At 40.0% G+C, this 72,089-nt stretch overlaps 3 protein-coding genes across 6 annotated transcripts in view; 1 reads left to right on the plus strand and 2 right to left on the minus strand.

The window, feature by feature from the left end:
• Positions 1-7,366: 7,366 nt before the first annotated feature.
• LOC148755044 (uncharacterized) lies at positions 7,367-43,151 on the minus strand. The gene is given in 7 exon segments (XM_088792860.1): positions 7,367-8,803; positions 8,805-10,557; positions 15,269-15,361; positions 27,737-27,863; positions 40,871-40,966; positions 41,330-41,491; positions 43,000-43,151. Coding segments are annotated over 6 exon segments (2,382 nt in total). The 5' UTR covers positions 41,471-41,491; positions 43,000-43,151; the 3' UTR covers positions 7,367-8,631.
• On the plus strand, positions 31,523-35,878 carry LOC148755045 (endogenous retrovirus group K member 8 Gag polyprotein-like). The gene is made up of 3 exons (XM_088792994.1): positions 31,523-31,941; positions 33,087-33,091; positions 35,557-35,878. The coding sequence occupies exons 1-3, from the start codon at positions 31,523-31,525 to the stop codon at positions 35,727-35,729; spliced, it is 597 nt and encodes a 198-aa protein (XP_088649120.1). The 3' UTR covers positions 35,730-35,878.
• Positions 43,152-49,626: 6,475 nt separating the features above from the next.
• The window catches only part of LOC109439571 (zinc finger protein 248-like), a 31,169-nt gene continuing 8,706 nt past the window's right edge, over positions 49,627-72,089 (minus strand). For 3 of the 4 annotated variants that reach the window (XM_088793541.1, XM_088793543.1, XM_088793542.1), the window contains 2 exons: positions 61,324-61,416; positions 49,627-54,693 (listed from right to left, as the gene is read on the minus strand). In XM_088793541.1, the coding sequence (XP_088649667.1) occupies positions 53,093-54,693; positions 61,324-61,416 (1,694 nt within the window). In that variant the 3' untranslated portion in view covers positions 49,627-53,092. Of the gene's footprint in view, positions 54,694-61,323; positions 61,417-67,051; positions 67,388-72,089 lie in introns of those variants that run through there. The other variant, XM_088793540.1, reaches the window with a different exon arrangement.

Genomic DNA, 72,089 nt, shown 5'->3' on the forward strand with positions numbered 1-72,089 from the left:
CACAGGAAAACATACTTGCTTTATAAAGCCACTCACAGTAATGTATTTAGGTTTGTAATTATATCATTGAAAACATATTTAACAAATTTTCACGGAAAGCCATTAAACAAAATATGGCAAAATTATAAGTTGTTTACATAGAGGTAACAGATGTAGATAAATGCGTATTGTATGGTCTTCTTAATGCTTGAAAATTTTGCAATACATAGTTAAAAAGGGGGGAGAAGAATACGGGTACTACGTCCATGAGTTTACCTTTTAAATTCAAAGCTGCCATAGGAATTGAAGGTTCATAAAGATATCACTTAGGAATACGGGTGTGACGGGGGAATAAAATAAAAATGGAGTACAGCGATGCAAGAAAAAAAAAAGATATTTCTCTCCTTTATGAAAATCTACATAATATTCTCCTGGCCTGCTGTAAGGAACAGAAAATATGAAGGTCTGCCTGGGAACATTTGGGGATGTAAATTCTCTCAGTGGCTGGAGTACGTGCTTGGCCTTGGAAGGACTGGCTACCCTCCCAAGGAACAAGAAAATATTTACAGGATGTGGAGCCTGGCCTTCGCCTTGGCGCAGGTGGGCCGAGCTCCGATACATCTAATCTGGTACCAAGGACTGGCCCCGGCTCCTAGCCAGATCCAAGTCCAGTTCCTTCTATTGTTAACACGTATGCTTATTGGCTCCTTGCCGCTGTTGTTAGTGAAGTCCTCAAAATCCCAGAAAGCCGAGGCAGGCACAGCAGTAGTTGTTGTTGTTCCCTGGCCGCCTCGGCTGCTGCAAGATATTCCACCCGTGTTGATGACTTTACTCGACTGGGATTTTGCCTATGCTGATGAAGGCCCGGTGCTGTTCCTACGACGCTAATTGACTGGGCCCTCGTGGTATGATGAATTGCCTCCTTGCTTGTTAGTGGTATGATGATATATTACCCTAATCTCTGTCTTGTCTTACTTACTTTCACCTTGTAATAAAACTTTAACCCCTTCATCCTGGCATGTGGTGGTGAGTCTTGCGTATCGGGCCTTGAAATTAAGTCTGTGCACAGCTATCGATAATACTTATCGATACACCTGCATCTCATATAGGAGTATCAACTTTGGACTATAAAGATCTGAAGAAAACACAGATTCTAATAGCTTAGGATTCATCCTTAGGATGACATTTAACCCCCTCAAAGTGCCTGCCTGAGACAATCAAGTCAGCCAAATAAGTTCTTTCTTACAGCCACCACCTGAAGTTAGGGCATCTGTCTCACAGTCTCTGTGAGAGGGTAAGAGCTTACTTTCAGTAAGCACCAGTTAGAAAACGCAGGTGGATTTTACATGGACCACTTCCGCCTTCGTGCTTTTTGTACTTTTTCACTTCCCTCGCTCTGCTGAGCCCCAGCCCACCCTCTCTCTCTTTCTCCACATTTTCCCCTTTAAAGTCCCAGTCACCTGTGTACAAATCAAAGTGGAGTTCAATTCACACTGGACTCTTTTATCTCTTGTAAGTATATATTACCAATTAAAATCTCTTCTCCCCACTTTGTGTCCAGTTTCATTTTATTTTATTTAAACATTTTATTGGGACGGGTAACAGGACTTGATTGGGGGAACAGTGTGTACTTCCAGGACTTTTCCAAGTCAAGTTGTTGTCCTTTCAATCTTAGTTGTGGAGGGTGCAGCTCAGCTCCAGGCCCAGTCATAATTGTTAGTTGCAAGGGGTTCAGCCCATCATCCCTTGCAGGAATGGAATCAACAACCTTGTAGTTGAGAGCCCGCACTCCAACCAACAGAGCCATTTGGTCACCCGCGGGGCTAAGCGGCAGTTCACTGACTTCATTCTAGTAGTGGAGGGCGCAGCTCGCTGGCCCATGTTGGAATCGAACCAGCAGCCCGTTGCCCAGATCTCACGCTCTAACCAACTGAACCACCCATCTACCCCCTGCGTCCAGTTTTAAACAAAACTTTTATCTTTGACAGAAAAAAGAATCGTATCTATTATAAGAATGGCTTAACTCAGGAAAGACAAAGAAACAAATAACAGTTTCAAAATTGCCTAATACAGCAAAATATACACAACCCAATAGAAGAAAATAGACATTATGCAAGTGGTCCACATCCCAGAGATGATCCTTTTTAAAACCAATATGTGCATCTTGTTCTATTACCAAATAGGACTGTGGTCATAATATTGTATTAACTTCTTTTTACTAAATTATGCCTAATGAGTACATTTTTCTAAACATTTTATAGCATTACTTATTTTTTTATGACTGATAGGTTTTTATATTGGATCTTACACCTGAGAGAAGAAAAAGAACAGGATCATCAAGACATTACTTCAGTCTTAGACAATACAGCATAAAGCTTTACTCCTGACATTAAAGAGAACTTGAATAAATGACACTTCTCTATATGAGAATGCTAAAGATACCTTGCTTAAATTCAGATTTGAATCTCAAAATGTTGTCAGCTTGTTTTCTATCTTCGACATATTTTTTACATTTTTACCTAAAAGAACTATCCAAAACAGCATTGGGATAAAAAATAGCAATACTCAGAGAAGCACTGAAAGACACAGCAGTGTCTCACACATTAACACACAGCTGTTGCTACACCATGGAACAATTTAACTGCAACAATACAGATCCAGGAAAAAGAGAAGTGAGAAGATAGGACATGCCTGAGTTTATATTCAGAACATTGGGCCAGAGAACCTTCAATCACCCCTGTTAGGACAACCAGGCAGGCACTGGGATACACTAGGGCCATACTCACAGCTCTCACGTAAATAAGTAACTTTTAAGATTTAAATATTTCTGGGAATTTACTAGTTCTTCAAGAAAACATAGGTTTTTATAAATATAAATACAGAACTATAACTCCCTTGGCAACTTTTTAAAGACATGCCAGCCCTCATCAGATACGCTTAAGTCTTAATTCAGTGCATCACACCTGGTGTCATGATTTAGCTCAGGCCCACATCACACAACCTATAGTAGATAACGTGAAGTCTCAGCCTGCATACATTCAACACAGCTATTGGCCAAGGACCAATTTTGAATTTGAAACAGACCTCTGTCATTCACTTCTCCCCCATACGAGAGACAGACAGACAGACACACACACACACACACACACACACACACACACACACACACACACAAGCTTTCCAGTCCTAAGCACCTTTTCCCACTAATTTCTGATTACTTCTTTCTTCAGCAAGACCACCCTCAGTTGAGCTCCAACTCTGGGCAAATCAGAAAAATATCTGTAAAGCGAAGAAGTAGTGGACTAAGGGTCTAACAGGGTGCATTTAAACTCTCTGAAGTATCTCTGCCCTGAAATTTACAATGCCTGAAATCAGTTTCCTCCTATTATGTCAATTTTTATAGCACCTGATGGCCATCCTGATACCAATTACTCTCCCATTGGCAGAGCTGAGATCTCAGGTATTATTTAAAGCTGCATTTGAGAAAACTGTGATAAAACATACATAACATAAAGAAGTTAACCACTAAGATTTACGGAAGATTATGTATAGTGGAATAGACACCTTCAAATAGACCTTTTACAGAGAGATGAAAAGGACCATATCAGGTACCTTTAACTAATCTGTGCATGGACAAATGTAACAGTGTTGACTCTTTGATTCATGTTTCCCATTTAACAAAAGCTCACGCATCTAACTGGAATGCTCAACAAGAAGGATTTGAAATTTTAAATTACTAGGAAGTAAAACAAATGACATCTGTTATGGACACCTAATCCAAGACCCGGACGAGGTTGTAAAATCAAGACCGTTTTTCTTTCATCCTTACATTGGTTCTTTCCAATCTCACAAATAATATGAGATTGTTTCTTTCCTCCCTATGTTATTGTTTCCTTTCCATCCTTATATCTGCCTGGAACTATAACTCACTATGTTATTTTTTTTCCTATCCTCCCTTACTTCTGCCTGCAAATGTAACTAAACGTGGGGCATCATCTTTAAACCAACTAGGCAGGTAAAAACATAGAACTGGTTACACACAAAGTCAATGCCCAGCAATTCTATGAGATTTGGAAGAATACTCTTTCCTGGGGCAGGTATTGCAATAACTAAATACATGATTAGGAACTTATCAAAAACCTTAGAGGAAATGCTGGAGCTACAACCAAGTAGTAGCCAACAAGGAAAAATCTATAAATTCCCTTGCCCTATTTATCTTAAACCATAGAATAGCTATTGATCACTGTGGACAGGAAAGGGGCCCCATGTTAAACCTGACAATCTCAGGAGACTGAAAATAACCACATAGGATGGCATGAACATAAAAATTCCTAACTAACGTGGGCCATGGCGGGAAGTCACATCTTTAGTCTGTACCTTCCTTGACAAACGTCAAGCTTTACCTTAAGTGAGCCTGTCTAGTGTCTTTTTGCATCTAATATAACATGGCCTTGTAATGTCAGAGTAATCCCTTTTGTTTCCCAGACCAGGAAAGCACAGAAACTCACAGTTATTCTTCTCCCGATTACCATCTCTATGTTCTATGAAAAGTGAAGTATTAACTCTCATGTATCCACCTATGTAGAAGTACCTGTCTCTCCCATTTGCTTTCATCCAAGTCCAGAGATTTCAAGCTTTGCTTTCTCGCACCCCCTTAATCTACCACTCATGGATTTTGATGAGGCAGAAAAGGGTTAATAAAAGTGACCATGAAGAGGGACTGCCCAGGCCTGCATACCCTCCCCAGGAACCGCCCAGGCTCTTCTCCTAGAAATAAACCTAACATGTCTAAACCCTCATAAAAAGAGATAAGACCCAAATGGTTTTAACTGGCTCTTCACACATGTGCAAACTGCCAAAACCTGCCCGTTAGTTGAACTCTCGCCTAATTCTACTGCCATTAGAATGGAATGAACATTAAGGCTTGGCCCCCCTGTGGGTTTTTCTGTATAATTCTGGGTAAGAGCATGTGCAGAAAGAAACTAGTTATATAACCAACATATGTCAATCAAATAACCTCAGTCTATACATCATATCTCCTGCCATAAGGAAATGCACACGTAGATGCACATGTAGTCAAAGCACAGCAACGGTATGAGATTTGGAAGAATACTTTTTCCATTGACACGTACTGCAATACATAAAAACATGATTAGGAACTTCTCAAAAACCTTTGGAGGAATTGCTTGAGCTACAACCAAACTATTAGCCAAAAGGAAAAAATCTATAAAGTCCCTTGCATGACTTATACTACACAACAAAATTGCTCTTCACCATATAGCTAAACAGGGTAGGGGTTGCTCTAGTGTTAATAATTCCTGTTCTTTTAGATAAAACACCTCTGGTGAAACAGACTTGGAAGTAGATAAAATATGGGCGCAAGCCAAGAGACTAAATACAGCGCCTACTGACACCTCCTAGTTTTTTAATATCTTCAGCTGACTGCCCTCAGGTATTGTCTCCTGGTTCAGGTCTAGTCTTGAAATTGGACTTATTTTGCTTGTTGTTACATGAGTATTTCGTGCTCTAAAATTTTGTTTTGCATAGGTCAATGTTATAAAGACACCACTCTGAAGACGGTTGCTCAACGTTTTCAGGTGATCATTAAGGCTGCTGAGACTTCATAGGAAAAACCTCAAGAACCTACAGAACATGTTTGTCCTTAAAAAAACAAAATGGTAAAGCCTTCCTGTGTTCTGGAGCAACTGCTAAAGTGTGTCCTAAGACTCCTGAGGAAAAATTAAACCACGTTCCCTTCTATGTGGGACAGAATACACTGGGAAGGAGTCTTCCTGACGATAAGAGACCAACAATGCTTTTAATAAGTGATCAATTGTTGCTTTCTGATGATTGATCAGTGAGGCTTTCAAGGAAAGACCTCAATCAAAGGGGAGAAATAGAAAAAGTAATAGAAACAAAGCCACTTTAAAATGGACTTGGAGCTGCCATCCCAAAGGAAGTATCTTGCACATCTTATTCCTCACACCTTTGGAATCTAAAACTGGGCAAAAGAACCTTTGCACTGTGCCTAAAGCAGCATTTCAGAATAACAATAAAGCAGACAGTATTACTACGGTGGCACTTTTTAAATAATCTTTTGAATTAGCAGCATTACGGGCTGAAAATTTAAAATTTCTTCAGAATGAGCATCACTATTTTAGCTTTTCTACTCATAAATTCCTTCCTTGTATTCATGTAATTGTTCCCCTTCCCTTGCTCATCAATACACCTTGCCTTGCCTACTAATCAACACCCTTCTGTTTCTGCCTAAATCAGAGCTTCGCAAGTAGATATTCTTTTGGATCTCAAATATATGCTTTTTGACGCTCACTTTGGTCTTTTACTTTTAGGAGTTGATAAATAGACTTTGTAAAAAATTCAAAGAATTATCCTAATCTTTAATCAACAAAAACTCTAAGGTCCTGCATGTGTGTTTTTATTGGGAGACACACAAGGGGAGGTGAAAGCAGAAATGTTGGATTCAATTGGGTAATTTTCTCACCACTCCTCTCTTCCCTTTAGTTTATATAACATATAGAAAGGTGTGTCAAAGCAGCAAGCTTTAGAATTTCTGAGCCAGGGGACAGGATGGAATCTCATTCCATTTTTAAGTCATAAACTAACTTAGGTCATTTTCACTGATGAAAATTGCTCAGTTTCCTAGGGGCTTCCACAGACTCTCAAATGGAATTCACAAGGACTTCCCAAAACCTCCAATCAGTGTACACGGGTTAGTTCATCCCTGTCCTCATGCCTGATAGTTACAGGGCTCCTTGTGCTTTGCTTGTGTTTTGTCCTAAGGAGCAATGGTGCCCTGTCCCAGTCTCCTATTTCACATGAACCCACGGTGTTGGGACACAAACCCCAGGGGCACTACGTTAGAATGCACTGCAAGGCATGGCCCTGGCACAACGCAGGTGTCCATTCGGCTTTCATTCGAAGACACTGTTACCAACCAGGGGTCTCTCTAGCTTCCTCCCCAGGCACCTCCTTCTGGGCAGTATCTCCAACTGCTCTCAATAGGATCCAAAGACAACCCACCGTCAAAACTCAAAGACTCCTCAACACCTCTCCCCAGAATCAATCAATACCCTATAAATAAAGAGGCCCTCCAAGGCATCAAGGCCATAATAAAAAGTCACTAATGCTCAGGGCCTCATTATCTCCGGTGCAGATCCATAAGGCAGGGAGGAGACATGTTTAGGGCTCAGATAACAATCTCTTGCGGAGGATGTGGTCTTGGGAGGTATCCTCTGGACATGTGCCAGCAAAGAGGGAAAGAGAGAAAGACCTGAGTCCCATACCACTAGGACGGTGCCTCAGTCAGTTGGTTAAGTTGGTCCTACCTTGTGGATACCTGAGATGAAATGAAATCTTATTCCAAACGGAATTTTTAAATATGTATTTAAAGAGGTATAATATTCTAAATATTTTAGAAAAGACTTAACATTTTTCCAAAAAATATAAATAAAGTACTGGCTTTATAATGCAAACTATTACAAAATCACATTATACATTCTCATAATCAGAATAAGTAAAAGGATGGTCTGGTAAAACCATACAGATATAAGAAACATTAATATTGGACACAGGAGCCAATCTGAATGAACATAAGCTGGCTTTATCACAGATGATTTGACCATCAAAACAAAATAAAACTAACAACATGCATTCAAGAATATATCGTACTGCGTGAAGCAAGAATTTGAGTGTATACAAACATAAATATGAAATTCTGGATAAAGGAGAACTGTTTCATACCATGATGAGGACATACTGGAAGGAATACTGGCAAAAGTAGCATTGTTTTGCAACTATGATAAAAATTGATTTGGGCGATGATTAGAAACAAATGCTAAAATTCGTGAAAGCTTGATGAATACAAAGACAGGTATCGTCCGAATGTATCTCAAGACACTTAAGACTTTTTTTGTGAAGAAATATGCAAGCTACCACATTAACCAAATAATCCAATGTCATGTCACCATTTTGGGGACCATGCTAAAGTATCTGTGTCCTGGTGTGATGTACGGAGAAAAACCTCAATACTTCTTTTGTTTTCCTACAAAAGATACACAATCTAAACGTAATCATAAGAAAACATCAAACAAATCATGTAATTTACATGATTAACAATACAGAAGAGCTAAGGTTAATAGCTACTGATCATTCAGGATATTGTCAGGGGATTTCTCTACTTGACTCTTCTGATACATAGTAACTTGTCACTTTACACAGTCATAGTTTGTGATAGCTGAGTGATGTCTAAGACAGGAAAGTAACAAGTAGATCCAAAACTTTAACAGCTCAGCAGAAAACAAGATTTTTCTTCCTTGCAAAAGTCATACTTTCAGAGAAGGAAAGAGTTCCACACAGTAATTCTTGAACCACGACGCCTTCCATGTGCTACTCTTCCATCATCAATGAAGGGAAAGCAACAGCAAAAAATATACAGGATGAGAGTCTTCATGCAAACAACAGCTTTTCTGCATTAGTTACATTCATAGCATTTCTTCCCTGCATGCAATCGCTGATGTATTATGATGGCTGACTTCCAAAGAAAAATTTTACCAAAATTCATACATAGGGTTTGTCTGCAAAAATTATGTCATGCCCTTTGAGATATGACATGAACATGAAACTCTTCCAGATTCATAGGGTTTCTCTCTTGTGAGTACTCTGATGTTTTCCAAGGTTTGACCTCCGCCTGAAAGTTGTTCCACATTCATTACATTGATAGGGTTTCTCCCCTGAGTGAGTTCTATGATGTTCTGCAAGACCTATCTTCTGGCTGAAAGTTTTTCCACATTCATTACATTGATGACATTTTTCCCGTGTGAGTTCTCTGATGTCTTCCAAGATGTGACTTCCGGCTGAAAGTTTTACCACATTCATTACATTGATAGGGTTTCTCCCCAGTGTGAGTTCTCTGATGTTTTGTGAGGCTTGACATGGATATCAAAGCTTTCCCACATTCATTACATTGATAGGGTTTCTCCCCTGAGTGAGTTCTATGATGTTCTGCAAGACCTATCTTCTGACTGAAAGTTTTACCACATTCCTTACATTGATAGGGTTTCTCCCCTGTGTGAATTCTCTGATGTACTTCAAGGCCTATTTTGCGCCTGAAAGTTTTCCCACATTCAGTACACTCATAGGGTTTTTCACCTGTGTGAGTTCCTTGATGTTCTCTGAGGTATGACATGCAGGTGAAAGCTTTTTCACACTCATTACATTTATAAGGTTTCTCCCCTGTGTGAGTTCGCTGATGTTTTCCAAGGCTTGACTTCCGGGTATAACTTTTACCACATTCATTACATTGATAGGGTTTTTCCCCTGTGTGAGTTCTCTGATGTTCTCTGAGGAGTGACAAGCAGGTGACAGCTTTTCCACACTCATTACATTTATAAGGTTTCTCCCCTGTGTGAGTTCGCTGATGTTTTCTAAGGCTTGACTTCTGCGTATAACTTTTACCACATTCATTACATTGATAGGGTTTTTCCCCTGTGTGAGTTCTCTGATGTTCTCTGAGGAGTGACAAGCAGGTGACAGCTTTTCCACACTCATTACATTTATACAGTTTCTCTAGTGTGTGAGTTCGCTGATGTACAACTAGGGTAAATTTCCGGGAAAAAGCTTTCTCACATTCACTACATGCATAAATTTTTTCACCTGTGTGACTTCTTCGATGTAAAATAAGGATTGACCTCTTAGAGAAGGATTTTTGACATTCATTACACTCAAACTGTTCTTCACTCGCTTGAGGTCTCTGCTGTATATCAATGGCTGACTGAGAAGTAAAAGTTTTCTTACGTGTATTATTACCATAAGATAGCTCTACTGTGTGAGTCTTGTTTTGTACGTTAGTGGCTGAGTTGTAGTTGAAGTTTTCCCCACACTCAAGTGGTTGCACTCCAGTGTGAGTTCTCTGATATTCTCTGAACTGTGCTTTTGGACCAAAAGTTTTCTCTTTTGTATCAGCTCTCTGAAGTTGAGCAACCCTCCTGAATTTGTTCCCAATTTTATTACATTTATCCTCATGAAATTCACAGTGACTCTTCTCTGTGTGAATACTTGGACAAACAAGGGCTGATTCATCACATAGCTTTCTTCCAAATTTATAACAAGACCTCGCTTTTGTGTAAGCACTATTCCGTGTAATGAAGACAGGTTTATCTTGCAAAGCACTACCACGTTCATTACATTCAAAAGACTGCCACAAAGAAAATTCCGGCACGTAACTAAAAGTTTCCACATTTTGACAGTAATCAGAAGATTTCTCTCCAGTATCTCTTCTCTCATTTCTAGCATAGGAATGAGATGCACTACAGTCATCAATCTTCTTTTCTGAGTCATTATGAGGAGCCAACAGGTAGAGATCTAAGTATGTAGGCCCTATACTGTCACATATAGAGATCACTTTTCTTGAAGGAACCATGTCTGTGCCCAGATTACATGGTTTTCCTGAAACTTTCTCTTGCTCTGCAGTCAATGGTCTGTTGGTGGTGAATGAAACTTGACATAAATACTTGTCTTGGTTTTCCTGGCTCTTCTCAAAAAGATCAAGTTGGCAGTCTTCTAAAAATGAGAAAGTTAAAAAATTCATTATGAAATTTAACATTCTTAATGTAGAAACTATACAGATATATGCCCCACTATATATTTCACATTTTTATTTCTTGGTAAGCCTTCCAAGTACATATTAAGTATATTTTCCTTTCTTGGGACGCAGGAGGCTTGGTGTAAGAGAAAAAGGGAAAAGAAATTGGAGGTGACTATTGTACAGTTTGGCATTTTGATCTTGGGTATAAAGGAATGGAAGGATGAACTTGGAACATAAGGGTTTTAAAAAACATGGGTCTTGCAGACAAAACAAATCAGAGAGAATGCTATGAATTCACCAAGAACACACCTTCCCACCCCCAAAAAATCATGATTCAGTATTCTTAGGGGTTACAGAAGAGAAAGGGTTTGGATTCAGGAGATTATCAAAATCTAGGTTCTTAAACTAGCAAATACAGATTAAAAAGATAGGATACTCATCAGTCCACATGTCCCATCTGGACGTTTCCCTTTCTCATTCTACACATCAATACCAAAATAAGTTTATAATGTAACAAGTTTCCTCACATTTAAAGACATATTCCTAAAACCCAAGTTCTGATTCTCCTGGGTGTCATTCTTAGGAACACAAATGCCCAAGAAGAAGTTTAAAAGTGACTGGAGGAAACGGTATCTTTCCACCTGAATGGGATTCATTGCTCTATTCTGGCTTTCACACTTTAGACTTTACTACTGTTGTTCAAAAAGTAAACTTTTTTTACCAGCAAATCCTAAGTATCACCTTTTCAATATGCTCACTCATGTTCTAAAAATCAGTTTTAACACTTTCCCAAATTTAACTCTGCTTTCCATACACTTTTCAACATGCCTGATATCTACCAGCTGTGAGAACCTTAAGATCAGGTTTCAAATTCAACAAAATACTATGCAAGTGGAAAACAAGGATGTGAGTTGTGAGAAAAAATTTTCATCTTCTGTTGGTCATATTTGAAATAAAGACACCATAACAATGAGGTACAGCCGCCTTAAATGAGGTCATCAGGATGAGATATAAAGGTCTGAATTACGGGGATGGAGGACACAAGTATGGAGGGAGTTGCTGGACGGAAAGAGCAGATAGAGAGGACAGAGCTCAGAGAAAAATTAGGAGAAGAGACTAGGACACAAAATTTATTCACTCAAATATCCATTGTATGCCTATTCCTATTCCTTCTTGTGATTGAGGTACTAGGGATACAAGGTTATACCAGGCCAATGAAATGTGAATAACCATTCAGGGAAGCAGAGACAAAAGTACAATCAAATCCAAGGAGGGACTGAGCTCGGGAATCATGATTAGCACCACCACGGGAAGCAAACAACGTATGGGAGGGAGTATGGGCCTATGAAGTTTTCAACTGGGACACAAAAGTGGAGATTCTGAAATATTATTTGAGAAGTTAGAAGAGCTGATGAGTGCTTCGGAAAAAAAATAAAACAAGGGCATAGATGGACTGACTGCTGGAGAAAAAGAGAGCCGCTATAAATAGGGCGCCGTGGAAGGACAGAGTTAGAAAGTGATCACAAGATCTGAATTCTTCATAGAAACAACACATATGTGAGGAATGTATATAGAAAGTGTCTCCCATTCATTACTCTGTACCTTCCCAGCTTTTAGAACATGGAAACCAAATCAAATGCACATAAATGCCTTCCGTATGAACCCACAGCAAATTGAGTTTTATGGTAGGGTATAAAGCTGGAACAAAATGCCACTTTTCATGTAAATATCTTTTGCAGCTTTCTACACTGTCATCCGGTTCATGGATCAGTTGTCATTAGAGCATGCATTTGTTTCTGGACTCTCTACTCTGTTTCAAAGCTCTGTAATTATCCCCATGCCAGTACCATTCTGAAGTATTTACAAGAGATTTACAATATATCTTTAGTACCTGTTAGAAAAGATCCTACACCATCCCATTGTTCAGGTATGTTTATACAACATGGATAAGAATTCAGAATTTTATAGTATCCCAGTCTACGAACATGGTATATCCTCCATTTACTTCAACTTCATGTTGCTTAAAGATTTTCAAACATTTCCATATTTTGTGCAGATGTATTTCTAAGCACATTTCCATTGTAACTTCTTATACAATGCATTCTGATGATTACCATCATAGGATGATTACTATATGAATTCTATTTATTCTTTTCATTCCAAGAACCATATTTTGGCTTTTATTTAATTTATACTATTACACTTTTCTAATTAATCCACTTATATATTTTTTTAAGTAATTACTTCTGTTTTGCTTATGTTTTCTCAAAATTCCTTGTTCTTCAAACTTTCCATTAAGAGATGCTTTACTCATACCCAAAATTGTGCACAGTAAAGGGTAATCTCAGCAGGTTTGGTGTTTTCACAGGCTGCACATTCCAAAGAAATGACTGCACTCTGACAAAGTCGTGGGTGATGACTTGTAAGCCCGTGGAACATCCTACCTGATAATAGTGTCTTTACATACCTGGGGGCTTGGGCCACAATGAATAGCTCAGGCTAACACTGGGATTTATGGTTGGGGCCTTGGGCATCCCTGGACGGGTTACATGCTGAGTAAATGAAGTCAATCATGCAGGTGGTCCAGACCCACATGACCGACCCACATAAGAACCTTGGACACCAAAGCTCAGGTAAATTTCTCTGCGTGACAATACTTCATGTGTGCTGTCATACATCACTGCTGGCAGAATTAAGCACTTTCCATATAACTCCAACAGAGGAAGAAAATAATTATGCATTGAGTCTCTCTTGGATTCTGCCCTGTGTGACGTTTCCATTGCTGATTTTATCTGTAACCTTTTGTTATAATAAACTCTAATATAACAGCTTTACTGAGTTACCAGAGACATCCGCATACAGGTTCACGAATATATTTTATACTTTTATAAATCAGATGACCCCTCAACCAAACAGATTTTCCAAAAGTTACATGTATTTTTAATTTAAATATGGGGTATTTTATTCTCATACTGTCTGTAATTTCTAGTTCTATTAAATTATATTACATTATGAACTTAATGTTTTCTTCTAACCCAAAATAAAATTATGCTTTGTTACTCCACTGACTCTTCAGAGAAAGCTTATACTATATTTTCAGAGTACAGAGCTTAAAAAACACATATCAATGTTTATTAGCATGTCATAAAACATGCGATTAGTATCTAGAGCAGGGGTCAACCAACGTTTTATGTACAGGGCACAATGGTGAATATTTTAGTCATCGTAGGCCATATCATATCGGTCACAACTATTCAGCCATTTTATTGTACCACAAAACCAGCCATAACCAATACACAAACAATGTATTAAAAAAACTTGTTATTTATAACAACACATAGCTAGCTGCATTTAGCTCAAGTAACATAACTTACCAACTCTTGACCTAGAATCACAGTTGCCGTCCACTGTATCTTGTTTGAAATCCGAGTGGTGTATATCCAAGATCGGAGAATTAAGTTCGTAAACTCATCCTAAAAAAGTGCTACATACCTCATCACTGAATATCACCAACGACCTTCAAAGTACTCCCCTTGGGATGCTATGCACTGACGCCAGAGCCAAGGCTACCCTTCAAAGCAATTTTGGAACTCTTTGTCTGGAATGGCCATCAAAGCTGTCATATTACCCTTGATGTCCTGAATGTCATCAAAATGTCTTCCTTTCAATATTTCCTTCATCTCAGGTAAAGAAAGAAGTCACCAAGGTCCAGATAACGTGAATAAGAAGGGTGTTCTGATACACTTATTTGTTTATTGGCTAAAAACTCCCTCAAGAGACAGTGTGGTGTCAGCTTGTGCACTGCTGCGATGCAAGAGGTCCGTCAGGACCATTTTTGAACACACCTTTCTCATGCCAAGATTTTCAGTTAAGATTTTCTTGACTGTTTCTCTATCAATGTTTGCTTGGTCTGATATACTACTCATAGTCAGCCAATGATTTTGACGCACAATTCAACGAATCTTTACAATGTTTTCATCAGTTCTGTTTGTGACTGGCCAACCTGACTTCTCTTCATCAGTGATGCGTTCTCTCCTCTCAGAAAAACGTTGAATCCATTTGTACGCTGCTGTTTTCTTCATGATATTGTCCTCATAAACTTGGACTAACATGTCTCTGACTTTACTTCCCCTCTTGCCAAGTTTAACAAGAAATTCAGTGTTTGTTCATTGCTGTAATTCTAGCTCACACATTCTTGTGACAGCACACAAAAACACACAACAACAATGTACGACACTCAGCAAGACACCACCACACGTCGACACAAACACGGTTGCGAGGCACTGATGTACCAAGATTATGAAACCTTGGTGAGCTGTTTGTACAGTGCTGCCAATGTAAGCACATGGTGGCAAATTCATGAACTTAACTGTCAGACCTTGTATCTCTTCTCTCTCTCTTGCCATGCTTTGAACTTCCATTTTAGTTGGCATTATAATCTTCCTCTATACTTAACTTTACATTGGTTAAATAAAAACTGATTATTTGGTTAGGTATAAATGATAGACTGTCGCCTCATTGAAAAGATAAAAACAGGTAACGTTGTATCCTTTAAATTACACCCGCCATACCCACATTTTATTGGATCTACTCGTATCTAAACTTCCAAAGGTGCCCAATGTTGAACTGATCCCAGTTTGGATTTAGTTTTCCAGGGATACCTTCTACCAGTATTCTAAAACTCACCTGGATAACTCCCATTTAGAAATTTGTCCACCACTAACAATGGGTCTTCTTGTTCCAACTGGAAGATCACTTCTGGTTTTATAGAACAATACCCTGTAAATGGGAAATAATTTAGGAGATGGTTTCACTTCATGGGCTTTGATGATTCTAAATGTTTAGGAAGATGCGGCTTTAAGAATGGCACAGAAACAATATTCACTTGACCACCTCTAAGGGGAGGTGTAAAACAGAAATATTTTCAGCTGCTCAAAGGACATCTTCTTAAACCCCTAAATCACAAGCCTAAATAACATTAAATCCTAATAAACGTTCATGTTTAGTAGCTACAGTGCGAGAGAGACAGAAGGAGCTATGGAGATCTACAAAAGGGTCCTTTCAATTTTTGATTGGATACTAACTTGGGTCACACGTGAAGAAACTTCCTAGGGGTGGGCAGTTACCACAAAAAAGTAGAATGAAAAATCACCAAGGCACACACAGAAGTGGGAAGCTTCTGTTTCCAGAGTAGAGAGGCAAAGATTCCTCAGTAATATTCCTCATCAGAACCATAAAGGGCAGAAGGTAGTGGGGTGATGATATACTCTTAACTACTCAAAGAAAAGGACTATCACCAAAGAATCCAAGAAAAAAAAAAATGACCTTTTAAAGGTAAATGTGAAGTGAAAATATTTCCAGATGAACAAAAATTGAGAGATGTTTCCTCCTAGTAGACTCGCATGACAAGATACAGTAAAGAAAGTTGTCTTGACTGATTTGAAAAGTAATTGTATACAACAATGAGTACATGTGTGCAACATTGGGTTTCTAACACACATACACACACACACACACATGTGTTTTTATCTTTCCAATAAAACCATAAAAGCGGTAGCAGGGAGTCAAGCTATACTAGAATAAGGAAATAATACCAAATGGTAACTCAAATGCACAATAAAAAAATGAAGAGAAACAAAAATTAACAGCATACTAACATATGTAACAAAAAATAAACCCTAGCAATACCACAAAAGAGAGTGTAGAAAGAATAAACTTACATAAGAAGAACCTGTCTATACATCTCTAAGATTAAGTTGAGATAACTTGATGTAGATCTGGTAAATGCAGGTGTATGTGGTAAACACTAAAGGAATAACTAATTAAATGAACTCTAAAAAATGTTGTGAATAAAATCATTAAATAAACTAAAATGTTACATGAAAAAATATTTACACTACAAAATAGCAGAGAAATAGACGAGAAAAACACGAAACATGTAGAAAACAAAATGCAAAATGGCGTACAAATATCCAACCGTATACGAAATGATATTACATGTGCGCAAACTAAACAATCCAGACAAAAAGCAGAGCCTGTCAGATTGACTAGGGAAAAAAAAGAAAAACAACAAGCTCCAATCATATTCAACTATATGCGGTGTAAGGACATACACATTAAATTCAAAGATACAAAGATGTTGAAAGTAAGAGGGTGGCAAGAGATATTCCATGCAAACAGCAACCATAGGAAAGCTATAATAATATGAAACAAAATAGACTGTAAAAAATGTTATTAGAGATAAAAAGATATTAATATTGATAATGACAAAAGGGTAAATCCATCATGAAGATATTGTAACAATTATAAACATATACACATCCAACAATTGAGCCCCAAAATACATAAAATTAAAACTGGCAAGTGAAAAGAAAAATAAACTATTAAACAGTTATAGTTGGAGACTTCACTGTCACACTCAATATGGAGAGAAAAGCTAGACACAAAATAGAGGATTTCAACAGAACTATCAGCCAACTAAACCTAACAGACGTATATATACAACACACGCCACACAACAGGAGCACAATTCACATTTTTCTAAAATGCACATAAAACAGTCTCCATGATGTGCTATTTATTAGGCACAAAACAAACTTCAATAAATTTAAAACTATACAAATAATACAAAGTATCTTTTCTGGCCCAATGGAATGAAATCACAAACCAGTAATTGAAAGAAATTCGGACAATACGCGAATACGTAAAAATTAAACACCAGTCTCCTAAATATATAATACATCAAAGAGGAAACTACAAAGGAAATTGAAAATACTTTTTGATGACAGAAAGAGAAGGCACAATATACCAAACCTTGTAGTATGAAGCAAAATCAGTTTTTAGAGGGAAATTTATGACTACAAACACCTTTAGAGTTGACTCTTCAACAATGCAGGTGTTGGGGTGCCGACCTGTGAGCAGGTGAAAATCCACATATAAATTCTGACTCCCGAAAAACTCAGTCATAACTCGTATACATGGGAAGTTGGCTCCAGGACGATCCCATCCCATGGGGACTAACATCTACAGCTGCTCAAGTCCCTTATATAAAATAACATAAGACAATGCATCCCGTCTGCCCTCCGCATCCATGGGATGCTAACCACAGACTGAAAATACTGTTTTCAATCTACAGTTGGTTGAATCTGTAAATGCAAAACCCAGGGATGTGCAGGGCCAGCTGTATATTTATTGAAAAAACATATGTGGAGAAGGGGACCCATGCAGTTCAAACTCATGTTGTTCAAGGTTCAAGAGTATTAAGAAAGAAGATCTCAAATCAACAACCTAACCCTCACATCTTCATGCAAAGGAAAACAAGGGCAAACTAAACCTAAAACAAGGAAAGGAAACAAACAATAAAGACTGGATTAGAAATTCATGAAAGAAAGGTACAAAATCAAAGTAACCACAGTTGGTTCTTTGAAAATATCAGCAAAACTGACAAATCTTTACCTAGATTAACCAGAGAATAAAGGGAGAACGCAAATTATTCAAATCAGTAATGAAGGAGATGACATTGCTATTGACTATAAAGAAATAAAAAATGAGTATAAAGGAATATTATGAACTATTGTACAGCGATATATTAGATAACTTAATAAAAGGGAAAATTCCTGGAAAGACACAGACTATAGAAACTATGTCAAGAAAAACTAGGAACTCTAAATAGAGTTATCACAAGAGATTGAATCAGTAACCAAAACACTACCCACAAAGAAAAGCTTATGCCCATAGGATTTACAGCTGAATTCTACCAAACATTTAAAGAACCAATAATACCAATTCTTCACAAACTCTTGCAAATGACAGAAAAGGGAACACTTCCTACCTCATTGAATGAGGCCATCATTACCCTGATGCCAAAAACAGATAAAGACATCACAAAAAAACTACATCCCAATATCTCTTACGAATACAGATGCAAAAATCCCCATCAAAATACTAGCAAACTGAATCTAGAAACACATTCACTGTATTATACACCATGACCAAGTAAGACTTATCCCAAGTATGCAAGGCTGGTGTAACATCCAAAAATCCAGCAATGTCATTCACCGTATCAATAGATTACAAACCACACGATCATCTTCATAGACAGAAAAAGCATTATGACAAAACTCAACACTCTTTCATGATAAAAATGCTGAACAAACTAAGAACAGAATGGAACTTCTTCCATCTGATAACGGGTATCTAAGAAAACCCCACAGCTAGCATCACAGTTCATGATCAGAACCTGGAGCTTCCACCTAATATTAGAAGACAGGATGTTCATTCTGAACACCTCTATTCACTATTGTACTTGAGGTTCCAACTGGATCAATTATGCTACAAAAAGTTATCCAGATAAAAGGATAGAGAGAGGGAGAGAATAAGGGAGGGAGGGAGGGAGGGAGGGAGGGAGGGAGGGAGGGAGGGAGGGAAGGAAGGAAGGAAGGAAGGAAGGAAGGAAGGAAGGAAGGAAGGAAGAAAAGGAAGGCAGGAAGAAAGGAAGGAAGTAAAGAAGGAAGGAAGGAAGGAAGGAAGGAAGGAAGGAAGGAAGGACGGAAGGAAGGAAGGAAGGAAAGGAGGGAAGATTGATTCACAAATGAAAATATCTTACGTAGCAAGAATTCGAAGAAGGGCTGTTAGAAGTCAAACATCAATAATGGAGTCAGACTCCATTACAATCACATCTGATGTTTGATGACTGAGAGGTGCCATGTTACCGTTAATTGGATTTGAACTCATTAGCTAATATGGCACTCTATGAGGACTGCAGCGTGAGGTGTAAAGAAAGTAAAAGGTTTTTGTTCAAGAGCCCACTACTATTTTTCAGCCCAGTATTTTGAGAAGTGACATTAAACGCTTTGGTCATCATCTATGACATCAAGAACTTCAAAGGAGTATCTTAATGACGCCTTGTATCATGTCTTTAGTAAGGCTAGACTCACGTGTAACCGTGATTTATATGTTTGGGTATCGGGGAGGCAAGATGTCCAGAGTCTTTCCCCCAAAGGGGACTAAACTGGAGAGGAAATTGTCATTGTCATTGGATGAACCACACAGTCAGTTCATTGGCAATAGCTGAAATGTCTGTAAAACGGTGCAGATGGGACCAATATTGGTTAGCACATCCTCAAATAGCAAGATGAGTGCTTGAAGTTTGGCCAGTTGTACTATCTTGGGTCCAGACTTGATCACAGAAATCCCAGGTAAAGGAGGAAAAGAAGCAGTTCTCCAGGGAGATCCGTTATGAGTCACAGTGGCACTGCCATCCGCAAAATGAGGGAACTCCTTCTGCTGTTCGTTCAGTTGATCCCAAGGGGTTACCTAGGGGGTCAAGAGGTCTGGAATAAGGATGACCTCCTCCAGCACTGCACCATCTACCCACGGACTGAGCACAGGGCAGGCCAGGCCCCCTCCTGCTGCATGTGGGATGTGCCAGGGAGCTCGTATGTATCTGTCTTGTAAACACCACTTGCACTTCAGCCAGGAGGTCTCACTGGCCATCCCGAGGTTGACGGACACTGCTTCTAGGACACAAAGCACACCGTTCAGCTCGGTACTGAAAGTCAGAGTCAGGACATGTATCTATTTCCAGGAAAGGCAAGCGTGCAGTCCACAATGCTGCTCCAATGGCATGTCACATGATAATGGGGGCACTTTCCTGCATCGGAGGCTCATGGGCATTTTATGTGAAGCATGGGTGGTCCAGAAAGTCCAAGAGGCATGAGAAGAGGTTGCTAAAGCCTCTATAGTAAGAGTCTCTTAGTGATAAAAGTGCCTCTTACATAATAATTTAGGCACATTATACAGCGTTTGGTTGTAGGAAACACCATTCAAAGTGGATGATTTGTGACTAATATTATAAAATTTTTTAAAAGGAATATGTTGTCACCAAAAACCAAAGGAAGAAAAAAAAACTACAGGTATTGGTAACGTTGAGGATATGGAGAGTGCTAAGAGCTATGTCATGAATGTCAGGAATACAGCTGTCCCTCAACAGACGAAAAAATTCTCAGGAATTTAACTGAGGAGGTGCGGCTTTGTACTAAGGATGGGACAATGACGCACTATGTTTCGTGAGCTCTTTTATGAGTATCTGTATGTCCTGAATGACTGTGTCAAATGCATCTCCTCAGAGGAGCATGTCATCAATGTAATAATCCTATCTGTGCTCCTGAAAGTTGGATGTGGTTAAGATCTCGCCTGCAAAGACTGTGTGCAATGGCGTAACTGAGGGGTGGGTTCACTGAGTTACATTTGTCCAGCTAATGAAGCGTAAGTGTCAGACATGTAATTTCATTACCTTTCTTGGGTCACTAGGTCCATGATGCACTACAATGGGTGCTGTGTCACCACAGTGAGGTTGGTTAAGGCAATCATTCCAATGGTTCAGGTGAAGCATAACTATTTGTCCTCTATACAACACCTGCCCTTACAGAAAGCATCCTGTTAAAAGTCACAGGAATCCCCGTGTTAACTGTAATTTGAGCCCCAGTATGGATTTCACTTAAACGAAGCACTTTACGGCTTCTCTTTGGTATGTCCGAATTGCCAGCCACTACTCTTGCGCTTTAGGTCATTATGAAGTAAAACAAGGATGACTCGAACACAAACACTGTAACACCCTGACAGTCGATCTCATAACCCAGATGGCTACTAAGTGACAGTAGCAAACAGTGTGGAGACACTAGACAAAGGAATGACTTATGTCCCACACAGAACAGCCAAGATTTCATCACACTACTTACTCAGAATAACGCACAAGTTAAAACTTATTGTTTATTTCTGGAATTTTTCCATTGAACTTTTTGCAGACCTCGGTTGACCGCAGGTAACTAAAACCATGGAAAGCACAACCAGGGATGAGGGGGGACTACGGTATATCCAACACGCATTCCTTCTCTTACGTTTTCTAAACTCCTTCATGGTGGAAGCAGCATTATAACTGTCTGATATAGTTATGAGTATGTGGAGAGAAAATGTTTGACAAAGTTACATTATAAATTAAGGAAGGTAAAAGGAGGCACACTTCACTCAAACTAATAAAATATGAACATTAGCAGCCTGTGATAAGTTATATAAAATGGAATTCCTAGAGAAAGCTCTAAAAAGAACTATACAAAAACCTCAAAGACACTATGGGCAGATCAAAATGGAATTCCATAAAATTCTGAGGTAGCCCACAGGAAAGAAAAAATGAAATAGAAGAAAACAATAAACAGCAGACTTAAGCCCTAACAATATCAATAATTACGTCAAATGCAAAAGATCTAAAGACAACTTGTAAAACACAATCAGATGGATTTACAAACAATCTGACTATATACTGTCTACAAGGAACTCACTTCAAAGTAATGATGTAGGCAAGTTTAAACGTAATACACCAAAAAAGTATACAGTGCATACATTTAAAGAAAAGAAAATGCTGAGGGTCTATATTACTATCATATAAAGTAACCTGAACAGAAAAGAATATTAAGAGAGAAAGAGAAGGACAGTACATAATGATTAAAGGAACAATCCACCAAATGACATGTCAATATGAAACATGTATATAGCAACAACAGAGATTCAAAATATATGAAGCAAAAAATAAGAGATTTAAAGAGAAGTTGATAAATCCATAATTATAATCAGACCCTTCAACATCCCCTTCTAGCAACTGATAGAACTAGACAAAAAACAAGCAGATACACAACTTAACAAAACCATCAATCAACATGCTCTCATAGACATGTATAGAAACACAGTAACAGCAGAATACACATACTTTTCAAAACCCTACAGAATATGTACTGAGATCGCCATTATCCTGGGACATTAAAAAAACAACAAAAAAGAAGTTTAATAAAAATGAACTAAAGCGTATTCTCTGACCACAATGAAATCAAACTAAAAAACAGCAACAGAAAGTTTTACAAAAATCTCCAATGATTTGGAAGTTAAACAACACATTTGTAAATAGTATTTCAAAGAGGAAGTCTCAAAAATTAAAAAAAAAATACACTAAACAAAATGAAATGAAAATAAGACATATCAAAATTTGTGGGAGGTACCTAAAACAGTGCTGAGATAAAAATTGATACCACTAAATGCTTACATTAGAAAACAGGAACACTCTCAAGTCAATAATCGAGCTTCTATGTCAAGAAATTAGAAAAAGAACAAATGAAGCCCAAATAACGAGAAAGAAGGAAATTAAACCCCATTCATGATAAAGTTCTCTAACTTAACTAGGACAGAGAATTTCCTCAATTTGATAAAGAAAATTTATAAAAATCATACAGTCAACATCATATTTAAGAAACAATACCAGTTCTATTCAATGTCTTCTAGAAAATAATACAAATTGGTGAACTCAATTTGTAAGTATTACCATGACAACTTGTCTTGAGATGTTACATCTGAAAATAGCCTTAAAATATATAGGTTGAAAAATCCTTAAAACGTTAGTGAACCAAATCCAGGAATACCAAAAATACTGTTTATCCAGGGAATTCAAGGTTGGTTGAACATTGAAAAATCAATGTAATTCAGAACATAATTAAAAACAAGAGAAAAAACATGTGACTGCCTCAATAAAGAATGTGTCACAAACTGAATGGTAATTATCAATGATTTGAAAAAAAAAAGCTTTCAACAGATAAGAGAACTTCCTGAAACTGATAAAGGTCAGTTTTAAAAACTAACAATTGATTCAGTTAATTAATTACGTCATGGTGAAGAATGAATGCTTTACTTCTAAGATTAGAAACAACACATGAGTATATTCTGTCACCACTTGTATTCAATGTTACATTAGTGGTCTTAGCCAGTGACAAAACAAAAAGAAATAAAAGGCGTATAGTTTAAAAATGAAGAAGTAACATATCTTTATTCAGATAACATAACTGTTCATATAAAACATCCTTGAAAAGCTCCAAAAGATCTGCTACAATAAGAATAATAAAGTTACAAAACACAAAGAATATAAATAAATCAACTGGATTTCTATGCACGTCCAACAAACAATTGGAATTTGTAGTTGTAAATTAGATGCTATTTACAGTATCATCAACTTCATAAAATATATTTAACAAAATATGTGTAAAATATACACAGAGCTACAACTCATTGCAAACAAAAACGGTAAAGACCTAAATAAAAGGGAGAGATACACCAGCACTTAATGTATCAGAAAATCGCATATTATTAATACGTAAATCCTTCCCAGACCATTCTGAAGACTCAAGACTGTATCAACCAGAATTCCAAGCAAAAGTCTTGAAGAAATTGATTCGAAATTCTAAAAATTATATGGAAATGACAAAGAATGTATAATAATCAAAATAATATTCAAATGAAAACCGTATTTGGAGGACTAAATCCTCCTTATTTGGTAACTTTCCAAAAAGCTACATAATCAACAAGGTGCGTATCAGACTCACAGAACCATTAAACAGAATAGAGTCCACAAACAGAACTACGGATATATGGTCAATTTGTGTTTGACAAAGAACCCAAGCCAGTTCAATGGAAAACTAATAATCCTTCCAGCAAATGGTATAACTAGACACAGGTATACAAAAAGTGAACCACAACTCTTATTTCACAGCACATTAAAAAAGTCACTGGCAGTGAATCAAAGTCCTACATGTAAAATGATAAAATATCTTCAAGAAAACAAGGGAGGAAATTTTAGTGACCTTGGATTTCGCAAAAAAATATTTAAAAAGACACAAAAACCATGAAATATAACAAATGATGAAAATAACATGAACAGAAACAAACGATATCTTAAAAAAACAAAAAATTCTGCTGTTCCAAGACACTGTTAAGAACAAAAAACAACAGATAGGCAGAAAACTTAGCAAAAGATTTATTTAATCATGCATAAAGATTATATAAAGAACTCTGTCAATTCAATGTAACTCTTTAAAACAGTCTTGAAAAATGGGCTAAATATTTTAACAGACTTCAAGAAACAAAATATATGGATGACCAAAAAGTATTTGAAAAGATGTTCAACTTCATTAGTCATCAGGAAAACACAAATGAAAATCCAGTAAGAAACAAAAACATCTACTAGAATCTTTAAAAAAAAAACCAAAAAAAAAAACCACATTTAATCATGCTCCAAGATAAAAGTGATCAAAGCACACAGTTATTTAATATGCAGGTATTTAATATGCAGTTATGTGATATGTAAAATGTATTTGCCAGCTGTTTATTACATAAATTCCAGTTCTTTGTGCACATCCAGAAAATTCATTACGGCACAAAGTTGTAGAAAAAAAAAAAAAGAAAGCACTAATGGTTAAAAGTCACAGGTACATTCAAAAACAACATTTATTGGGCTTCAAAAATATGGAAATGTAGAAAGGAATAGACTAAAATGAAAAATGATTTCTACTCCCACAATTTTAACTGCTCTCTTCATCTTATTTTAAATATTTCATTTATGATTGTAAAAGAAACAAAACAAAAACTAAGTAATGGAAACCATGTGAGCACACAGTGAGATGCTGGCAGCCTGCAACCCAGAAGTGGGTCTCCACCAGACATGGAGTCTACCCCATGATCCTGGACTTCCACCCTCCACTATTGTGAGAAACGATCATTTGTTGTTTATTAAAAACAAAAACAAAAAACCATAATGACCTCCAACCCATCTCCAATGTTGGTGAGAATGTAGAGCAACCATAACTATCAGACACTGCTAATGGGCAGGCAAACCAGCACAGCCACTTTGGAAACACTGGGCAGGTTCCCATAAAGTGACCATAAGAACAATAATACCACACTTCGGAATATTTACACAAGACAAATGAAAACAAATGTCTGAACAAAACTTGTACTTAAATGCATACTGCAGCTCTATTCCTAACAACACAAATAAGGAAAACCCTACATGTCTATCAACTGGTATAAGGATGACAAATGGTGGTGTACACATGCAAAGAAATGCTACCTAGAAATAAAAAGAATGGTGACATACACAAAAGCATGCCTGAATCTCAAACGCTACGTGAAACAAAGAATTGGAGAGAAATTCTTCCATGGATTGGAAGATCAACAGTTAAATGCCCACATTACCCAAAGCAATATGATGACTTCATGCAATCTCCATCAAAACCCCAATGGCATTTTTTCAAAGAAATAGAATGAAAAAATCATCAGATTTGTATGGAACCACAAAAGATCCTGATTAGCCAAGCAATCATGAAAAAAAGAACAATGCTGGAAGGTCATACCTTCTGACTTAAAATTATACTACAAAGAGACAATAATCAAAACCACATGGTATTGGCAGAAAAACAGACACACAGAACAATGGAACAGAAATGAGAGCCTATAAATAAACCCACATATATACGGGCAAACAATTTTCAATAAAGGAGCCAAAAACATACCATTAAGCAAAGAAAGCCTCTTCAGTAAATGGCGCTGGGAAAATTGGAAAGCCACATGCAAAAGAAGGAAAGTAGATTGCTATAATATCTGTCACCGTACACCAAAACTCACTAAAACTGGATCAAAGACCTAAATGCAAGACATGAAAAAATAAAATACATGGAAAAAACCATTGGTATTAAACTCATGGAACTTGGTCTCACAGAGGATTTTATGAGTTTGATCTCAAAGGCAAGGGAAGTAAAAACAAAAATAAATGAACGGGACTATTATCAAACTCAAAAGCTTTTCCACAGCAAAAAAACCCTCAATAAAACAAAGAGGAAACCAACCGAATCAGACAAGATATTTGCAACGCCTACCATACAGGGGCCAAATACAAAATATATAAGGAACACACGTAACTCAACAACGACAAAAATTAAACAATCCAATTATGGGGTGGCCAGTTAGCTCAATTGGTTAAGGCACAGTGCTAGTAACACCCAGGTTGCTGGTTCGATCCCCGTATGGGTCCACTGTGAACTGCGCCCTCCAAAAAAAAATGGGCAGAGGCCCGAAACAGACATTCATCCCAAGAAGACATATAAACGGCCACCAGAGAGATGGAAAAGATGCTCAACTTTACTAGCTACAGGGAAATACAAATCAAAACCGTAGTGCGATACCATCTCACACCAGTGTGAATAGGTATTATCAACAAGACAAGTCATCAAAAGTGTTGGAGAGACTGTGGGGCAAAAAGGAACACTCATACACTGCTGGTGGAAATGCAAATTGGAACAGCCACTATGGAAAACAGTATGGAGGTCGCTCAAAAATTTAAGAATACAATTACCATGTGACCCACCAATCTCTCTTCTCACTGTCTACCCAAAAAAATCTGAAAACATTTATCCATAAAGATTTATGTACCCTTATGTTTACTGCAGCATTATTCACAGTGGTCAAGACGTTGAAACAAACAGACCATCCTTCAATAGATGATTGGATAAAGAAGATGTAGTACGTACATACAACAGATTACTTGGCCATGACAAAAGATGCAATACTGTCATTTGCAACAACATGAATGTCTCTTCAGATTGTCATGCTAAGCAAAGTGCAAGTGAGACGGAAAAAGTCTAGAACCATATGATTTCATTCATATGTGGGATATGAAACTGAAAACAAAAAACAAAGACAAACAAACAAAAACTCATTGACAGATCACAGTATGGTGTTTACCAGAGGGAAAGGCTAGAAGAAAATGTGTAAATGAAGAGTCAAATATCTGCTGATAGAAGCAGATTTGACTTTGGGTGGTGAACACACAAACCAATATACAAATTATGCATCATAGACCGGTACACTTGAAACCTATATCACTTTATTAACCAATGTCACGTCAATAATTTAATAAAACATAAGAAAGAGGCAAGTAAAAGGAGCAAGAAAAATATGTATATAATGTACGATGTACATAAAATTCTAAAAAGGCAAAAGTATTGGGACTAAAATACACCAGTGCTTGACAGGGAAAGGGAAAGGGAGAGAAATATAACTGCAAAGAGCTACAAGGAAAGTTTTTGGGGTGACAAAAGTATTTTATATCATTATTTTGGCGGTAGTAATCACCTATAAACATTTCCAAACTCAGCAAATTATACACTAAACATTAGTGACATTTAATTTCTGTTAATTACCCCCCAATAAAAGTAATTTCAATATGAAGGAGAGAAGGAAAATGGAATTGCATTCAGAGGGAGTCAGGTGGTCAGGTCTGCTCACCCACGGAGACGAGGTGGCTGTAGATCTCCAGCATCACATCTCTGTAGAGGGCCCGCTGAGCAGGGCCCAAGTACTGCCACTCCTTCTGGGTGAACTCCACAGTCACGTCCTTGAAGGACACTGAGGCCTGTAACAGTATATTTCTTACTCAATCACAAGGGTTCAGAAACCAGTGACATGGCAAATACCTTTGCAAACTAATTTCTATCAGAATTATTGTTAAGAATTTAAAAGAAAATTTTATAAAGGACGCCTATGATGGCCTATCATTGTCTTACACTGTGAGGGTACTCACATAATTGGAACAAATATTAATCTCATGCCTGGATATATTTGTATTTATTTCTAAATTATATACCACAGACTGTCAGTTAATATACGAATCATAAAGTTTAGTGACTTGTCTTTTAGATAGTTTTATAACTAGGCTTCCTGTCATCTTTTCCTGTGCCCTAGTGAACTGTCCTGAGCACTCTCTAGGGTACACACACCCTCTTGGAGTTCTCGCTAGGGTAACGGAACCAACGAAGAGACACGAAGAGATACGGGTAAGCCCTGGAGGTCGTACGCATCATGAGACTTGGCCATCAGACACAGTGCTGTGCAAGAGCGGAGAAAGTTTCATTTAGGAAAATAGAGGAGACCAATTTAAGGACCTCGAGGGCATTACGCAAAGTGAAATAAGAAAGACAAATACCAGATGATCTTTCGAAAAGAAGGATGGACAATTATTTCGTGAATTGTTGCAACAATGTTGCTACCCTTCTTTGAATTCAGTGAGATTGTGCCTCATGAATTTGTACCACCTGGACAAACAATTAACCAAGTTGACTATTTGGAAGTGCTGAAAAGGCTTCGTGAAAACAGTTCCATCATCTGACCTTTCTTCCAACAATTCATGGCTCCTCCATCACAACAATATACCAGATCACAGGGCACTGCTGGTGAGGGAGTTTTTAGCCAGTAAATAAATAATTGTATTGGAAATCCCTCCCTACTCATCTGGTCGGGCCCCCGAGGACTTCTTTCTTTACCCTAAGATAAAGGAAATAGTGAAAGGAAGACATTTTGTTGACATTCAGGACATCAAGTGTAGTATGAAAACAGCTCTGATGGCCATTCCAAAAAAAGATTTCCAAAATTGCTTTGATGGGTAGACTAGGCGCTGGCATAGGTGAATAGCCTCCGAAGGGGAGTACTTCAAAGGTAGTGATACAGTGGTACCTGGGTTTTCGAACATAATTCGTTCCAGAAGACCTTTCAAGTTCTGAAACGTTCGAAAACCGCGGCCTGGGTTTCCCACAGAAAGTAATAAAAAGTGGATTAATCCATTCCAGACTTTTAAAATCAACCCCTAAAACAGAAATTTAGCATGAATTTTACTATCTATTGATACCACAGATTCATAAAATTTACGGCATTCATAAACCTAAATGTTCGTCAACGGTGACGTTCGAAAACTGAGATACTACTGTATTCAGCAATGAAGTACTTTTTCTAGAATGAGTTCGTTAACTTAACTGTCGGACCTAGTATCAGTGGAAACTACAAAGACACAAAAAAAACACCACAGTTCACACCGACAACAGATTGGTGATTGCCAGAGGTGAACGATGAAGGGTAGAGAAATGGATGAAGTGTTTTTGGTTTTTCCATTTCTGAATTACGGTATTTTCAACTTACAGTGGGTTTATCAGGAAGTAACCCCGTAATAAGCAGATGAGCATCTGCATACATGGGTCTCTGCCCCTGGTTCCAGCCACAGAGCTCCTATGTGGGGAGCCATGGTTTCTTGCAACCCTGAACCTTGCAGACTGGCTCGGTTTCTGCCCCCATAACATTGCCTCTGCCTCATCTGAGAGGCGCCTAACGGCTGCTGAGGAATGTGGTGGAAACGGCCAGTTCCCGGACACAGAAGACTAAGGGCTTTCTGGACAATTGGTAGGTTCTGTCTCCTTGAGATATTTACTTTTGTGAGTTTCAGTGACCTTGTATCTTCTATGTCAAAGTAAAGTTGAGGCTGGAAAGATTTACTTTCGCTGAGATAATGCATATCTTCTTCGTTTAACAGCACGTACTCAAACTGTATATATTGGTTAGAGATAATAAACTCAGGGCTTCAGCATGACTGAAGACCAGCCGCATTAGCATTTGTGTGTGTCTTTTATTTCATTCCCACTCCCCCATTCAGGTACTGATCGACTCGTGGCGGCTGGCCCGTCACACTTGGCGCCCGAACAGGGACCTGAATACGGTGGATAACAGTGAGGAACACCGCGTGGCAAGGGCCCAGCTCGTATAAGAGCTAATTTCAGTGGATGCGTGGTGAGTAAGGCACAATACCCCTCGGTCGAATGAATGTGTGAGTGAGTGATAGTTCTACGACTTCTTGTCACGGAGCTTGCTTGGGCCCTAATCTGCGGTTCCGGTTCTGTCATACGGCATAACGGCGACTGGACTTCTGTCCACCTGTTCGGGGGCTTATACCAAAGCGCCTTAGCCATGACAGATTTAGCTCCGCGAGGGGCACAGCCAGACGGGCATCAGAGTGTTTTCCTTGTTGATTGAAGGGCCGAGTTAGGGTGAAGGATGGGTCACGCTAGCAGCAAAGACCTGTATGTTAGAGGACTTAAGAAATTGCTTGCCGCCTGTGGCAGTCGGGTGAGCAGAGAACAGTTAGATAAGTTTTTAGAATTTGTAAAAGAAGTTTGTCCATGGTTTCCAGAAGAAGGCACTGTCAGTCTGGAAACTTGGGAGAAAGTGGGAGAGCAGTTACAAGATTATTATGCTGCCCACGGACCTCAGCAGATCCCTGTAGAAACATTCGGGTTGTGGACCTTGATTAGAGATTGTTTAGATCTCAGGCGTAAGAGCTGTAAACTAGAGAACGTGAAACAAGCTGGCAACGAAGAAATTCTTTCATCTGCCGCTTCTCTGGCAGAGAGAGAAAAGGGGGAGGAAGCCAAACCCACAGAAAAACTTTTTAAAGATACAGAGCCTATTTATCAGGAACCTCCGGTCGAGGACTGGGAAGATTTAGACCCTCAGGATCAGGAAGACTCAGAGGATGAAGCAGCCAAATATAATAGGGACAAATACCCTCCTTTGGTGGCTATGGCTCAAGAAGGCAGACAACCTGCAGGCACTACACTTTCTCTTGCAGATCAGATAAAGATGATTCAGGGACAGTTGATTGAACTTAAAGTTGCTGTGGACGAAGGAAATTGTCCTCGGGGTCCCCAGATTCCTTTTAGAGAGCAATGGAATCCTCGGGGCAAAGATCCCTCCATAGTTATTCCCTTTGCACCACCTCCTGAGGAGCTCTGTATGTGGGGTCCTCCGTTGCAGCCCCCAGTTTGGGACATGCCTACTAAGCCTCCGCCGGATTATGTTAAGCCAGGATCGGACTCTAATGTGCGTTCCCCTCTTCAAATGGCTTGTGAGGAAGCTCACAAGCAGGGGGAATCCACAGAACAATTTGGAGTATATCCTCTTTTTGACAGGCTTGACCAGGAAGGGAATAGGTTTAGAGAATGGAGGCCATTTCAATGGAAACAATTAAAAGAGTTAAAAGAGGCTTGTGTACAGTACGGCCCTATTGCCCCTTTCACCATGGCAATTCTGGATGCTTTGTCTAATGAAGCTACTCCTCCAGAGGATTGGAAGCATATTGCTCATGCTTGCCTTTCCGGGGGCGATTATCTTTTGTGGAAATCCGAGTTTTATGAAAATTGCAAGGAGAAAGCTAATCAGAATGCCTTAAGACAAATTCCCATCACTTTTGACATGTTAGCAGGAGAAGGCATATATGATGAATTAAGGAATCAGATGGACTTTGTGGCAGGAGCTTATGTTCAGACCACTGCTGCAGCAAAAGATGCCTGGCGTATGCTGCCAGATACTTCCCGCAAAGAGGAACATGTTTCTCAGATAAGGCAAGGACCCGATGAGCCCTTTCAAGATTTTGTATCTCGCCTCAATACAGCTGCAGGGCGGATTTTTGGGCCATCAATGGCCACTCAGTCCTTTATAACACAGCTTGCCTATGAGAATGCTAATTCTGCATGTCAAGCTGCTATTAGACCATTCAGAAAAAAGGGAACCTTATCCGATTATATTCGCTTGTGCTCTGATGTAGGTTCCTCTTTTACACAGGGCATAGCCATAGCGGCTGCTATTCAGGGAAAGCCTATGAAAGAAATACTGTATCAACAAGCAAGATTTAATGCAGGAAGTCGCTCTGGAGCTTGTTTTACTTGTGGCAAAAAGGGACATCGAGCTGCTCAATGCCCCCATAAAGGGGAATCTGAGAACTCGGCTGTTCCTGTGAGAAAGCCTCCAGATGTGTGTCCTAAATGCAGGAGAGGAAAACATTGGGCCAATGAATGCAAATCCAAAACAAACAAAAACGGAAAGCCGATTCAGGGAAACTGGGTGAGGGGCCAGCCCCAGGCCCCGAATCAACAATGTTATGGGGCACTTCAACTCCCAGAACAGATGCAGGGACAGAAAGGGAACAAACCTCTGAGAGGAAATACATTACAAATTTATTTCAGGCCACCTCAGGTAGCGCAGGATTGGACCTGTGTTCCACCACCGACATTGTACTAACTCCCGAGATGGGAATGCAAGCATTGCCCACAGGAATCTTTGGGCCACTACCACCAGAAACTGTAGGTTTATTATTAGGAAGAAGCAGTACCACTATAAAAGGGATTCAGGTTTCCCCGGGAGTTATTGATGAGGATTTTACCGGAGAAATTAAAATCATGACTCATTCACCCTTGAATGTTTCGACCATACCTGCTGGAACTCGCATAGCTCAGCTAATTATTTTGCCTCGTGTAAAAATAGGAAAAAATAGGCAAAATCAGGAACGTGGAGACCGAGGATTCGGTTCCTCTGATGTTTATTGGGTTCAGGAAATAAAAAGAGATCGACCTGTTTTGCAGCTTAAAATTAGTGGAAAAAGTTTTCAGGGACTTTTGGATACTGGCGCTGATGTCTCCTGTATATCTGCACAACACTGGCCATCTAACTGGCCGATGCAAAGCACTATTACAGATTTGCAGGGCATAGGACAATCTAATTCCCCTAAGCAAAGCAGTAATTTGTTGTCATGGCAGGATGAGGACGGACATCAAGGGACTTTCCAGCCATATATTATTCCCGGCCTGCCTGTTAATTTGTGGGGACGAGATATTATGAGTAATATGGGAGTCTATCTTTATAGCCCAAGCACTCAAGTAACCCAGCAAATGTTTGATCAAGGGCTTCTCCCAGGACAAGGCTTAGGCATTAAGGGACAGGGACGTCAGGAACCTATTTCGCCTAACCCTAATTTACAAAGAACAGGTCTGGGATATTTTCCCCAGGGGTCATAGATTTACGTGTACTCCACCAAAAAACTGCAGAAGCAATAACTTGGAAATCTGATATGCCTGTTTGGATAGATCAATGGCCCCTTACTCAAGAAAAAATATTAGCCGCTCAAGCGCTAGTACAGGAGCAGCTTGATAAAGGCCATGTAATTGAATCTACGTCGCCCTGGAATTCACCCATTTTTGTAATTAAGAAAAAATCAGGGAAATGGAGATTATTGCAAGATTTGAGAAAAGTAAATGAAACTATGGAAGTTATGGGTGCTCTCCAGCCAGGGTTACCTCATCCTTCTGCTATTCCAAAGGATACTTATAAAATAGTGCTAGATTTGAAAGACTGCTTTTATAATATACCACTCCATCCCCAAGATTGTAAAAGATTTGCCTTTAGCATTCCTAGTCCAAACTTCCAGGAACCTGTAAGAAGATATCAATGGAGAGTCCTTCCCCAAGGTATGGCCAATAGCCCTACCTTGTGTCAGAAGTTTGTTAGTAAAGCAATTGCTAACACCAGAAAACAGTTTCCTTCTGTGTATATCATTCATTATATGGATGACATCTTATTGGCTTGTAAAAAAGAAGGAATGTTGTTAGCTTGCTTTGCAGATATGAAAAAGAACCTTCTAGCCTCAGGTCTTATTATTGCACCTGAAAAAGTGCAAAGAAGTGAGCCTTATTCTTACTTGGGATGGCAGTTATTTGCTCAGTATTTCACTCCACAAAAAATAGAGCTTAGGAAAGATCATCTTAAATCTCTCAATGATTTTCAGAAACTGTTGGGAGATATTAATTGGCTACGCCCTTCTTTGGGATTAACTACTGGAGATCTTAAACCACTGTTTGAAATTTTAAAAGGAGATTCTGATCCGACCTCCTCCAGGTCTCTTACTGAGCCTGCAAGGAAGGCTCTTTCTAAGGTTGAGAAAGCCATTCAGCAACAGCATGTTTCCTTTTTAGATTATTCTAAACCTCTATATGTGTATGTTCTGGACACCAAGCATACACCCACAGCGGTGTTATGGCAAGAAGGACCACTTAGATGGATACACCTCCATGTGGCTGCTCAAAAGAATCTTACTCCTTATTATGAATTTGTGGCCAGTTTAATTCAGGAGAGCCGCCTAGAAGCTCGAAAATATTATGGAAAAGAGCCAGATTCTATTGTTATCCCTTTTACAAAAACACAAATTCAAGGCCTGATGCAGTTTACAAACAGTTTTCCTATTGCATTGGCTCATTTTGTGGGAACTTTGGATAATCATTATCCCAAGCATAAATTGCTTCAATTTTTTCAACATCATGATCCAATTTTTCCTTCAATAGTGTCACATACTCCTCTTCCTGCTGTACCTAATATTTTTACTGATGGATCTAGCAATGGTGTAGCTGTTTATGCGCTCAATGAAAAAGTCATCAAAAGAGTACAGACACCTCCTGCCTCAGCTCAGATAGTTGAGCTTCGAGCAGTTCATATGGTATTGCTTGACTTTGCTTCTCAGTCTTTTAATTTATTCTCTGACAGCCATTATGTGGTTCGTGCCATCAGGAATTTAGAAACGGTACCTTTTATTAGCACCAGTAATCCTGTTATTCAGGACCTGTTTCTTCAGATACAACAGGCCATTCAGCTACGCTGTAAGAAATTTTACATTGGCCATATTAGAGCTCATTCTAATCTTCCAGGTCCTTTAGCCTCAGGAAATCAAATTGCAGACTCTGCTACTCAGCTCATTGCCTTGACTCAAATAGAAAAGGCACAAAAGGCTCATAGCCTCCATCATCAAAATAGCCAGAGCTTGAGACTGCAGTATAAAATAACCAGAGAAGCAGCACGTCAGATAGTAAAACAGTATCCGGATTGTTCACATCTCCAACCTGTGCCTCATTATGGAGTCAACCCTCGAGGCCTGCGTCCTAATGACTTATGGCAAATGGATGTGACTCATATACCTGAATTTGGAAAGTTAAAATATGTTCATGTCTCTATTGATACCTTCTCCGGATTCGTTGTGGCCACGGCTCAGAATGGAGAAGCCACGTCCCATGTTATCAGACATTGTCTTGCTGCATTTGCCATGATTGGAACCCCTAAAAAACTTAAAACAGATAATGGCTCAGGTTATACCAGCAAAAAATTTTTTCTATTTTGCCAGCAATTTTCGATCAATCATGTTACTGGCATTCCTTACAATCCCCAAGGACAAGGGATTGTTGAGCGCACTCATGGTACATTGAAAGTTAATTTGCATAAAATAAAAAAGGGGGAGTTATATCCCCTGACGCCTCATAATTATCTGTCTCATTCTCTCTTTATTCAAAATTTCTTGACCTTGGATGCCCATGGTAAAAGTGCTGCGGAACGCTTTTGGCATCCTTCTACTGCCCCTCAGGCTTTAGTCAAATGGAAAGATCCACTTACGGGCTCTTGGCAAGGCCCAGATCCAGTCCTCATATGGGGACGAGGACATGTATGTATTTTTCCACAGGATGCAGAAGGCCCTCGGTGGCTGCCAGAACGATTGGTGCGACATGTGGACCCTCTACCTACTGATGAGGCTGATAGTCCTCAGCAATGCAGAAGACGACCAGACGTATTGGGCCTATGTACCTGATCCACCAATCCTCCACCCCGCAGTGTGGGACGGTCCTGAGATTCCAGTCTATGTTAATGACACCCATGCCTTAGGACTGCCCTCTGATGGACACATGAAACAGCATTTGGAAAAGAAGTTCACTTATAATGGTATAGGAATAGGTTTGCCTATTTGTATTGCAAAAAATAGGTCTACATCTGGGTGCTTGCGCAGTTCTCCTGTCACTATGCACATTAATGACTCTTTAGTTGGATGGACTATTCGTCTTAACATGCTAGGCGATTGGTCTGGAGGACGCAAGATAAATCTGCCCATCCCTCCATCGCGTCCATCTTGCAATAAAAGATTGAAATTGAATATTGAGACTGTCCCATGGAGAGACTGTCCTGGCAATGATCCTGTTCGTTATGACATCCCCGGGACAAACAGATATATCATTGACTGGTCAAGAAGTAACCGGTCAGGATGGACCAGAGAACTGACTTCTGGACTTTGGACTTCTGATACGCAGTATCAGCAAAATTCACTATGGAGGCTTATGGGAGCAATGGATAAGGTTGAAACCAGGCTCTCTCTGCCCATGAGGATTTTGGAAGACGGAACTAGGGATTGGACTATTGTTACTGAGACTGTTAATGTATCTGCTTGTGTTCCTTCTCCTTATGCGCTGTTGATTGGAAATGTTAATGTACACTTTGTAGGAAATCAATTTAATGTATCTTGTAGCAATTGTTCTTTAGCAAATTGTATTTCTTGGGTACCATCAGGAACTCATGTTATGATACTTAAACAACCATCTTTTGTTATGCTTCCTGTTAATATTTCTGGACCTTGGTATGCTGAAAGAAGTTTGCAGATTTTCAAAGAAATTGAGTATGCTTTGAGTAGGCAAAAGCGGTTTATTGGACTTCTAATTACAGGAATTATGGCTTTGGTTACTATTATTGCAACTGCTGCTACAGCAGCTGTGGCTCTTTCTCAGACTATTCAAAATGCTCATTATGTTAATACTCTTTCAAAAAATGTTACTTTAGCTTTATGGACCCAAGAAGCTATTGGTGAGAAATTAGAGCAAAAAGTGAATGCCCTTTATGATACAGTTCAGTATATGGGAAATGTGATTCAGGGTATGAAAGTTAAATCTCATTTAGAGTGTCATGCAGAATATCATTGGATATGTGTCACTTCTAAAAAGTATAATAATAGTCAATATGATTGGAATCGGGTTCGTTTACATCTTCAAGGAATTTGGCATAATGCTAATTTGTCTTTAGATATGCTTCAGCTTCATGATAAAGTTCAAAGTATGAGAGAAGCTGAACCCTTAAAATTTGATGCAGCTCAGGCTGCCTCTGAGTTTGTTGATGTTCTTAGGAGTGTTTTGCCCTCTATGCCTTATATTACCCATTCTGTTATAATATTTCTTACATTGGGCATCTGTGTCTGCTTGGTTCTGTGCCTACTCCCCATCCTCATCAGATGTTTCATCAGCAGGATGTTAGACTTACGAGCTGACATCCATCAGCTTGAGCTTAAGGCAAAGCCTTAAGTCTTTCTCCCCCATGCATTTAGAGGGGCGGGATAGCCAAAGACGGGTAAGTACTTGGGAGCCGCTTCAACACCTAAGACAGGGCTTATATAATAAAATATGAGTACCAAAGACGGGTAAATTGAGGCTGGCGTCCTGAGACACCTAAGTCAGGCACCGTCACCTCGCCATCCTGGCTGGATGGACTTTGCTATTATAAAATAAAAAAGGGGGAGATGTGGGGAGTCATGGTTTCTTGCAACCCTGAACCTTGCAGACTGGCTCGGTTTCTGCCCCCATAACATTGCCTCTGCCTTATCTGAGAGGCGCCTAACGGCTGCTGAGGAATGTGGTGGAAACGGCCAGTTCCCGGACACAGAAGACTAAGGGCTTTCTGGACAATTGGTAGGTTCTGTCTCCTTGAGATATTTACTTTTGTGAGTTTCAGTGACCTTGTATCTTCTATGTCAAACTAAAGTTGAGGCTGGAAAGATTTACTTTCGCTGAGATAATGCATATCTTCTTCGTTTAACTGCACGTACTCAAACTGTATATATTGGTTAGAGATAATAAACTCAGGGCTTCAGCATGACTGAAGACCAGCCGCATTAGCATTTGTGTGTGTCTTTTATTTCATTCCCACTCCCCCATTCAGGTACTGATCGACTCATGGCGGCTGGCCCGTCACACTCCTAAAACCCTTGTAAGTGCCTAACTGATAGGAGCACCTGGAGCATCATTTGTTTTAATGAGGTGACTGTAGGTGGGCTCCAGAATCGGCACTGGTCGGTCACCAGAGAGACCAGGCCATAATCGGAAGCGTGGAATGTTCAGCCCTGCCTCCACTTCCGTACAGAGAAGAGAGAGGCTCAAAATAAAGTTAAGAACTGATCACTAGGCCGGCCCGATGGCTCAGGAGGTTAGAGCTCCATGCTCCTAACTCCGAAGGCTGCCGGTTAGATTCCCACATGGGCCAGTGGGCTCTCAACCACAAGGTTGCTGGTTCGATTCCTCAACTCCCACAAGGGATGGTGGGCAGCAACCCCTGCAACTAAGATTGAACATGGCACCTTGAGCTGAGCTGAGCTGCCTCCCGATGGCTCAGTTGGTTGGAGCGTGGGCTGTCAACCACAAGGTTGCCAGTTCGATTCCTCGACTCCCACAAGGGATGGTGGGCAGCAACCCCTGCAACTAAGATTGAACATGGCACCTTGAGCTGAGCTGAGCTGCCTCCCGATGGCTCAGTTGGTTGGAGCGTGGGCTGTCAACCACAAGGTTGCCAGTTCGATTCCTCAACTCCCACAAGGGATGGTGGGCAGCAACCCCTGCAACTAAAATTGAACACGGCACCTTGAGCTGAGATGCTGCTGAGCTCCCAGATGGTTCAGCTGGTTAGAGCGCGTCCTCTCAACCACAAGGTTGCCGGTTTCGACTCCCGCAAGGGATGGTGGGCTGTGCCCCCTGCAACTAGCAACGGCCACTGGACCTGGAGCTGAGCTGCACCCTCCACAACTAAGATTGAAAGGACAACTTGACTTGGAAAAAAGTCCTGGAAATACACACTGTTCCCAAACAAAGTTCTGTTCCCTTTCAACAATAAAAAAAAAAAAAAAATCTTTAAAAAAAGAAATGAATTATGCCTATATGATGACTAGTCCATAAAAACCCCAAAAGTACATATTTAGAGAGCCTCTAGGTTGGGTTGCTGAACATAACAGTAATGTGTAAGGAGAGGGATGCACCCCAACTCCATGGGGACAAAAGCTGCTGTGCTCAGGACACTCACCCTATGTATCTCTTCATCTGGTTGTTCACCTGTATCCTATACCATGTCCATTAATATACCGATAATTGCCTTTCCCTCAGTTCTGTGAGCTGCTCTAGCAAATTAATCAAACCCCAGGAGGGGGTCCTGGGAACCTCAGATGTATAGCCCAAGGTCAGAAGCACAGATGACAACTGGGAAATGCAGTTGGTACCTGCAGTGGGGTGGGAGCAGTGCTGTAGAACTGAGCCCTTTACTGTGGGATCTCAAGCTATCTCTAGGCAGATGGTATCAGATGAATTAAACTGTAAGACGTCTGGCCAGTGTTCCAGACACTTACTTGCGGGGGGGACAAAACCCACACACTTGGTGACCAGAAGCATCAGAAGTAACATATCCTGTGTGAGTAGCAAGGAGACACACAGAACGGAAGACTACTGGGTTTCTCTAAATCACCCATGAGCTGAGGTAAAAGAACTAAAGGAAGGGGATGGGCAGAGGGTCGCAGTGAGGAAGATGTTCTTCATTTATACTTAAGAGATCTATCAACGTAGAGATGGAACTATACACTGCGCTGTTGGATGCATGACTTTGGAACATAAAAGGGAGGTCTAAAACTGATGTATAGCGTCACTGCAACCACACGCAAAATTAGAGCACATTTTGAAGATACAAAGGTATACACTAAAACTTCCATGAAGAGGTAAAGGATTTTACACTATCCAATACAATTACAAAAAAGCAAAAGTTGGGGAAATGCACAATACCAATTTCAAGACTTATATGAAAGGAACAGTATTCAAGGGAGTATAGTATTAGCAAAAGGACTGACACACATCAACAGAAGAGAATACTGACTCGAGAAACAGAACCACAAATAATATAAAATCAAATGATTCCCCACAAAGGTGTCAAAGAAATTCCGTGGAGAAGGTATTTATATTCTTTGCAGCAAATATTGTTGGAATATCAAACATGCATAAGCAAAAGTAAACAATCTTGATCTATACCTTGCACCATAAAAGTTAATGCTAAAGATCACAAACTGTAATTATAAAACTTACAAAAACAGGACAGAAAATCATTGTGACCTTGGCTTAGGAAGATTTTTTTACATATGACCAAAAAGCATAACAAAAGGAAAAGACTAAAAATTTGAAAACTTGATTGAACAGTCTGCTCTTTAAAAAATACATGGTGAGAGAAAAACATAGAAGAGACCTATGATCTTTAATAAACATATTTGGTACTCAAAATCTTCACACATCAATCCCCTGCAAACAACATGTAATTTGCATGAAATAAAATACAGGGGAAAAAAACATTACACAAAGGAAACCAAAAAAAGGATGAGAGACACATTCTTTTTATGAGGCTAATATAAACATATCACCAAAATTGGATGGAAACACGGGAAAAGGAAATGATACGCTCGCTTAACTGTGATACAGATACTCATTTATAAGTACAAGCAGAAATATCCCAGCCAACTCATCAGCAAGTAGGGTGTACACAGGAAATCAACCATGAATTAATATTGGAACATTCATTTGCTGCTCACGATATGTATACGTTAAAAGAAATAAGCTATAGCTTTATTTAATGGATACAGGAAAAGTATTTAATATAATTGCAAGTACATTCATGACTAAACTAACATCTAAACAAAGCGGCAATTACATGGAATATACGAATTAAAGGTTATCTACCAAGAGCCACTGCAAACATCAAGAGCTAATGCTAAAACTGTGTATTTTCTCTCAAGACTGGCTTTATTTCTACTTCTCTTTTGCATTGAATATGTGGACACTTATGAACCTCATAAATCCATCACAATGCAAAGTAGGAAATGAACAAAGTGCTCACCTGAGATGTGTTCATTCTGCTGCTCTGGGGAGACTGTAGAGAACTGGGGAGGTTCGACTGGGAGGCCAAAGAAGGACCGTGCAGGGGTAGCACCATCTGTCCAAATGAGACGGGAAGTGGACACGTCGACTAAATGGTACAGCTTTTCACTGACTCAACTTCTCTCTGGTTAAAAAACAATGTACTTGATTTTCTGAATGATTAACATAAACAACTTAGTTACATTAAAGTACATAAAGGATAAGGCACTGCTCTTTCACTAACATTTACATAAAATACTCAGGCTGCATCATTTAACTCTTTTCCAATTAATACTGTTTATATCTCCAAGGAGAAAATCTTCAGAAAGCCCAGTAAAAGGAGTATAGAGGGTTTGAGGGCAAGAATATTTCAGTTTAGTTTTAAATGGATTATATTTTCTCAAATGGCCCTTTTCGTAAGATATTTCTGCTGACTTACCTGTGAGAACGTGAACTGCAGTTGTTTTCCTCCTGGTTCTGTCATAAACTGCCTGACCCTTGATAAGTCACTGAAACTCTCTGGTCCAATTTCTTTAAAGCTTTCAAGAGTCAAAAGGACATCAGCATGGAAACCCTTCATGAACCATCGTTTTGGGATTCTCTGAGGTCAGGACAAGTCAATAATGTCGCATGGGCACAGGTGAGAGCGGCACAGTGTTGTAAAAAGTGAAATACAGGGGATCATCGAGCAAAACTGGGGACAGAATTTCCATCGTGTGTCTGGTTGCCCCTTACCCCAGACCTCACCCTCACAAGGTCTCCCACAAAATGACCTTCCCTGGGCAGCGTATCCCTGAGCCACCCCAGCTCACCCCTCTCTCAAAGCTGATCCAAATTATCCACTGTTATACCAGTGTGGTGGCTACAGCACATGACAATATCTCCAAATCTGGCCAAAGGGATCAAGAACTTATGACCGTGCAAAGTTAGGCCCTGCTGCTTCCTGTGTTCTTTTGCCTCAGCTCTGAAGCTTTGGTGAGGAGAGTAAGAACAGGGCTGGTCTCTTCCAGGGAACATTCCCGTTCCTGGAGCCCTCCCGATTCCTACATCACAGGAGCTGCTTTGTTCTAAAGTAAGTCCTTCCCAAAATATGGGACCTGGCTCTGGGAAATAAATTCACATTAGGGCCACAAACCTGACACTCTTGGAATGCCTAAAATTTCAGACTTAAAACACAGACTACCTGCCAGTGCAGGAAGAGCTAGGAGCCTCTGTCTGACCTAAGGATTCTGATGACACCAGAAATTCCGGAATACACCTGACAGTGCTGAGAGTCCATTAACATTCACTTCCAGTTTTACCCACACGTCTGTAAGCACAGGTCACTCTCTTAAGTGCTGTGAACGGTGTAATGATGGTTTTAGGTAGGTGTGGCATTTAGATATATCCTGAGATTTAAAGCACATCTGCTCCTAATTCGGAGCTCCATCATCCCGAGCTTGTGAGAAGAGCAATACGCTCAACCTCGGCCTCGGTTGCTTTCTTTTATTCTAATGCAGATGGTTATGCCTACCTCATATATTGGATGTGAGGTTTACAAAAGCCACCCAGTGAAGAGAAAGACCTAAGTACCTTCTGAATATAATCGTAGTCGCCATTTACTCAGTTGGCTAGTTGCTTTATAAGCGAGAACTTCTCTCTCAAAACGCAATTATTTTTCAATGAGAAATCGGACTGAGGCAGGTTCCTTCTGTCGGCCCTGCCAACAGGTGACAGAGCTGGACTTTAACCGGTAGTTTTAGCCCCAGAGCTCGTCTCTCACGCAGACTCACCGCCTGCGCTTTCTGGCTCTCACCGTCTCATTATAACCGCACTTTCCCCTCCTGCCGCTAAAACCGGATTTTCTCCCGACCAGCGGCTGCCGGGCCGCGCACAAGGTCCCTGCACCCCGTCCCGCACAGGGACGTGCTCCTGACGGGGCTCAGTCCCATCTGCGCCACGGGAACCGAAAGGCAGGGGTCCCCCCAACAGGTACCCGCGGGCTCTGCACTGAAGATCCCGCCGGGGGGATTCCCGTGACCTCCCGTCCCCTCCTCCACAGACACAAGTCCCCACGCGCTTCAAGCTGGGCCCAGGTCGCCCAGATTCCCCTTCACCCCCGCGCTCTACCTTTACACGCGAACCACCATGCCCACGAGGCAGACCAGCTCTACCAGGTGCGCTCCGCGTGACCAAGGTCCGTGCGGAAGCCGGGAGGCGGGACTAGAGCTGCACGGAGGCCGACAGAGGCCGGAAGACTCGTTCCCAGGGTCCTGCGCGGCCGCCAGTTCCATAAAGACTACATTTCCCATAAAACACCGCTCCCACTCCTTTTCCTGCGTTAGCAATATTTCCCCTTCTTAATTTGGTGTAAAATGTTGGTATAACCATCTCTTCTGCAGGGTTTGTATCAGAAACCGAAAATGTTAGGGGTTAAACTTGAAGTTTACCGCCAATACCAGGTGTGGTCCACGAAAACAATCCCGATTAAATAAGCAACAGCTGCAAAAGACTGGTTATAATTGGGAAAACTTGAATGTGCACTGGGTTACTCTTAAGTGTAAATATAATTAATCCGGACGTGTAACTGACTTAGAACTGTGGCCAGCCATCCTCCACCTTCAGTGATTTCCACTGATGACACATGATCGGCTTTGGAACCAGTAGTCAGGCAGTTTCAGTTGTAACTCCACTGCAACCACCAAACCAACGAGAAGGGGAATGAGCTGGATCGCTCATTTGGCTCAGGGTGTTTCCAATATAGCGGCCATTATGGGGACTGGTAGGGGCTTAACTTCATCAGATAAGTGAACATCACGCTAGAAAGCCAATAGTGAATGTTCCCGACCAACTGAGCAGCTATTAGAGTAGGGTTAGCAGAGATTTGGAGGGGAGCTTGCAGCTTCTGCATAATATCTCGTCCTAAAAGGGGTATGGGGTAGTGGGGCATAATTAGAAAGCTATGTGTAAAAGCAAGGGACGCAAAGCAACAAGGTAAATGTAGGGTCTCTCTGCATGTGGTGGGATTGCCTTCACTACCTGTTGGGAGGAGGCAGGACGGAAGTGTAGGGCTGAGGTCATGAATTAGAGCAGAGAATGCGGTTCCTGGATCAAGAACGTAACATTCTTATCATCCATGGCAAGCATTACCCTGGACTCAGCCTCTGTGATGTTGAGCAGCGAGGCCAGGATGAGTCCTGGGGCCCCTTAGTCGAGGTGACAGTTGTCTGGCTCATAGTTCCTGATGACAGACGTTGACAGCTAGTTGGAGGAGCCACCCCTTTGGCATTTTATGAGTGGAGACAGCCTCCTTCCTCAAAGGGAGAGGGGGCAGTCCTTCCAGTGTCCTTCCTTTTTGCAAAGGGGACAAGGGCCTGAGCGGGCCCTCCTGGCTAGGTGAGGCCTAGCCTGACTTCAGTGTCATTCCTGATGATAGTTGTAGGAGGTGTTTGGGCCTGTCTTCGGTGGGGTCCCTCCTCGTGGGCCCAAATCTAGTTCAGTCTGTGAGGGCAGGGCGCTGGCAAGGGTAGCAGCCATTAATTTAGCCTTTTACTGATCTTTTTTCTTGTCCCTCCGTACCCTAGGCTCCCTTTCCACTTCATCCCTATTAAAGATCTGAAAGGCTGTACCTAAGAGGACTGGGAGCGGAGTCTGCGGACCCAGCTCTAATTTCTGAAGCTTCCTTCGGATATCTATCTAGAGAGCTGATTGTCCAAAAAAATGCAAGGCAAGAATAGCCCTCGCGGCTAGATGGATCTAGGTTAGTATATTTTCAGAGGGCGTTAGCTAAATTGGATTGAAAAAAGACCAGGTTTTCATCCAATCCTTGAGTAATTTCCCTCAGTTTCTAAGGGTTAACTGGTTTCATGCCATTTTTTACGCCCTCGAGAAAACAGGTGACCATATGGTCTGGTCTAATCCCGCCCTGCTGGCCAGTTTGATAATTCTAATCTAGATTATGATTGGGAATATCCTTAGGCCCAACCCTGTGTTATGCTAGATTCCCACTAGCTAGCTATTCTGTGTCTGGGTGTCTTTGGGAAAGAGCACAGATATAGCTTTTTTTTCTTAAGGAGCAGCAGGTAGTTAAAACTATGTAATGTCCTGCCAAGTAAGATCAAAGGCTATGGTTAAGCTCTGGAACTCTTTAATGAATTTACAAGGGTCTTCAGAATAGGTCCCTAATTTTGTCTCTGAGCTAGATCTGCCATAGGGAAAGGGACATGAACCGAATTGTATCGGCCTCTCTGTTTGTGACGTCCCGGAGGGGCAAAATGGAGTCTGCCTTAAAATGAGCTCCTCTATGTGTGGTGCCTGCAGGACTGGGAGCTGGGGCAGAGTAGGGAGGGGGAGCTGGAGAAGAGGTGGAAGAGGCAGAGCAGGTTTGAGGAAGGATAGGTAGGTGAGGTAGGAGGTGAGTTTCGAGGAGCTCTAGGAGGGACCTGGAATAAAAAGGCGTCGTATGAAACATCCGGAGGGGGAGAATGAGGAATTTTCATAGGACACATGTGGAAGTGTTTCTGGAGGTCTGGGTACTGGCTCAGAGCCATAAAGGCTTAGACATATGGAGCCTCAGACCATCTGTGAAGGCGCCTACAGAAAACATCTAGTTGCGTGACTATTATAGTCTAAGTGCCATTAGTCGGCCTGACCTCCTGATCGTCTAGTTTATATAGAGGCCAGGCGGTATTGCAAAAGAAAAGCTCTTTGTTCTTTTTGAGAGAGGAGAGGTCAAATTTGGTCCAATTTTTAAGAAGACAGCCAAGGGGGGAGACGAGAGGGACAGAGGAGGAGCTGCCCATGATACTAGGTATGGTGGTCTCATTATGGCCGGACTAGGAGACCGAGGGACGTCCCCAAGTTTCTCCAACGGAGTGTCTGACTCAGGAGTTGTGGAATTATCAGTTTTTACCACATACTCTGGAGAAAGAAATGACCATTAGTTGTAAGGGCGTCCCTGCAACACCTAGGGTAGAGGGTCGTGGACCGGGTTGGTGGAATTCCTGGGACCCCACAGCCATCACAAGGCACATCACCTACCGACCAAAGGTCTTTTGTTGATCCATGGAGGTGGCAATGAAGGTCCAGAGAAGCAAAACAAGAATGGGGAGTGAGGAAGCAAAAACAACTACAGGGAGTGGTCAAACGAAAGGGAGTCTGTGTGCCTTTGAATTGTGTGTATGTCTGATGAGTGGGTCTTGTGGTGTCTTGCCCCAGGTGGGACCTAGTGGTAGATTGCTACCAGATTATTCTATCACAGAAAACTTAATAAACTGGTGAACGTCTGGGAGGAATTTATGTATCCATCCCATATCCAGTAAGAGTGCGGCCAAGACTTGTCGATCCCGAGGAATAGAAAGTAGCCTCACACAAGGCTTGGCAATGGGATTCCCCAACCATCAGAGAAGTTGGACTTTGGATTCCACCAGATAGACCAGGAAGAGAAATTTCATTTTCCAACCCTCAAGGGAGGGGGACAAAGGCTCTGGAGGTGGGGAAAAAAGGGTAGAGTCCAACTATTGGGTTTGGCACCAAAATGTATTGGCGTGGAATTAACCCCTGGTCGTTTGCAGAAGGTGAAAGGATTCACAAAACTCAGAAAAGTAGGGAAGCAAAGAAAGTTTTATGAAGTTTGGGCAGAGAGAGAATGCCCATGGCAGTGTCTAAAGGAGACGGCTGCCCCCAGGTGAGGGAATGTAGGGGTTCTACATTTCTTTTATGCTACGCAGGGGCCAGTTATCTTGCAGTTGTTCAGAGTTGTGGCTGGCCCCTTCTGAAAAATATTGTCACAGTTGGTTTCCTCCAAAAATTGTCCAAGTGTTTGTCAGTCCGCAAGGGTAATGTTCAATGAGAAATCAGAAATGAAGCAGTTAATTTTTAAACCTATTTTGCTATCTCCGAGACTCATTTTCATGAACTTTTTCTGACTTATCAGCTAATGTTTCTGACTCATCAGTTAATATTCCTGTAAGCTCCTACACTTGTTCTCATTAGCTCTTTTTCTGACTCATCACTTACTTTTTAGTTCCTTCCTATCCCACAAATAATATGAGAGGTCAAACACTCACTAAAATGTTATCGTTTCCTCTTTTCCCTTAATTTCTGAGTGGAAATACAGATGGTACCAAAAAAATGTACACACATTTTAAGAAAGGAAAAGACTATTGAAATTATAATGCCTAATATGTACCGATAACAAAAGATGAATACAACTCGTGTTTGACTTCTGCAATTGCAAGAGGTGCTCAAAGTGGTTCCATCAACATCATGACACTTCTGATTGCGGGGAACTACTGCTTGAGCAACGCTGAGCAAAGTGTCCCCTTCTATCCTTTTTGTGGCATCCCTGGTAGTACTCAACATGGGGCATCATCTTTAAACTAAGACTGCAGGGCAAAACATGGAACTGGTGACACACATATCAAGGTCCAGCAATGGTATGGGATGTGGAAGAGTACGGTTTCCTTGGGAAGGTATTGCACTATATGTATTAATAGAAACTTCTCAAAAACCATAGGGGAATTGCTGGAGCTACCACCATCGTACTACTCTCAAGGAAAAATGCATCAATTCCCTTGCATAACTTATATTCGACAGCAGAATTGCTCTTTACCATCTAGCTACACAAGGTAGGGTTGCTCTAGTATAGACCTACTCCTATACTTCGATAAAACACCTCTGGTTCAAGAGACGCGAGTAGATAAAATATGGGCACAAGCCAAGAGATTAAATACAGCGTGCACTGACACTTCATGGCTCTTTAGTACCTTCAACTGACTGCCCTCAGGTATTGCCTCATAGATCAGGTCTATTCTTCAAATTGGACTTATTGGTTTCTTATTACATAAACTTTTTCTGCTCTAAAAGTTTGTTTTGCATAGGTCAATCTTATAAACACACCACTCTGACAATGGTCGCACAACGTTTTGAGATGATCACTAAGGCCTCTGAGACTTCATAGGAAAAACCTCAAGAAAAGACAGATATTTGCCCTTAAAGAAACATAATGGCAAAGACTTCCTGTGTTTTGGGGCAATTGCTCAAGTGTGGCCCAAGGCTCCCAAGGAAAAACAAAAACGAGTTCACTTCTATGTAGCACGGGATACACTGGGAAGGGGTCTTCCTGGCAACGAGAGAACAATGATGCTTTTAATAAGTGACCAGTGTTGCTCTCCCATGATTGATCAGTAACTTTCAGGAAAAGACCTCAATCAAAGGGGAGAAGTATAAAAAGTAACAAGGGAGTCACTTTAAAATGGAGTCATAGCTGCAATCCCAGAGTAAGTATTTTACACGTCTGACACCTCAAACCTTTGGAATGTTAAAACTGGGCAAAGGGACCTTTCAACTGGGCCTAAAGCAGCATTTCTGCATTATAAGAAAGCAGACGTGATGACTACTGGCTGACATTTTTAAATATTCTTTAGAATTAGCATCATTATGGACTGAAAATTTAAAATGCTTTAGAATTTGCATCACAATGTGGGCTGTGGACACATATGGAAATTCCTTCCTTCAATTCATGGAATTGTTCCCCTTCCCTTTGTCATCAATACCCCTTGCTTTTCCTCCTAATGGAAATCCTATTGTGTTTCCACCTAAATCAGTGCTTCACAAACAGCTATTCATTTGGATCTCAAATAAATGCTTGTTGACTCCCACTTTGGTCTTTTACTTTTAGGTTAATAGTTTACAAATAGATTTTGTAAACAATTCAAAGAATTATCCCAATAATTCATCTATAAAACCTTTAAGGCCATGCATGTGTCCAGGTTTATTGGAAGAGGAACAAGGAGATGGGACAGAAGAAATGTTGGAATCAACTGGACAATTTTCTCACAGCTCCTCTCTCATCTTTAGGTTACATAATACATAGAAACGTGTGTATGTTTGTATGTGTGTGAGTGTGTCACAGCAGCAAGCTTCCAAATTCCTGAGCCAAGGGACAAGATAAAATTTCACACCCTTTTTATTAAGTTAAATTAACTCATTTTGTGATGAATATTGCTCAGTCTCCTAGGGGCTTTCACAGACAGATGGAATTCACAGGAACTGCCCAACACCTCCAGGCAGGGCACAAGGTTTACTTCTTGACTGTCCTTATGCTTAATGATTAAAGAGCTCCTGTGCTTTGCATGTGTTTTCTCCTGCGAAGCCATGGAGACTACGTCCCAGTTTCCTATTTGTCATCAAGTCACGGTGTTGGGACACAGACCCCAGTGTCACTGTTAGAATGCCCTGCCAGGCACGACCCTGCCACTATGCAGGTGTCCATGTGGCTTTCCCTCAAAGACACCAACCAGGGGTCTCTCTAGATGCCTCCTGGGGCACCCCAATTCTGAACAAAATCTCCAACCGCTCTCGACAGGATCCACAGACTACCCCCAATCTAGACTCAAACAAATTCCTCAAAACCTCTCCCCAGAATTCATCAATACCCTATAAATAAAGAGGCCCACCAAAGCATCAAGCTCATAATAAAAGGGCCTCATTGTCTCCCGTGCAGATCCATAAGGCAGGCAGGAGAGAGGAACATTCATGTTCAGGGCTCAGGTTACATTCTATCGTGGAGGATGCGGTGTTGGGGAGTGTCCTCTGGACACATGCCAGCAAAGAGGTAAAGCGGGAAAGGCCTGGGTTCTATGTCACTAGGACTCTGCCTATGGATTTTTCCAGGAATGGATCCTGGCCAGTTGGTTAAGTCAGTTCTACCTTGTGGATACCTGACTGAGATGAAATGAAATGCTATTCCAACCAGAATTTTTAAATCTTTATTTAAGGGAGCATAATATTCTAAATATTTTGGGAAACACTTAACTTTTTCCAAAATACGAATAAAGGATTTGCTCTATAATGAAAACCTTTACAATGGCACATTAAACATTCTCATGATCACACAAATAGAAGGATGCTTTGGTAAAAGCAAAAAGGCATCAGAAAAATTAATACTGGACACGTGAGCCAATCTGAATGCACAACAGCTTTATCTCAGATGATGTGACCATCAAAACAAAATAAATAACACTAATTAAGAATTATAACCTACTGTATTAAGCAAGAATCTGAGTACACGCAAACAGAAATTAAAAATTCTGGAAAAAGGAAAACTGTTTCATACCATGATGAGGACAGGAGGAATACTGGGAAACGTAACATGAGTTTGCAACTATGGTAAAAGTTGATTTGGGAAATGACCAGAAGTAAATGCTAAAATTTGTGAATCTTAAGGATTACAACATACAGAGTATATAGCCTGAGAGTGTCTTCTGAGATACTTAATAACTTTTGTGTGAAGACACATGAAAGACACCACATTAACCAAATAATCCAATTTAGTATCACTATGCATGGGACCAATTACAACAGTATGTGTGTCCTGGTATGATGTATGGAGAAATCCTCAGTATTTCTTTTGTATTCCTACAAAAGGTACATAACCTAAATGTAATCATAAGAAAACATCTAACAAATCATGTTATTTACATGATTCGTAACACAGAACAGCCATGGTTAACAGCTAACTGAAAAGTCAGAATACTGTCAAGGAATCCCTCCATGTTACTATTTTGATACATACCCACTTATCACTTTTCACAGTCATAGTCATAGTCTGTGATAGCTAAGGGATGTCTAAGACAGGTGAGTAACAGACAGATCCAAACCTGTAACAGCTCAGCAGAGAACAAGTTTATTTTTCCTTGCAAAAGTCACACTATTAGAGGCGGAAACTCATCCACACAGTAATTCTTGAACGCTGACTCCTTCCATGTGCTACTCTTCCACCATCATTGTAGGGAAAATGAACAGCAGAGAATTTATCGGATGAAAATGTCTTCATTGGACTTGTTTTACCACTGACAGTCATATTCCACTACTTTAAATTTGGTGACATTACCGCATTAGAATGAAAGAGTGCCTGGGAAATTTAGACTAGTCATGGACCTGAGGATAAAAGGAAATGGTTATTGGTGAACATGTAGTATATGAGACAGGGGTCTTTTAGTCTTAGGTTTATTATTTATATATACTATATTGTGGATTGCCTTCTGGCAGTATTCCCCAAATCCATTACCTTCATAAGATTTCTTTCATTTGTCGATATACTATGAGGTCTCCAAGCTCTACGCATTTTCTCCTGTACTGAGAAGGGAGGCTTCTGCCTGAAGTTATTACATATTTATCGCATTCTACATTTTCTTCATTGTGTGAATTCTCTACTCAGTGAGATTGAATCTTTGACAGAAACCTGACACGTTCTCATTACACAGTATTTCTCCACAGTGGAAATTTGCTGACGGTTGAGATCATACAGAATATTGCCTATATTCATTACCTTCACAATGTGCTGTCCCCCAGAGAAGTCTCTGATCTGCAGGAACGACTAAACTTATCCTTAGTGACTGAAAGACTGTGTATATATATTTCAAGGATTTCCGTCCAGTACAAGTTCTTGCTAATAACTGAATGTTTCCGATCTCCCCAAATTCATCTGTTGAAATTTTATCCCCAACATGCTGGGATTTGGGGATGGAGGGCTTTGAAGGTGATGATGTCATTAGGACAGAGCCCTTATTAAAGAGGCTCCGAAGAGAGCCGTTGTCTCTTCCACCACGTGAGCACACAGGAAAATAGCCGTCTAAGAACCAGAAAGTGGAGCCTCATCAGACACCAAATCTACCAATCCCTTGATTTGGGACTGCCACCTTCCAGAACTGTGGGAAACCAATGTTTGTTACTTAAGCCAAAAAGCCTATGGTACTTTGTTCCAGTAGCCTGAAAGGACTAAGGCAGTTCTCTCATGTCTACGGAGGAGCTTCCTGAGGAACTCTATGTTCTTCAGCTTAATAAATTGTGGTCCCTATTCTGAGTTCTGCAACCTTTTCTTGACCTTGACTTGTACCTTCCACTACATTCATCATCTTTATGATTTCTCCCCTGTGAGTTCTCTGATGTTCTCAAAGTGTGATTTCTGGGTGAAATCATTCCAACTTCCATAACATTTAGAGGGTTTTGCATGTGTGTGAGTTCTCTTAGGTAATGCAAGATTTGATGTTTGGATGAAAGTTCTTCCACATTCATACAATCACGTCAAATTCCCTGTGAGTTTTTGATATTCTCTGCGGTTTGACTTCCAGTGAAAATTTTCCCTACTTCTACAGTTGTAAGGTGAGATCTCCCTGGTGTGATCAAAGAAATCAAAATATGTCATGCCAAATTATGCCAAAAGATTATTATCAGCGAAAGCAACTGAAAAAGAGTAGAAAGAAAACCCTTTTCACTCCACCTCCATATGACAAATGTCAGGGCACAAGTCTCCCTTCGTAAAGGTGTTCTGCATCCCCTCTGTGAAATAAGCAAGAAGGGACAACTCATATCCTGAAGATGACACCAACTAATACCTGTATAAACAAATCTTAATGAAATAACACTCCTCTCCCATTGGTTCCCCGAATATTTACATCCCCAGAACTGAGCACCTGCACAAGCTCTCAACCATTTTTTCTTTGTCTGGACACTTGCTTGCAAATGTATTGTCCTTTTGTTTGAATGGCACATAAGCTTCCAGGTCTGTTCACCTCCGTGGAGTTTTCATTTCATTTATCTCCATATGCATATAAAATAAACCATTTTCTCCTATTAATGTCTTCAATTTGCAGGATTCCAGCCACTGAACCTAACAGAGTACAAGAAAAAGTTATTTTTCCTCCCCTTCGCTTTTTGCATCTGAAAACTCTAAGAAGATTTTCCCATATTGACACGTTCATAAAATTTTTCACCTTTGTGAGTTTTCTGATGTTTTCGTAGGTGAGACTCATTGCTGAAAGTATAAATCACTACACTCCCATCTGAATTGTGTCATAAGTTCAATTTTGAGAGTTTAGTTGGAAACAAAACATTTTCTGCATCAGTTACATTTGTAGCATTTCTCCCTGTATGCAGTCTCTGACATGAGGGCTGATTTCCAAAGAAAATGTTTCCCAGAATTCATACTTTCACAGGTTTTTCCCCTGCATGAATTCTCTGATGTCCTTTGAGATATGACATGAAAATACACACGTTCAGTTTCATAGGGTTTCTCTCCTGTGGTGAGTGCTCTGATGTTTTCAAAGATGTGACTTCCACAGGAAAGTTTTTACACATTCATTATATTTACAGGGTTTCTCTCCTCTGTGACATTTCTGATGTTGTCTGAGTGATGAAAGTTTTTCCCCACACATTACATTCATACAGTTTCTCCTGTGTGAATTCTCTGATGCGCTCCAAGGCTTGACTTCTTGGTGTAACTTTTACCACATTCATTACATTGGTAGGGTTTCTCCCCTGTGTGAGTTCTCTGATGTACTGCAAGGCCTGCTTTGTGTGTGAAAGTTTTCCCACATTCATTACATTCATGGGGTTTTTCGCCTGTGTGAGTTCTCTGATGTTTTCCAAGGCTTGACTTGTGGGTATAACTTTTCCCACATTCATTACATTGATAGGGTTTCTCCCCTGTGTGAGTTACCTGATGTACTACAAGGACTGTTTTGTGCATGAAACTTTTCCCACATTTCGTGCATTCATACGGTTTCTCCCCTGTGTGAGTTCTCTGATGTTTCCCAAGGCTTGACTTCCTGGTGTAACTTTTACCACATTCATTGCATTGATAGGGTTTCTCACCTCTGTGAGTTCTGTGATGTACTGCAATGTCTGTGTTGTATGTTAAAGTTTTCCCACATTCAGTACATTCATAGGGTTTCTCCCCCGTGTGAGTTCTCTGATGTTTTCGAAGTCTTGACTTCCGGGCGTAAGTTTTACCACATTCGTTACATTGATGGGATTTCTCCCCTGTGTGAGTTTTCTGATGTTCAACTAGGGATTCTTTCCAGGAAAAAGCTTTCCCACATTCGTTGGAGTCATACATTTTCTCGCCTGTGTGACTTCTGTAATGTAAAATGAGGGATGACCTCATACAGAAAGATCTTTGACATTCATTACACTCACAGTGTTGTTCCCTCCCGTGAGTTGTCTGCTGTATACCGAAGGCTGACTGAGAACTGAACGTTTCCTCACGTGTCTTATTATTACAAGATAGCTCTATTGCATGAGTTCTCTGTTGTACATTAATAACTGAATTGGAGTTAAAGTTTTTCCCATACTCAAGGGGTGGCACTCCTGTGTGATTTCTCTGATAGTCTGTGAACTGTGCTTTTTGACTAAAAGTTTTCTCTCTTATATCAGTTCTGTGAACTTGAGCAACCCTCCGCAAACTGTCCCCAATTATATTACATTTATCTTCATGAAATTCAAAGGGACTCTTCTCTGTGCTAATACTTGGTGAAACAAGGGCCAATTCATTATATACGTTTCTTCCAAATTCACAATAACATCTCTCTTTTTTGTAAGCACTGTTCCATGTAATGAAGGCAGCCTTATCATGCAAAGCATTACCATGTTCCTTACATTCAAAAGACTGCCCCAGAATAAATTCCTCCACACAACTACAAGTTTGCACATTTTGATTGTAACCAAAAAACTTCTCTCCAATGTTTGGTCTCTCCAACTTCTCTCCAATGTTGTTGGAATGAGATGCATTAAATTCATCAGTCTTCTTTTTTGAGTCATTATGAGGAGCCAATGTGCAGACATCCATGTATGTAGACCCCACACTATCACATGCAGAGAGTATTTTTCTTGAAGGAACAATGAGTGTGCCAAGATTAAATGGTTCTCCTGAAACTGTCTCTTGCTCTGTAGTCAATGGTCTGTTGGTGGTGAATAAAATTTGACATAAATACTTGACTTGGTTTTCCTGGCTCTTCTCTAAATGATCAAGTCGGCAGTCTTCTATAAATGAGAAAGTTAAAAAATTCCTTATGAAATTTAGCATATTTTTAATTTAGAAAGTAGTATAGACATTTACCATACTATATATTTCACAATTGGATTTCTTGCTAAGTCTTTCAACACTGTGGTAATTTCAAGTACATATTAACTATATACTTTTACCTGGAGAGGCAGGAAGCTTGCTGTGGGAAAGGGGAAAAATGGAAAACAACTTGCAGGTGACTATTGTACGTATTTTGGCATTTTGAAATACAATTTTCAAACTTTGGCGTAAAAGAATGGAATGATGAATTGGGAACATAAGTAAGTTTTTAAGAAAGTTGGTCCTGTGGACAAAACAAATCAGAGAATGGCATGATTTCAACAACCAAAAAAATAAAAAATTATGGTCATGTATTTTTAGGGGTTCCAGCAGAGAAAGGGTTTGGATTAAGGAGATTATCAGGATCTAGGTTCTTAAACTATCAAATGCAGATTAAAATGGTAGGATACTCATCAATCTACATGCTTCCACTTGGAGGTTCCCCTTTTTCATTCTACATATCAATACCAAAATAAGTTATAATGGAACAAATTTCCTCATATTTAAAGAAATGATCCTAAAACCAAAGCTCTGATTCTCCTGGCTGTCATTCCTCGGACACAAATGCCAAGAGGAAGTATAAAAGTAACTGGAGGAAAATCCATGTTTCTACTGGGATGGGATGCATTGCTCTATTCTGGCTCTGGTGCTTTGGTGTTTGTTACTGTTGGTCAAAAGTAAACAATTTTTGTCCAGAATATCTTAAGTATCACTTTTAAATATGCTCACTCATGTTCTTAAAACCAGTTTCAACTATGTCCCATATTTAACTCTGCTTTCTACACACTTTTCAACATACGAGGCTTCTACCGATTGTGAGAACTTTAAGGATCACATGTTTCTACCTCCTCCCGTAAATTTTAAATATATCCCTTATGTTTAGCTATTATTAAAGAAATATTTGTATATTTGACTATTACCCTATTGCTACCCATATGCCATGCAAGCATGTCACGCTTAGCTAAACAGTTAAGATGATGCATAGCCCGCTACGCACTCCTGACCCGCCAAAAGATGAAAGAATTAAGAGACATCCTTCTAGAAAATTTAGTTTTACATTACCTGTATTACTTAACGTATTCAAACTATCATTTCACAAATCTACTAGTCCACAGAATTTTCAACCATGGTCTGGTCCAGCCTATTTTCCTCTACAGTGGTTCATTTAAAAAAAAACTATCTGGGGGCCAGCCCAGTGGCTCAGGGTGTTGGAGCTTCCAGCTCCTAACACCAAAGGCTTCCAGTTTGTTTCCCACACGGGCCAGTGCCAGATTGCTCAGTAGGTTGGAGCGTGGGCTCTCAACCACAAAGTTGCTGGTTCGACTCCTCAACTCCACAAGGGATGGTGGGTTGTGCGCCCCGTGCAACTAACAACGGCAACTGGACCTGGAGCTGAACTGCGCCCTCCAAAATAAAGATTGGAAGGACAACTTGACTTGGAAAAAAGCCCTGGAAGTACACACTGTTCCCCAATAAAGTCCTGTTTCCCTTCCCCAATAATAAAAAAAAAAAATCTTAAAAAAAAATGTCAAGAGGCTATTTAGGTCTGTGTGAAATTATTTAAATACATATATATATATTTGTATATATATATATTTGTATATTTGACTATTACCCTACTGCTACCCATATGCCATGCAAGCATGTTACGCTTAGCTAAACAGCTAAGATGATGCATAGTCCACTACCCACTCCTGACCACCAAAATGATGAAAGAATTAAGAGCTATCCATCTAGAAATTTTAGTTTTACATTACCTGTATTACTTTACGGGGTCAAACTATCATTCCACAAATCTACAGGTCCACAGTATTTTCTACCATGGTCTGGTCCAGCCTATTTTCCTCTACAATGGTTCCTTGCAAAAAAACAATCTGGGGGCTGCCCGGTGGCTCAGGCCGTTGGGAGCTCCGTGCTCCTAACGCCGAAGGCTGCCAGTTCGATTCCCATACGGGCCAGTGCCAGATGGCTCAGTAGGTTGGGGCGTGGGCTCTCATCCACAAGTTTGCCGGTTCGACTACTCAACTCCCACAAAGGATGGTGGGCTGCAACCCCTGCAACTAAGATTGAACACGGCATCTTGAGCTGAGCCTCCACTGAGCTTCCAGATGGCTCAGTTGGTTGGAGTGCGACCTCTTAACCACAAGTTTGCCGGTTCGACTCCTGCAAGGGACGGTGTGCTGTATGCCCTGCAACTAACAATGGTAACTGGACCTGGAGCTGAACTGCGCCCTCCACAACTAAGACTGAAAGGACAACAACTTGAAGCTGAACGGCACCCTCCACAACTAAGACTGAAAGGACAACAACTTGACTTGGAAAAAAATCCTGGAAGTACACACTGTTCCCCAATAGTTCCTGTAACCCTTCCCTAATTAAAAAAAAAAAAAAAAATCTTAAAAAAAATATATATCCCATGATTCTTTTATACAAGTAGGAGTCTAGGCGAAAATTTAATGTGCAGCAATTTTTAAAAAATGAGACCTTCCCTTGTGGCCAGGCATGATCAGAAATTTAATAAATTTAACGACCTATATAGAAAAAGCGTACAATGATGGAAAGTGTGATGTAGAGAAGAATGTCTCAAGGATTGGTGACACTTAGGAGATTGCATCAGATAAGCTCTGGTAACAAGGTAGGCAACATAAATACATCTGATGATGCAACAGGGGTTCAGAATGGCTAGTCACTAATATAACAGTAAAATAAATTTCATATATTAAGTTATGTATAAAACCCTACACTTATAAGCCATGTGTTATTTTGTGAATTGAGAGCAAGGTGAATTTGATGCATTATTGAAAAATGAACTCTAATTAGGAATAACAATAACCAAGGCATTAAAGAGCAAGACTCTAGTTTTGGGGAATGTTATGAAGACAGTGAAAATATGAAAAGACGGAGTAAACAGAAAAACTAAAATGTCAGAAAGTGTGGAAATATCACTATGAGGATGACCGTGATGAGCAATCAGCACTTTCAAGTGATTTCATGGTTGTGTTATGAGAGTAGGTCATAGAACAAAATAACTATGCCAGAAGTGAAAAACTAAGGATTTCTGAATTGTGAGAGAAAAATTTTGTCTTCATTTGGTCATTTTGACAATAAAGACACCATAACACTGAGGTGCACCTGCCCTAAAGGAGGGATGAGGTCATCGGGATGAAGCAAAAAGGCTTAAATGATGGGGATGTATGACATAAGCATGGAGGGTGTTACTGTACAGGAAGAAGAGCTCAGAGACAGACAAATTCGGAGGAGAAAGAAACTGGGAATCAAACTTTATTCCCTCACAAAAATCCACTGTATGCCTATTCCTATTCCTTATTGTGATTGAGGTACTAGGGATACAACATTATACCAGGCCAACGAAATGTGAGTAAGCACTCAGGGAAGCACAGACAGAAGTAGGATCAAATCCAAGGAGGGACTGAGCTTGGGAATCATGATTAGTACCAACACAGGCAGCGGACAATGTACGGGAGGGAGGAGTAGGCCTCTGAAATTTTCAAATAGGACACATATGTGGAGATTTTGACATGTGATTTCAGAAGTAAGAAGAGGAGCTGATAAGTGCTTAGGGGGAAAAATATAAGATGGGTATAGATGGACTGACTGCTGGACAGAAGAGAGCTGCTATAAACAGTGCATCGTAGAAGGACATAGTTAGAAAGTGATGACAAGATAGATCTGAATTCTTCATAGAAACAACACATTTATGAGGAATGTATGTTGCAAGTACCTCTAACTCATTTATCTGCCCCTTCCTAGCTGTTAGAACATGGAAACCAAAACAAATACACATAAATCCCTTTCGTATAAATCCACACCAAATAGAGTTCTGTCGTAGGGTGGAGAGATGGGGCACGATGCCAGTTTTCATATAAATTACTTTTGCAGCTTTCTATGCTATCACCCTTTTCATAAATCAGTTGTCATTAGAGCACGCAGCTGTTTCTGGGCTCTGTACTGTGTTTCAAAGGTCTATAATTAACCCCATGCCAGTAGTATCCCATACCAGTTACAGCAGATTCACAATATAGTATTAGCATCTGTTAGAAAAGATCCTACGTCATCCTGTTCTTCAAGTATGTTTATCCACATGGGCGAACACTCAGAATTTTAAAGTCGTATTCCATTCTATGAAGATGTTATTAGTATATTCTTTTATTTCTGTTTTATTTCGTGCTGTGCAAAGATTTTCAAAATTTCCACATTTGTGCAGCTGTATTTCTACAGCTGTGCGTTGTGCTCTATGACTTCTTATAAAATCTTTCTCTCTTTTTTCCAACATAGGACAGCTACTCTATGCATTTTATTTAATTCTTTTTATTCCACGAAGCATGTTTTGGCTTTTACTTAATTTATACCATTATAGCTTTCCAATTTTTCAAGTGATATTTTAAAAAAAACAAAAAACTTCTGTTCTGCTTAAGTCTTCTCAAAATTCCTTGTTGTTGAAACTTTCCATTAAGCAATGCTATACCCATCCCCCAAAAGTTGTATGCATGAAAGATTTAATTCACCAGGTTTGGGGTTTTCTCATCCTGCATATTTCAAAATGATTGTTCTCTCACCACCTCTTGGGGGATAACTGGTAAGCCCAGGGAATGTCCTGCCTGATAAGAGTGTGTTTACACACCTGGGGGCTGGGGCCACACCAGATAGTTCAGGCTAACCCTGGGATTTATGGTTGGGGCCTTGGGCCTCACTGGAGTAAATAGGTCAATCACCTAGGTGCTCAGGCCCTACATGACCAACCCCCAGTAAAAACCCTGTACACCAAAGCTCGGGTAAATTTCTCTTCTTGCCATATTTCACTTGTGCTGCCATACATCGCTGCTGGCAGAATTAAGCACTTTCCATAGAACTCTATCGGGAGAAGAAAACAAGAAGTCTGTTTTGGATACCGCCCTCCGTGACTTTTACTTTTGCTGATATTATCTGTATCTTTTTGCTATAATAAACTGTAAGGTTTAATACAGCAATTTGTTGAGTTCCTACAGACCTCTTGACAGGTTCATACATACATTTCATACTTTTATAATAATAATTTTGAGGTACTCCTTCATGTAACAGATTTTTCAAAAATATATACGCATATTTCATTTACACATGGGGTATTTTTCTCTCATACTGTCTATAATTGCTAGTGTTATTAAATTATGTTAAATTAACGTTGCAAAGTTAATAGTTTGCTTCTAACCCAAAATTTATGTTTTGTTACTCCATTAACACTTCAGAGAAGGTTTACACTATATATTCAGAGTAGAGCTTAAAAAACCCTTATCAATATATATTAGACTCATGTCAAAAAATATGTTTAATATCTAGAGCAGGGGTCAACAAACTTTGTATGTGCAGCATCTGATGGTGAATATTTCAGTAACTGCATGCCACATAACCTCAGGCACAACTATTCAGCCATTTTGTTGTACCACAAAAATAGCCATTACAAATACACAAACAAATAACTATGTTCCAAAAAAAACTATTATTTACAAAAACAAGTAGCTAGCTGGATTTAGGTCAAGGAACATAATTTACCAACTCATGCTCTAGAATCTCAGTTGTTGTCCATCATATTTTGTATGAAATCAGAGTAGTATATATAGGTCAATTATATCTAATGCTTGCTGTTTCTCCTCGTATCTCTTGCAGTTTTTTAGTGAATTTTCATGATAAATTAATTGGCACACAACTATCTGCAGCCTCTGCATTTCCTTTTTAAATTATCTTCATTAGTTTTCTTAAAGTGTCCTTTGATTACTGTACGAATCTTAATCTGAATCAAAACCTTGTGCAATGGTTATATAAATTCAGCCTGAATGACTTTATGTATATTGTCTGGATATTACACATTTTGTATTTTAAACATTCAAAATTATTTTCAGGTACATCTCTTTCTTATAATCTCATACCATTTTCTATTAATAAGTGACTTTAACACATTGACACTGATATGATAGTTACATCTCTTACTTTATGATGTGCTATTTACATCTTAATATTCACATGTGGTTGTTTTTTTTAATAAAAAGCCTTTTCAGTGATATGTCTGTTTTCTTTGTATTATCATGCTGTTTTTCTTCTAATAATGACAAAGGTTGTATTTTTGCATTTATAGTAGCACATTTAGAGGAGTTACATTTCTCAATTACAAATCTTCCATAATTCGTATTTATTTATCAATTATGCAGTACATAGTTTTTCCAACTACCCAACCACTGATCAAATTAGTGTATCACTTCTCTCCATTTTCCCTTACTTTAAACTTCAATTTTAGTTGATATTATAATCTACCCCTATACCTGACTTTATACTAGTTAAATATAAATTGATTGATTTGTCAGGTAGAAATGACATATACTGTGTTACCTATTTGAAAAAATGAAAACAATTACTTCGTACCACTTATGTTACACCTTCCATACCCACATTTTTTGGATCTACTCATTTCTAAACTTCCAAAGGTGCCCTTTGTTTAACTGACTCGATTTTGGATTTAATTTTCAAGAGGTACTCTCTACCTGTATTCCAAAACTCACCTGGATAACTCCCATTTAGAAATTTGTCCTCTAATAAAAATGGGTCTTCTTGTTCCAACTTCAAGATTACTTCTGGTTTTATAAAGCAATACCCTGTAATGGAAAATAATTTAGGAAATGGGTTTACTGCAAGGGCTTGGATGATTCTAAATATGAAAGAAGGTGCAGTTTTAAGAGTGGAACACTAATGATACTCACTTGACTCCTTCTTTGGAAGGTGAAAAACAAAAATATTTTCAGATGCACAAAAAGATCTCCTTAAAACCTGAAATCCCAAGCTCAAATAACATTAAATTCTAATAAACCTCCATGTTTACAGCTACAGTGAGAAAGAGCGATGGAGATCTACAAAAGGTCCCTTCAATCTTTGTATGGTTAGAAATTAGTGGACACAAGTGGTGATACTACCCAGGGGTGGGGAATTACGAGAAAAACGTAGAATGAAAAATCGCCAAAGCACACACAGAAGTAGGAAGTTTTTGTTTCCAGATTGGAAGGGAAATGGGTCCTCAAAGATTACTCATGAGAAACCACAAAGGAGAAAATCAACGGAGACCTGGAACACACAGGGACTGCTTGTATTTTCCAAACATCAGAGCTTGGCCATTTTGATTTATTGAGCTTCATAAATGTCATGCCAGGATGGCAAACACGTCCAGCTGCTGCTAAAGAGAAGGCCCACGCGCATCCGTGACCTGGATTCAGGCACAAAATGTACCGTTGGTGTCCTGTCAGTTTTCAGAAGGGAGGCGCTGTCTCCTCTGCCATTGCAAGTGATTGCCATTGCCTCTACTGACACTACCTCCCCGTCTACCATTTTTTTTCCTTTTTTTATTTGGAGACATCTGTTTCAATCTTTTGTTTCTGTTTCCTCTCTGTTTATCTGTCCCGGTTTTGGGTGTTTTCTTAGTGATTCAGAGGATACGAAAAACTTCATTATTCACATATTGGGGCTTTCAGGAGAGAGCCGGGTAGGCACGCAACACAGTCTGAATATAATTTCAAGGAAGGAGCAAGTGGTCCTGGATTTTATTGTGGCATCAGAGAATGGAGCCAGAGTGAGAGTTGCTATGTATAACTAACACGTTATAAGAAGCCAGGATTTGTGTGGTTTAAACAGCCTCATTCATGCCAAGCACAGAACGGGCTGACTTTATGATTATCTTGTCCAGATGTGGAGCAGAGAGAGTGGAGGACATGAAGTTTGTCAGCTGTCAGAGCTAGACATCAAAAATGTAGATGGACTATTTACTATGGAAACCTCAAACGGAATAAGCTCAAATAAATTCATACCAAGAAACAAAATAGTCACACATCTAAAAACTAAGGAAACAATTGTGAAAGCAGCAAAACAATAGCAATCTTAACTACAGTGGAATAATAACTGGGACAACTGTCACATCTCACGAGAAACCACGGAGCGTATATGAAAGTGGCACAATATTCAAGTGCTAAAAACTGTTCACCCCTAATTGGATTTGCAGTGAAAATATCCTCAGGATATTTTGTATATCAAGACATTCTCAGATGAAGCAAAATTTAGGCAATTTCTCACCAGTGGGACTACCCTAAAAGAATGGCTACAAAAATTCTTTTATAGATTGTAAATGTTAAGGGATCTTAAACTATCTAGAAAAAGAAAAAACAAGAGACGAGATAAATAAAAATATAGACATAGCAGTCCTCTCTTATCTGCGGGAGATACATTCCAGGAACCCCCAGTGGGTGCCTGAACTGCAGACAGTACCGAACTCTATATATACTATGTTTCTTCACATACATACATAAGCATGATAAAGTTTAATTTGTAAATTAGGCACAGTAATAGATTAACAACAATAACTAACAATGAAATAGAACGATTACAACAATATACTGTAATTAAAGTTATGTGAATGTGGTCTCCTGCTCCAGGTAAACTAGCACAAATTACTTTTTCCTCCTCCACAATCAGACAGATTTTCTTATTGCAGATCACAGCAACTTCAGCATATGACTTTTTTTTCTTTAAGTCAAAATGTTTACCTTTGATTTAAAGGAAGTAATTTACAGCTTCTCTTGACATATCTGAATTGCGAGGATTGGGCTTTGGGGCTATTACGAAGTGAAATAATGGTTACTTGCACATAAGCACTTCAATACCCTGACAGTTGATCTCATAACCGAGATGGCTACTCAGTGACTAACGGTAGCATATACAGCATGGAGACACTGCACAAAGGATGGCTTATGTCCCACGTGGAACAGGCCAAGATTTCATCATGCTACTCAGAATAATACACAAGTTAAAACTTATTGTTGTAATTGTTTATTTCTGCAATTTTTGTATGCATGATTTTAGAACCTCGGTTGACCCCGGGTAACTGAAACCATGGAAAGCAAAACCATGGATGAGGGATGACTGTTGCCACGCAGCAGCTTACCCGTCTGTCTCCTCGTACCTGCCTCTAAAGAAAGGAGAGTCTGACACGGATCCTTTCAGGGACTTTGCTTCACCTTTGGGCTTACACCTTATGTCTCCCTGTTTCGCCCCAGAAAGATGGCTGGCTAGTCAATTACAGGTAACATTCCCCATGGGGGGGCCACCCAAGCCAGACACAGCCACGTGGGGACCATCTGGGGAACTCTTGGGGTTGACAGAGGTGGGCACAGCCCCCCACCTTCCCCCAGCTAAGGAGAGCCTCTGTCTCTGTGGCTGCATTCCTTCCCAAAACCTGCAGGGGAAGTGATTCAATGATGTGCTTTCCATATGCGTAAAGGTTTTGTCCCTTCAGGAAGTACACACATCCTGAGACTTACACTTCCGCTGCCTCCAGGCAAGGGTGATTGGTTTGAATCAGTTTCCTATTATAATGTATGGATTCACAGATCTTGAGATTGACAAGCTTTATATCCTTTACTTCACCTAACTAACAAAAGCTATGTGGTGGCCTGATTCGGTGCTCAGCCCTTGAGGCTGGAGTCCCTTGGCCCGGCTTGCACACTATTCTTGGCTGCTGTATTTCTTAACCCTGCGCTGCCCTCCTCACTCCCCACAATTCTTGTTGCGCTGGACACGACAGAGGACTACTATCAATGCAATAGGTATTCCTTCTGTGTTCTAAACTTTCATGGTGGAAGCAACATTATAACTGTCTGATATAGTTCTTAGTATGTACACAGAAAACATTTCAGCAAGTTATATTATAAATGAGGGAAGGTAAAAGGAGGTACACTTCACTCAAACTAATAAAATGTGAACACTAGCATCCTCTGATGATTTATATAAAATAGAATTCCTAGGGAAACCACCACAAAGAACTATACATACAAGAAACACCTCAAAAACACTACAGGCAGATCAAAATGGAACTCTAAAATACTTTCAAGGGGCCCACAGGAACGAAAAAAAAAAAAGAGACAGAAGAAAATAATAAACAGCAGACTTAAGCCCTAATATATCAATAATTACATCAAATGCAAGTTATCTAAAGACAACTTTGAAAACACAGACAATCAGATGGATGTAAAAACAATTCTGACTATATACTGTCTCAAGAAACTCATTTAAAAGTAACAATGTAGGAATGTTTAAAAGTAATAGATCAAAAAAAGATATACCATGTAAACATTAAAAAAAAAAAAGGTGAGGGTCTTATATTACTACTGTGTTTCCCCAAAAATAAAACCTACCCGGACAATCAGTTCTAATGCATCTTTTGGAGTAAAAATTAATATAAGACCCGGTATTATATTATATTATATTGTATATATTACATTACGTTGTATTATATGAGACCCAGTCTTATATTAAATTAAGACCAGGTCTTATTTTAATTTTTGCTCCAAAAGACGCATTAGAGCTGAATGTCTGGCTGGTCTTACTTTCAGGGAAACACGGTATCAGATAAAGGAGACTGCACAGAAAAGAATATTAAGAGAGACAGAGAAAGACAGTACAAAATGATTAAACGAATACTCCACGAAAATCACATAACAGTAAGAAATATGTACATCACAACAACAGAGCTTCTAAACATATGAAGCAAAAACTGAGAACTAAAAAGAGAAATAGATAAATTCATAATTATAATCAGACCCTTCAACATCCCCTTCTCACTGATAGAACTACACAGAAAAAAAGAGATACACAACTTAATAAAACCATCAACCAACATGCTGCCACAGATATTTATGGAAAACTCCACACAGTAACAGCAGAATACACATACTTTTCAAAACTCTATAGAATATGTACCCTAATAGGCAATATCCTAGGCCATTAAAAAAAAAAAAAAAAAAGTGTAATAGAAATGAAATAGAGTGTGTTCTCTGGCCAGAATAAAATCAAACTGACAATCATCTACAGAAAGTTACAGAAAAATCTCCAAATACTTGGAAATTAAACAACACATTTCTAAATAACCTTTCAAAGAGGAAGTCTCACGAAAAAAAAATACACTGAATAAAATGAAATGAAAATATGTAGGAGGCTTCTAAAACAATGCTGAAATAAAAATTTATACCACTAAATCCTTATATTAGAAAACAGGGGGCCGGCTCGGTGGCTCAGGTGGTTGGAGCTCCGTGCTCCTAACTCCGAAGGCTGCCAGTTCGATTCCCACATGGGCCACTGGGCTCTCAACCACAAGGTTGCCTGTTCAACTCCTCGAGTCCTGCAAGGGATGGTGGGCTCCGCCCCCTGCAACTAAGATTGAACACGGCACCTTGAGCTGAGCTGCCGCTGAGCTCCTGGAAGGCTAAGTTGGTTGGAATGCGTCCTCTCAAGCACAAGGTTGCCAGTTCAATTCCTTGACTCACACAAGGGATGGTGGGCTCCACCCCCTGCAACAACTAAGATTGAACACGGCACCTTGAGCTGAGCTGCTGCTGAGCTTCCAGATGGCTCAGTTGGTTGGAACACGTCCTCTCAACCACAAGGTTTCTGGATTGACTCCCACAAGGGATGGTGGGCTGTGCCCCCTGCAACTAAGACTGAAAGGACAACAACTTGAAATTGAATGATACTCTCCACAATTAAGATTGAAATGACAACAATTTGACTTGGGGAAAAAAAAAATTCCTGGAAGTACACACTGTTCCACAATAAAGTCCTGTTCCCCTTCCCCAATAAAATCTTTAAAAAAAAAAAAAGGAAACAAAAACAGGAAAACTCTCAAGTCAATCACAGAGATTCCATCTCAGGAAATTAAAAAAGAGCAAAATGAAATCCAAATAAGCAGAAAGAAAGACGATAAACTCCATTCACGATAAAATTATCTAAAAACACTAGGACCACTGAAATTCCTCACCATGATAAAGAACATTTACAAAAAACATATAGGTTCTGGTCAAGATGGAGTAATAGGCATAGGCGGGCTTGCCTTCCCTCGTGACCACATCAAAATTACAACTAAACTATGAAAAAAGCATCACTGAGAATCACCTAAAATCTTGCTGAACTGAAGCTCTACAACTAAGGACATGCAGAAAAAGTCACCTTGAGGCTGGTAGGAGGGGCAGAGATGCACAACAGGCTGGTCCCACACCCGCATGTGACCATTAAAAATTGGGAGGGGTATCTCGGCTCCTGGAGGTCCCAGTCCCATCCCATCCCAGGGGTCCAGTGTCGGGGAGAAAAGTCCCCATAATTTCTGGTTGTGAAAACCAGAAGACTGTGACTGGGTGAGGTAGAGGGCAACTAGAGTCCCAGCGGCCCGTCTTCAAGAGCCCTCTAGGAATCACTTACAGACAGAATCACTGGCCCTGAGCTCCCGTGCTGGGGCAGCAGCTGGAAAGGCGGCAGGGACAGTTGTATGCCCTGGGACGGGGGCTGGAGAGGCAGCTTTTTCCTGGACGGAGGAACTGGCAGAAGCCACTGTTTCGTTGCTGAGTCCACCCCTTCCCATATCTGAGTCTCTATACAGCTGGCTAGTACCCTTTGTTCGCCATGCTCTGGTAACTCGAGAACCAGCCCCACCCAACTTTCAGACACATCCAAGTCATTTCCAGTGGCTTTTTCATAGAAACCGTCTGCCTTAGCTCATGGCGCAGACTTTCCTAGGGTCTCTCAAAGGTTTGGGGAACCTACACAAGCAGCGTAAGACTTGAGCGTATCCTGTACGTTTAGGTGATGAGGCTGAAGGCCGCCGGCACAAGATGCAGCCGTCCTTGGTTCGCAGCTTGGCCTCTTGAGCATTCCCAAGCACAGTATGGGCAGCAGCCATCTGCGGATAACTTCATCACTCCTTCCAGGTGTGGCCTCAGGTGTGGCATGTGCTGTGGCTGAACTTGACCACAGTGGGTCTCCTCCAAGGTGGTCCTGTGTTGCGACCTGCACAACACAAGCCGTGGGAAGGCGAGGGAGGTGGCGAGGGTTAAACTATCATAAAGAGACAGAGACTCAAATACAGTTAAATCACAGAGGACCGAGGGACTCGCAGCCTCAAAGGACTGGAGCCCCGAATTGGGTCGTCGTGGGTATTTATTGATTTCTTACAATAAGCATCACAAGATTAAAGGCAGGGTCCGCGAAATTCTCACACACCATAAAAATTCTTCCAATTCCCAGATATTTGTCCCAAAGCAACCGATGCTCATTGTCCCCAGGCGACTAAGGCGGGTGTGTTCAACCCCCTGAGGGAGCAAGTCTCACAAGGTAAAACCTATCCCATGAGCTAAGCAGGAAGAGTGATATCTTATCACTCTAAGAAGTCCTTTGCATAGCAGAGTGCAGGACAATTGGGGCATGCATTAGCAGCTTCCCATAATGGTGAGGAGGAAGGGTATGGCTACCTCCTGACTTTTATTATGTTAACTCATGGGGGTCCCAATGGAGTCCCGTCTGGCTTAAGTCATTCCTTCCATGAGGAATCATTACTCGTCTTTGACTGCAGACCCAGCTTACAAGGACCAAATAGAGAGACTTAGGATAAATGAACTCAACCACAAAGAGGGACAGTCGCGTAAAGTTTTCTTTCCCTAAGGAAAGATTGGAGGGGACAAACGGCTAGGCTGCTGTGTGACCACAGTCCTGGGGTGGCACGCCCAGTGGCCAGCTTTGAAACGAGCTGAAGCATCACCAAGAAGCCACGAAGAACAACACACCCAATGGGTGGATTAGGCAGATACCAAACCCCTGCTGAGGCAGATCCTATTCTGTAGGGACAACCCCTGCACCACAACTGCTCCACTGTAATTCTCAAACCAAAGAGCTCGAGGGTCAGTCCCTCTTACCAAGGTGCAAATAGCAACCTAGTCTCAACTATAAGAGGAGGGTACACACAACCCACACAAGGGACACACCCAGAGTGCATGGCTCAAGTGACCAGAAAACTGTGCACTGAGCCCCAATGCACACCTACTACATAAGGCTACTCTACTAAGACCCAGAGATATAGCAGCCCTACCTAGTACATAGAAACAAACAGACAGGCAGTCAAAATGTGGAGACAAACAACTAAGTCCCACATAGAAGAACAGAACAAAGTTCCAGAAAAAGAACAAAATAAAGACTACCAATCTACCAGACGCAGAGTTCCAAACAATGCTTATAAGAATACTCAATTACCTCAGGGAGAACTTCCACAATGAGATAAGAAACATAAAACTGGAAACACAAAACATGAAAAAGAACCAGTCAAAAATAAAGAATACAATAAGAGAAATGAAGAATACATTAAAGGGAATCACCAGATTAGATAAAGCAGAGGATTGAGGCAGTGAAGTAGAACATAAGTTTCTGTTCTCAATCAGAAGAGCAAAAAGAAAAAAGAATCCAAAAAATTGAGGCGAGTTTAAGGGTCGTCATGGACAACATCAGGCAGAGCAACATTTACATTATAGAGGTACCAGAAGGAGAAGAGAGAAAGGAATTGAAAACCTACTTGAAAAAATAATTATGAAAACTACTCTAACCTGCTAAAGGAAATAGATATGCAAATCAGGAAGCACAGAGAGTCCCAAACAAGATGAACCCAAAGAGGCTAACTACAAGACACATCATAATTAACATGCCAAAAGTTAAAGACAGAGAGAGAATCTTAAAAGCAACAAGAGAATAGCAGTGAGTTATATCAAGGGAATCCCCATAAGACTGTCAGCTGATTTCTCCACAGAAACATTGCAGGCAAGAACAGATTGGAAGAAAATATTCAAAGTGATGAAAATCAAGGAACCACAACCAAGATTATTTACCCAGGGAAGACATCATTTAGAATCAAAGGACAGATAAAGAGCTTCCCAGACAAAAATAAGCTAAAGGATTTCATCACCACCAAACCAGTATTACAAAGAAGCTTAGCGGGACTTTAAGACAAAAAATAAAATCAAAAGCATGCATAGTAAAATGGCAATAACTACATACATACCAAGAATTACTTTCAATGTAAATGGACTAAATGCTCCAATCAAAAAATTGGGGGGGGGGGGGGTTGAATAGATAAGAGGAAAAAAAACCCTACATACGCTGCCTACAAGAGACGCACTTCAGATCGAAAGACACACATAGACTGAAAGAAATGGAAAAAGATATTTCATGGAAATGGAAACAAACAAACAAAAAGTGGGGTATCAATACTCACACAAAATAGATTTTAAAACAAAGACTATAACAGGAGACAAAGAAGGACCTAGTAATCCCACTTCTGCATTTATGCAAATAAACCCAAATGCTATTTCGAGGGGACATGCTCATCCATATGTTCACTGTTGTATTATTTACATAAGCCAAGCTAAGAAGGCCACCTGGGTGTCTCTGAATGCATGAATGCATAAAGAAAAACGGGTATACCGTGTTTCCCCGAAAATAAGACCTAACCGGAAAAGTGGCCGTAATGCGTCTTTCTGAGCAAAAATAAATATAAAATCCGGTCTTAGTTTGAGGGAAATATGGTAAAAACAGGAGACACAGCAGCCCTACCTAATACCGTATTTCCCTGAAAATAAGACAGGATATTATATTAATTTTTGCTCCAAAGACCACATTAGGGCTTCTTTTACAATTAGGTCTTATTTTTGGGGAAACACAGCCTAAGCAATGGAATAATATTTAGCTATAAAAAAGAAGAAAATCTTCTCACCTGCGAAAACATGGATGGATCTAGATGGTACTGTGCTGAGTGTTATATGTCAGAGAGCGAAAGACAAGTGTGACATGATTTCACTTACGAGTGGAATCTAAAGATCAAAATAAACAAAGGTAAGAGAAACAAACTCATAGATACAGAGGATATGTCAATGGTTCCCAGAAGGAAGGGCTTGGGAGTGGGTGAAAAGGGGAAGGGATTAACAAGTACAAATTGGTTGTTACACAGTAGTCATCGGGATGTAGGATACAGGATAAAGAGTACAGACAATAATATTGTAATAACTAAGTATGGTTGTCAGATGGGTACTAGATCTATGTGGGTGAGAGATGGGAGGGGGATTAAGGCCAGGGTAAAAAAGGGGAAGGGATAAAGAAATACAAACCGGTAGTTACAAACTAGGCATGGGGATGTAAAGTATAGCATTTATATTAAACAATACAGTAAGAACTATGTATAGTACCAGGTGGTACTAGGCAGGGGGATTACTTCCTAAATTACATAAATGTCTAACCACTATGTGGTATACTAGAAACTAATATAAAACAATATTGAATGTCAACCCTAATGGAAAAATTTTAAAATAAGAATGGTGACTTCATCTTTCCCTCTAAGAGTGACAAGGCAGAGACAACAGTGTCTATTCTCACCACTCTTATTCGATATAGAAATCTTAAAGACGTTACGATAAGTAAAATAAGGCACTTGAAATAAATACTGAATGAATCCACTTATATGTACCTAGAGTAGTCAAATTCACAGACAGAAAGAAGAACAGTAGTTCATAGAGGGGGAGGAAAAAAATGGGGAGTTAGTGTGCAATGGGTAGCTTTAGTTGGGAAGACGAAAAAGTTCTAACGATTAACGGTGGGGAGGCCCACCATTAATCAGAAGTGGACCTCCAACACACATGGAGTATACTGGGGCCATGATGCTGGACTTCCAGCCTCCACAACTGTGAGAAATCAACGTTTGTTTATTAGAAACAAAACCAAAAATCCATAGTGACCTCCAATCCCACATGTTGGTGAGGATGTAGAGCAACCATAACTATTAGACACCGCTAACGGGCATGCACACTGGCACAGGCACTTGGAAACATTGGGCAGGTTCCTATAAAGTGACCATAAGAACAACAATACCATACTTCGGAATATTTACACAAGAGAAATGAAAACAAATGTCCAAACTTGTACTTAAATGGACACTGCAGCTCTATTCCTAGCAGCATAAATAAGGATAACCCTACGTGTCTATCAACTGGTATTAGGATGACAAATTATGGTATACGCATTCAAAGAAACACTACCTGGGAATAAAAAGAATGGTGAGATACACAAAAGCATGCATGAATCTCAAAAGCTAAGTGAAGCAAAGAAATGGGAAGAAATTCTGTGTTCATGAATTGGAAAAATCAACAGAAGTAAAATGGCCGTATTACCCGAAGCAATATACGAATTTAATGTAATCTCCACCAAAATCCCAAAGGCATTTTTTTAAAAAATACAATGAAAAAATCATCAGATTTGTATGAAATCAACAAAGACACTGATTAGCCAATGCAATCCTGAGAAAAAAGAAAAAAGCCACACAGATCACACCCCGACTTCAAATTATATTACAAAGAGACAATAATCAAAACAGCATGTATTGGTAGAAAAACAGACACACATACCAATGGAACAGAAATGGCAGTCCAGA

Source organism: Rhinolophus sinicus, chromosome 16 (assembly GCF_057876585.1).
Source record: "Rhinolophus sinicus isolate RSI-liver-muscle chromosome 16, RSI-T2T, whole genome shotgun sequence".
Lineage (NCBI taxonomy): Eukaryota > Metazoa > Chordata > Mammalia > Chiroptera > Rhinolophidae > Rhinolophus > Rhinolophus sinicus.

Excerpts from the sequence above, each read along its gene's own strand:
- LOC148755045 (XM_088792994.1), top strand. The coding sequence starts at position 31,523 with ATGTTAGCAGGAGAAGGCATATATGATGAATTAAGGAATCAGATGGAC.